Consider the following 72,089-nt stretch of genomic DNA (forward strand, 5'->3'; position numbering starts at 1 on the left):
TAAGAATAGCATCTGCATTTGGGGGTTTGATGGTGATGGTATAGACACAGTGGGTGACATCATACTTGAATTGACAATTGGTCCGGTCGAGTTCACCATGGAGTTTCAGGTGTTAGACGTGGCGGTGTCTTATAATCTTCTGTTGGGGTGACCATGGATCCACGCTGCCAAAGCGGTGCCTTCTACACTACATCAAATGGTCAAATTTGAGTGGGATAGACAAGAGATCGTAGTACATGGGGATGACAACATGAGCACTATAAGTGATGCCATGGTACCCTTCATAGAGACTGATGATGATAAAGGGTCGTGGGTTTACCAGGTTTTTGATACAGTCTCGGTAGAAAAGGTTCCTGAAGGGAAAAGCATCCCGGTCCCTAGAATAACAGCTGCAACTGTCATGGTAGCCTATGAAATGTTGAAAAACAGGTTTGTACCAGGCAAAGGGTTGGGTGCTGATTTGCAAGGGATTGTTCAGCCAGTTTATTTGCCCAAGAATCTGGATACCTTTGGGCTGGGTTTTAAGCCTACGGTGGTGGATGTAAGACGAGCCCGCAAGATGAAGAAAAGAGGCTGGGTTCTTCCCAAACCAATTCCACATCTGTCCAGGTCCTTCGTCGGGCCAAGTATCGGGAAGCAATTATTAGCAAAGGTGTCGGGTCCACTGATTGGTACGGATGGGAACTTGGAGAAAGGGCTTGAGAAGGTATTTGCTGAGGTGAACATGGTTGAGGCCGGGGAAGGGTCGAGCAAAGCAGATATACGGTACATCGGGCCGTGTGCTAATGTCAACAATTAGGAAGCCACTCCTCTTCCATATCGGAGGGAGTCGCGGTAGTGGGTTTTGTTTTCCTTTTGTTCACCTGATTATTCCAGGGTTTGTAATTCAGTTGCTATGTTCCGTCCGTTTGGATGAGTTAAAACCCTGTTATCTTTACATTCAATGAAATGCAATTCTTTTTTGTTTCTTAATTCCTAATTTTGTTTCCATTTATTTTTCTTTTCTTTTCTGTACAGTTCCTTTTATGCTGATATCGATGACATGACATGCATGAGGAATCTTCGACCCAGTTTTAAAAGCCAATCTAACTCAGAAATAATAGTGCAAGAAATCGAGTGTGATGATGAGGTGAAATATGATGATGACAAGGCCTATGAGGAAGTTAGTAAAGAATTAAGTCACTTTGAAGAAAAACTCAAACCTAACCTAAATGACACAGAAGCAGTTAATCTAGGGGACCGAGACAATGTTCGTGAAACTAAAATAAGTGTTCATCTGGAGCCACAGCTCAAGGAGGGGATAATCAAAGCATTGTTCGAGTACAAGGATATTTCTTCATGGTCGTATGATGATATGCCGGGTCTAAGTACTGAGTTAGTGGTTCACAAATTAACCACTGATCCGGCGCTCCCTCCTGTCAAGCAGAAGCTGAGAAAGTTTAAAGCGGACATAAGTGTAAAGATCAAAGAAGAGATTACCAAGCAGTTCGATGCGAAGGTCATTCGGGTCACACGGTATCCCACCTGGTTAGCTAATGTTGTGCCTGTGCCGAAGAAAGATGGCAAGACCAGGATGTGTGTCGATTATCGGGATCTTAACAAGGCAAGTCCAAAAGATAATTTTCCGCTGCTGAACATCCACATATTGATTGATAATTGTGCCAAACATGAAATTGGTTCTTTTATGGATTGTTATGCAGGTTATCATCAGATTTTAATGGACGAGAAAGATGCAGAAAAGACGACATTCATCATGCCATGGGGAATATACTGTTATCGGGTCATGCCGTTTGGTTTGAAAAATGTTGGGGCAACTTATATGAGGGCAATGACAATAATATTCCATGATATGATACACAAGGAAATCGAGGTGTATGTGGACGATGTGATTGTCAAATCCAGACAGCAATCTGACCATGTCAGGGATCAGAGAAAGTTCTTCCAAAGGCTTCGCAGGTACAATCTTAAGCTTAATCCGGCAAAATGCGCGTTCGGGGTGCCGTCTGGAAAGTTGTTGGGGTTCGTAGTCAGCTGCTGGGGTATTGAACTGGATCCATCAAAAGTCAAGGCCATCCATGAACTGCCACCTTCGAGGAACAAGACCAAGGTGATGAGTTTGCTGGGGAGATTGAATTATATCAGCAAGTTCATCGCCCAGCTCACGACAACTTGTGAGCCTATCTTTAAGCTGTTAAAGAAAGACACTGCGGTCAAGTGGACAAACGAATGTCAGGAAGCGTTTGATAAGATAAAGGGGTATTTGTCAAATCCACCCATGTTGGTTCCGCCAGAACCAGGGCGACCTTTGATTCTATATTTAACGGTACTGGACAATTCGTTCGGCTGTGTACTGGGTCAGCATGATATCACCGGAAGGAAGGAGCAGGCCATCTATTACCTTAGCAAGAAGTGCACACCCTACGAGGTTAAGTATACTCATCTTGAAAGGACATGTTGCGCCCTAACTTGGGTGGCGCAGAAGCTGAAACACTATTTGTCATCTTATACTACTTACCTCATATCTCGTTTGGACCCGTTAAAGTATATCTTTCAGAAGCCTATGCCCACAGGGAGGCTTGCAAAGTGGCAGATCCTGCTCACAGAGTTTCACATTGTCTACGTGACTCGGACTGCGATGAAAGCACAGGCCTTGGCGGACCATCTGGCCGAGAATCCGGTCGATAAAAATTATGAACCTTTGAAAACTTATTTCCCTGATGAAGAGGTGATGCATGTTGAAGAATTGGAACAAGTTGAGAAGCCAGGATGGAAACTTTTCTTTGATGGGGCTGCAAATATGAAAGGCGTGGGAATAGGAGCAGTGCTTATTTCTGAACAGGGCAATATTACCATGTTACAGCTCAGCTTCGTTTTTATTGTACGAACAACATGGCAGAATATGAGGCATGTATTTTGGGGTTGAGATTAGCTGAAGATATGGGTGTCCAGGAAGTCTTGGTCATGGGTGACTCGGACCTACTGGTACACCAAATTCAAGGAAAATGGGAAACCCGGGACTTAAAGCTTATACCGTACCGACAATGTTTGCATGAGCTTTGTCAGCGGTTTCAGTCAATAGAATTCAAGCACATTCCAAGGATTTATAACGAAGTGGCCGATGCGTTGGCTACTCTGGCATCGATGTTACACCATCCGGATAAGGCTTACGTGGACCCTCTGCAGATTCAGGTCCGCGACCAACACGCTTATTGTAATGTGGTGGAAGAGGAACTGGACGGTGAGCCGTGGTTTCATGACATCAAGGAATATATCAGGATGGGTGTGTATCCGATACAGGCCACAGGTGATCAAAAACGAACAATTCGACGGTTGGCTAGCGGGTTTTTCCTTAGTGGAGGAGTGTTGTACAAAAGAACTCCAGACCTCGGGTTGTTGAGGTGCATGGATGCGAGGCATGCCACATCTATCATGACTGAGGTGCATTCGGGAGTTTATGGACCGCATATGAGTGGATATGTTTTGGCAAAGAAGATCCTACGGGCAGGTTACTATTGGTTTACTATGGAGCGAGATTATATCAGTTTCGTACGTAAGTGTCATCAGTTCCAAGTGCATGAAGACTTGATTCATTCTCCGCCATCAGAACTACATACGATGTCCGTACCATGGCCTTTTGTTGCCTGGGGCATGGATGTTATTGGGCCAATTGATCCAGCAGCGTCAAATGGGCACAGGTTTATTCTGGTAGCGATAGATTATTTTACCAAATGGGTGGAAGCTAAGACGTTCAAGTTTGTGACCAAGAAAGCTGTGGTGGATTTTGTGCATTCGAACATTATTTGTCGGTTTGGGATACCGAAGGTGATTATCACAGACAATGGGGATAATCTTAATAGTCATCTGATGAAGGAGACATGTGAGCAGTTCAAGATTACTCATCGTCATTCCACTCCATACCGCCCTAAGGCAAATGGTGCGGTTGAGGCAGCCAATAAGAATATAAAGAAAATACTTCGGAAAATGGTGGAAGGATCTAGACAGTGGCACGAAAAGCTTCCTTTTGCATTGTTGGGATACCGCACCACTGTTCGTACCTCAGTGGGGGCAACTCCTTACTCTTTGGTGTATGGCACGGAAATAGTGATACCCGCAGAAGTGGAAATCCCATCTCTCTGAATCATAGTAGAGGCTGAGATCAATGATGATGAATGGATGAAAAGCCGCCTTGAGCAGTTGAGTTTGATTGACGAGAAGAGATTGGCATTAGTGTGTCATGGTCAACTGTACCAGCAAAGAATGGCAAGAGCGTACAATAAGAAAGTGCGTCCGAGGAAGTTTGAAGTCGGACAGTTAGTGCTGAGATGTATTTTGCCTCATTGGGTTGAAGCAAAAGGAAAGTTCGCCCCAAACTGGCAGGGGCCATATGTTGTAACCAGAGTGTTGTCTAATGGTGCACTATATTTGACAGACGTAGAAGGAAAATGTGTAGAAATGGCCAACAATTCCGATGCGGTCAAGAGATACTATGTATGATTTATTTATTTTGATTGTATTTGTTTGTATTTGGCATACCTTAAAGATTGAAATGACGAAGGCGTTTTGTTCTGCTATCTAAACACTTTTACCCCTTGTCATCCCCTTTGAGCCTTACTTATTTTCTTTCATATCCCTCTTTCGGAATCAATGTCACCATTAAGAAACGCGAGTGCGGAAGAAAAGCAAATGAAAAGAAAAAAAGAGGAAAGTGAAAAGAAAGGAATAAAAGAAGGAAAAGAAAATAAGAAGAAAATTGAAAGTGAAAAGAAGAAAGAAAGAAAAAAGAAAATGAAGAAAAGAAAGGAAAAGAAAAGCAGAAAAGAAAAACAACAACGTAGTCTCTATGACGTGAACTACGTTTGACTTGATCCCGAACGGGTACGTAGGCAGCCTCTCTGAGGTTCAGTCATACCAAAATAAAATTCAAAAGTCCCCAAGCAAGAAACTGGGGCAGAAGTCGTGGTTGTTGTATGAAATCTGATTTCGAAAGTTGTAATTTTAACCCATTTTGAAATTATTTTGAGCCTTTCATATCCTTTCTTTCTAGCCTCGTCCAAATCCCACATTACGGTCCAAAGAAAGACCTTCTGATCGATTTTTGAGAAATGCCAAGTCAAGCAGGTAAAGGTAATTCATGTCCGGGGCAACACTCTAGTTCAAGGAAGAAAAGCAAAAAGATAAAAATGAGAGAGTCTTATTAGTGAAAACCTGCATAGGCACCGTAAGGCGACGGGAGTTGAGAGAAAGAATAAAACGAGAGAGTCTTATTGGTGAAAACCCTCACGGGTACCTTAAGGCTAAAGTGAGTTGAAAAATGGTTAATGGAGAAAGGTTTGTTGGTGAAAAACTGTTTCGAGGCATTGCAGGTTAAACGATTAAGGTTTGGGTGAAGTAATCTGTTGGGGGAAATTCTGAGGCAGTAAAATAAGGCAGCTGAAAGCTGGTTAGTTGGACTGATTGGGCCAGTTAGTCCAAAATGCATGTCACGATTATTGGTGCCAGCTGTTCCGGTCAGATAAGTTTCTCTTCTTTGTTCTTTTAACAGTCATCCGGTTTTGGATTTTTCTTATCCTTAATTCATAAAATCATTGCGTTTCATTTTCTTTTGGGGGTTTCGTCCATCTAAAATGTTCCAATGTCAATTTTTGTTCAAAGCAAGAGGGAAAGTATTTTAAAGCTCACTGCCAGCTTCCAAAAATGGTAAAGCATAATATGGTCAAAGCATGGCAACAACAACATGATGTAAAGGGGAATAAGAGAGGTCGCCGGGAGTTTCATCGGTGGAATAATTGGAAAATGTTGTAGGAAATGTAAAGGTTCAGACCAAAGGGTTAGAGGTATGAAACAACAACATGGGTACACGACAGTCGGGTTGTCAGAGGTTAGGGAATTTGAAAGTCAGTCGGAAAGTCAAACGGTTCAGGGTCAGTTCGAGGAATTCAGTCAACACAAAGCAAGGCAGTGGAAGGATTTTTCAGCAAGTATGTCATCAACTAATCACCATTTTAAACTAACGAAATTTGCTTCGATTGAAACAGGGGCAGAAAAGTTGTTTGTTCAAGAGGAATTCTCCATGAGGGAAAAGCAAGAGGTAATCAGGTTTGACTGCAGGTGAGGTATGTTTAAAACACAAGATAATGAGGAGTAACATTGGAAAATGTAGGGTAGTCTCAAAGTTTGCATGTTTAGGACAAAATTTTAAGTTTTGAAGTGGGGAGCCCGCCCCTATAACAAGGGAATACATTTCAGTTTTTAAATTTTAAGTGTTGAAGTGGGGAGCTCGCCCCTATAACAAGGGAATACATTTCAGTTTTTAAATTTTAAGTGTTGAAGTGGGGAGCCCGCCCCTATAACAAGGGAATACATTTCAGTCTTTAAATTTTAAGTTTTGTAGTGGGGAGCCCGCCCCTATAACAAGGGAATACATTTCAATTTTTAAATTTTAAGTGTTGAAGTGGGGAGCCCGCCCCTGTAACAAGGGAATACATTTCAGTCTTTAAATTTTAAGTTTTGAAGTGGGGAGTCCGCCCCTATAACAAGGGAATACATTTCAGTTTTTAAAGTGGGGAGCCCGCCCCTATAACAATGGAATACATTTCAGTCTTTAAATTTTAAAGTTACACTTCATTCTTATCGCAATTCAAGTTTTAGTTTTCAATTCTTATTAGTATATGGTAACATGTACCCAGTTTTCCAAACTGGGGCAGAGAGTTTTCTTTTTTTGGTTCATTTTGTAAAGTCAGGAGCCCACCTGGATAACAGAGGAATACATACGGTTCAAGTTTCAGTAATCGGGAACCCACCCGTACAATAAGGGAATACATTCGAGTTCAGCAATTTGAAGAAAGGAACAACACCTCAGTTTGTAGATCGCAATGGCAACAAGGGATTTTACCAAGAAAACACAAGACAACAAAGCAACGAGGAAGTACAACAACATATTTGAAGAATTTAGATAGGATTTTGTAATTCGTAGGTCATAGTTTAGTTTAACTTCTTTTATTTTGCCATGGTGTAATAAGGAAGGTCAGCAAGCAGTAGCAGCAGCAATCGCATTGAAATCATAGCTTTTGGTAGTCCCAGCTATCAGACACTCCTGAACTACACTGACTTGATTCCTGATTAGCCCAGGATATGTAGGCAACCTCCGAAGCAGGGTGCGGTCAACTCTTTTCAAAATGCCTCACATGGAATATTCAAACAGGCAAAAATCGCTCATATTTGCTCACTTATTTTTGCCCGAAAACTTTTCATGTTTCCGAGCAAAGAGGGGAAGCTGTGAGCACGTGATTTTTGCCCAAAGCAAATTATTCCCAGAAATTCAAACAAAACAATTTCTTTATTGTTTTATATTTTTTGTGAATTTTGGCATCATTTTCTGCTAATTGTCGCATTTATATGTGCATTCTAATTCATTTGAAAAATATACAAAATATGCGTTTGCATTTAGGATTTAATTTCATATTTTTAGGATTAATTAAGGGTTAATTTGTTTTAGAGCAAAATATGAAGAAAATAACAAAAATAGTTCACTTTTGCCTTTTTAATTGTTTAAATGTGAATTCGTCCTGAAATAGTTTTTAAAATAATTTTAGAAATCAATTAGTTTAATTTTTAAATATATTAGAATTGTATTTTAATTGTTGCAATTTTATAAAATCAGAAAAATATACAAAAAATAGATAAAAGAAACAAATGAAAAAAAGGAAAACAAAAAAAAAGAAGTAGAGAAAGGGCTGCCCACGATTTGGGCCATGCCCAATTCATTTCACCCAGGCCCAACATTTCTTTCTTCTTTCCCATGCCCCAAGCCCAATCCAACCCAGACCAGGTCCGGGTCCTCAAAAAGTCCAAACGACGTCGTTTTCACGAAGTCCATCTTAGCCGTTGTTTCTTGATCGAACGGATGAGATCGTCTTAGGTTGTTTTGTATATATATGTCCGAAATATTCATCCCCCCCACTATCTCGTCTCTCAAACCCCCCCCCCCCGTCCATCTCTAACCCTAAAAACAAGCTGCCCCAATATCCTTCGCCGGAACCCTACCGCCGGCGAACACAACCTATGCCGTTGACCACCAAAATTTCACCGTAAATTCTCCTTCCCCTCCTCTTTCCAAACCCCATGGTCATCTCCCTCGAATCTTTCCCTATCTCCTCGAATCTTCGACGGAAGATTTTCCGGCCACGACGAGACCTACCCCAAATAACCCAAAATTAACACTATGTGACCGCCTGGGCCTCCTCTACCCAACCTCCATGGCCTTGTCTCTCGAATCTGCCTGGAAAAGCTCGAATATCAAATCGAAGGTTTCCGAACAAACCCTAAGGTAAGATATCCATGATTTCGGACCCTAACAACCCTAACCAGGTGTTTTCTTATGAAAACACATGGTTAGGGATGTTACAGGTCAGAAATTTCGGGGGATTTGGAGAAAAAAACTACTGGCCGGAGCTCTTTGTGGTCGGTGGGTTTTTATTGGTATTTTTCTTTTATTTTCAATTTCTTTTTCCTTTTATGATTTTCTGCATGTGTGAATTCCATGGTTAATGTCTTGTTAATGTGCGTTTTAATTTTTTTTCAATATTGTTCTAATCTTGTGTCCTGATTTGATTAAGTCTAGTTGTTTGTTTGATTTTAATATGTTCCGATTCCTGATATTAGTTCGATTTATAATTTGTTAATTAGTTTTACTAAGTTTTGCATGAATTAGTTTCTGGTGTTCCTTTAGTTAATTACTAATTAGTTCATGTTTGGCTTCAGTTTGATTAGTCGTCTAGCTAGTTCTAATTAGTTTAGCTTGTTTTGGTCTGATTAAGGCTGAATTGGACTCTTTGGGAGACTATAATTAATTTGTAGTTTGGTTAACAGAGGGTTTGAGTCAGTTAGTTAGGGGCTTGAAGCTTAGCTTGTTTGGGTAGTAATTTCAGGGAGGGAATAAGGGTAGTTTGAGCATGGAAAAAGGTAGTTGTATTAAGAATAGTAATTTCAAAACCAAGATAAGGGTAGTATAGGTATTGTATAGGTAAAAGAACACCCTAGGGCCTTCTAGAATAAGACTTTAGTGTAGATTTCAGTAAACTTAAGGGAGTAACTTGAGAAACAAGGCAGAAATTGAAGGACTAATAGGGGAAATCTGAAATTAAAAGGGGGAAAATGTGTGAGTGCCATCTGGGGCATTCTACCTTATTTGTTGCCTATAAAAGGCAACCCCAATGCCTTGATTGGGGGGTCTAAAAAATTTCCCAAGGAAGCTCCTCTCTGATTATTCAGATCTGAACTTGAAGTTCAAAACAATCAAAAATAAAAAAAATCACTGTTTCATTGCTTTCTTTAGGTTGTTTTCGAATTCCAGCCTTATTTCAACTTTCTAGTTCATCTCCAAATCAAAAGCAGCTTGAACTCTTCTGTGTCTGTTCAATAGTTGAAATCTGAAAGTGTTTGGAATTATTTGAGCACTGGTGTTGGTTTATTTGAGTTGGTTGTGGGTTATTCATCGAATGTGTGGATTGATGGGCTCATTGCTGGTTGTATTGGTGCTATTTTGGTTTTGAAAAGTTTCCTGGACCACTGATTCATTTCTGGGTTGAAACTGCTGTTTGAAATTCCAAATCACTGTTGCTTGTTCTGTTGTTGCTAACTGCTCCTTCTTCCTTTGATATTCTGATTTCCAGGTACACGTTTTGAACTTGTTTCGATGTATCATTCCCTATTGACAACATGAAATGAAATTGGAGTAAATTCTCTGTCGTAGATCTTTAGCTTGTTGATGCGACCCAAATCCAAATCTCAACGGAATCGAAATGTGTTGACAACCATGGGTGCATTGATTACGACGTGGTTCGAGACGCATTTCCACAACGTTGCAATTCTTTTAAAATATAATGATAAAGGCGGTTTACGAATAAGCGGCACATAGGCTAGCATGAACTAAAATCAGATAAAATCAAATACAATAGTTGAGCGACCGTGCTAGAGCCACGGAACCCGGGAATGCCTAACACCTTCTCCCGGGTTAACAGAATTCCTTACTCGGATTTCTGGTTCGCGGACTGTTAACAGAGTCATAAATTTCCTCGGTTCGGGATTCAACCGGTGGCTTGGGACACCATTAATATCCCAAGTGGCTACTCTGAATAATTAATAATTAAATCTCGTTTCGATTGTCCTTTAATTGGAAAAACTCATTTACGCCCTTGTGGGTGTAGGTGAAGAAGGAGGTGTGACAGCTCTGGCGACTCTGCTGGGGAACGAACCCAGAATCTCTGGTTCAGGGTTCAGAATTTGAGCCTATATAAATTGTTGTATTCGGTTATATCTGATTTTCCTACATGTTTTGTGCTGAATATGCTAAATGTTACCGCTTTGATACCATTTGAACTGTATATAAACTGTGCCGACACCCTTCTCTTTACCTCCGGGGATGTGCTTACTGGTTGAGACTCCCTATTCTGTTAGTGTCATACCCTGAAATAAAAAAAATTGCAAAGTCGGACAATCTCGCGGGTCCCCGGTACGCTGCCCCCTCCTCGACTCGAGTTGTCCGCTCGAGTGCACTGTTTAGAACACATACCCAGGTTTTGAACCTAGAATAACTTGACTTCATGCCGGATCCCTAGAAGGAGCGCTTAATTGCATCATGTTGCATTTGACTTAGGGGACTCAACACAGGGTTTGGGTTCGTCTAGGGCTAGCAACCTGAAATGAAAAGACCATCCTGATGCATCCTACTTGTTCTATACATATATTTGTTTCGAACCGGCATATTGACTCGCTTTTGAATCTCGGGAATGTTGAAAAATTGAGAAAAGAGAGAAATAGCAGTTAGAGAGTTAATCGATTATTTTAGAAAAGCCAATGACCAAATACTGTCGAAACTCTGCCGAAGTTTTGAGAAAAAGAGAAAAGGAAAATGTTTTATCTTTATTAGTAAAAAGCAAAGGAAAAAGAAAAAGAGTCTTTTATTTTTGGAAAGTTGTTTGTTGAAAAGAAAAGAAAAGAAAAAGAGTTTTGTTTTAGTTTGGAAAAAATAGGCTGTTTATTGTTTGTTGAAAATGAAAAAAAGAAAAAAAAAAGGAGAGTCATTATTTTGTCTTGTTTTCAAAAATAAAAAAAAAAGAAAAGAAAAATAGTTTGTCTTGCCATGGAAAATGAAAAGAAAGAGCCTTGTTTTCAAAAATATAGTTAGTTTCTTTGCCCGAACTACGTAGGTTTGATTCTCACAGGGCGTGAGATACGTAGGCAACCTTCATCAGGTCCAACCTCCCCTTTGCAAAAATAGCCAAAAATATTTCAATTTAAATTTTTGCATGAATAAATCGGGTGATGCCGTTTTATCAAAAACAACCGAACGTTCCCGAGATGGACGTCGGAAGGCTGACTCTGCATAACGGCCACCTTTGGTCAATTTTGATTTTTGATTGGTTGACTCTCACAGCCTTAAAATCTTCGTTCTTGGGAGTGCTAAAAGGTCGTGTTTGAAAACTGAGTCTTTCATTTTGAATTTAGAAAAAGGAAATAGTTAATTTTGTTTTGAGTCAAATAAAAGTTTTGTTTTTGCTTAAATCACCTTAATAAATGTGCTGGATGAGCACGATGCAAAACGAACCTTTCTCAATAATGACTAAAATCACTTTCGAGTTGCGGCTATGGTGGAACGATTTAGGCAAAGAAGGACAAGACGAAGTCAAGAAATATCTGAAAGTTCTTACGGGTTTGCTAGAAATCAAGCCTCGGGGTGATATTATAAGAGCGTTGGTGACTTGCTGGGACCCAACGCACAATGTCTTCCACTTCCCAGATTTTGAGCTCACCCCAACTCTGGAGGAAATCGCCGGGTGCATCGGAAATGCTGAGGTTCCGTTAAGAGAAAAATATCTGGTTGCTCCAAGAGCCATCACGGTGCATCGGTTTTTAGATTCATTAAAAATACCCAGGACAGTCCATAATCCAAATTTGGCAAAAGGCTTCTGTACTCTGCGCTTCATATACGACAGGTACGGCCACGTGGCAGGGTTTAACAAGACGCACATCAAGCTATGCAGTAAAAATAACCGTCAAAAATGGGATGAGCACAGACGGGTGGCTTTCATGATAACCTTTTTAGGCTTCCTGGTGTTCCCAAGGAAAGACGAGAATATTGATATAAAAGTAGTCGGGGTCGTCAGTACCTTGCTTGCTCAAAATGAAAGCACTCTTGCGCCTATGATCGTATCTGACATTTTCTGAGCTCTCACTGCCTGCAAAGCCGGAGGAAACTTTTTTGAGGGGTGTAACTTGTTGCTACAAATGTGGATGACCGAGTATCTGTGCTACCGTTCCCCGTTCTTGAGTTATGGTTCGTCTGACAAGACATGTATAGGAGAGTTTTATACAAGGATTGACGGGGTTAGTCTGCCTGAAGGAGTAACAACATGGATATCATACTTTCGTAATCTCACGGACAGTCAGATACAGTGGACGTTGCGATGGTTGCCTGTTGAATAAATCATATACATGTCAGCAGCTAGGTCGCATTTTCTTTTGATGGGCCTTAAGAGCATCCAGCCTTATGCTCCATGTCGGGTTCTGAGACAACTCGGGAGATGGCAAACCGTGCCATGGGAGTAAGATCTTAGTGTTCAAGTAATTGAGATTAGCCCCGAAGCAAAAGTCCGCGAGATTTGGAATGAATGTCAATATCTACAAACAGATACTTGTGTGCACGATCGGGCCAAAGGAGAAATGTCGCCAGAATACCTCGCATGATACAGAAGAGAACTTGAGAATCAGAGGCCAGCTAAAATACCCCACATCCAGGATTTCACTGAATCATCACAAGAACAATGGGGTTGGCTAGCGAAGAAGAAGGCTATCAGACCGAAATCAGCAAGCTGAAACAACAGATTGGAGCTCTGAAATTTGAGAACAATGTGCAAGTTGCTGCTGATCAAAGAGAAAAGAACCGGTTGGCCCAAGAAAACGAGGCACTTAGGGCCCAAGTCCAGCAAATGAGGATAGCTGCCAATAACCAACAAAGGAGCCGGTCGGACGAGCGGTTGATAAAGGGGCTGAAAAAGGAAATTAGTGAGTACCGGGATGAGCTGGAAAAATCCGAAGGCTCCATAGAGGAACTCCGGGCACAGTGGGTAAAAAGAACAGAAGAACGCACCCATTACACGCAACAATTAAAGAAGGATTATGAAAAGACCATTGCCAGTCTGAAAAGAAAAGTGGTCACCCTTGGGGATAAGGCAGCTAAGCAAGCTAAAGCTTTTGAGACCGAAATACACTGCTATGACTTACTGGCCCGAATGGAAGTAGAAATACAGCAGTTGCAGGATCAGCATCTTCAGGATTCTCATGTGTTGGAGGCTCGCAATAATCAAATAAGGTGATTGCTTATAGAAAAGGGTCGAACAAGAGACAAGATTGAGACTATTGCCCACGCCATCCTCAGGAGATGTCGGGCATGTGAAGACATGACCCGCACTACCTTCTTTTCGGCAGTAATGATTTATGTCAAGCGAACCATGTATGAAATGGAGCAACTTGAAAGGGATTTGGCACCTAAGCCCGCGGCGAGGCCAAACGATGCCACGCGGTCACCCACTTTTGAAGCACAAATGTATTTATAGATCGAGTCTGTATTTTCCATTCTAGAGTTCATTGTTTGTCAGTCTATTTTCTTTTTGCGTCCAAGTATGCTAGTATGTTCGGAGTTTGTATTTGAGTTTAGTTGGAGTCCGTTATTTCCCATTTCAAAATGTTTAGTTTGTAATAGAATGTTGTGGTAATGAAAATCTGAAAATTCCCAAAAATTTGTTCCTCTATTTATGCATTTATTTTCACGAACTACGCCTGGTCTGATTCGTGCGGGGTCACGATACGTAGGCAATCTCTGTAGGATTCGACCGTAACCAAGTAAAGAAAAGAAAACAAAGAAACGGAAAAGCGGAGAGACGAGGAAAAATGAATGAAAATAAGAGGAGAGAAAAGAAAAAAGAAGAGCGGAAAAACAAGAAAGGAATAGAATAAAGGAGGAAGGAAAGGAAAAAGAAAGAAAGAGGAGAAAAGAAAAGAGAAAAGAAAACAAAAAGAAAAGAGAAAGCTTACAATTGGAACTAAGGAAATGTCGGGATGACGCATGTGGTTGAACAAATGCATAATAGAAATGGTTAACTGTATAGGTGTATTCATGCCTACTGTGCGGTTATCCAATCTGTTAAAGCCTAATCGCTAACAGAATTGTTGTCTAAATGTGTGAGTCCAGGTAGGTGGTTAGTTGTTTGGCATTCTGGCAACTCATCCATACAACACCCGGTCTAAGGATAAAGTGAACATGACTGGCCCGGAATTACGAGTATTATTGACCCATCGAAAGAAGTAGAAGAAATGGACGTTCATGCAATGAGGGAGGAAATGTATAAATTGAAACAACAGATGGCTGAAATGTACCAAGCCTGGGCAAAGGGGCATCCACCGCCAATTTATCCCGCTAACCCCGCTTATATCCCACCATTGGCTCAGCCTCAGGAGCCACCCACTGTGAATTCATCTCCAGCATTTCCCCTCTACCAACAATTCCAAGGCACCACTTCTCATACATCACAGGCTCCTCCATCCAAACAAGTCTCATACCCTCCTCCACCAATCACTCCCGTTTTTGTAGCACCTCCGCCTGCTACCCTACACCGATCCCCCAGTGAACCTCTATTCCAGATGCACGACAACCAGTATTATCTCCTTGAGCCTACCTTCAAAGATCCAGAACCTTACTCTTATACCCCTCATCTTGATCTCACGGCAGGCACCGAGAAGCAGCCTAAAAACCCTGAGCAGGAGGAGATGATCAGAAAGGTCAAAAGCCTGGAGCAATCATTCCGAGACATGAGGGGGTTAGGAGGCCAAGTAAGTGTGGCCTATAAAGATTTATGTCTGTTCCCAGATGTTCAGTTACCGGTCGGGTTCAAGATGCCTCAGTTTGATTTGTACGACGGGCATGGCGACCCAGTAGCATATTTAAGGGGATTCTGTAGCAAGATGAGAGGAGCAGGAGGGACAGATGAATTACTGATGGCATATTTTAGCCAAAGTTTGAGCGGATAGGCATTGGAATGGTACACTAGATAGGACCATAGCAGGTGGTACACCTGGGATGACTTGGCCCAAGCCTTCGCTTGTCAGTTTCAATACAATCTTGAAATCATCCCAGATCGACTGTCATTGACAAAGATCGAGAAGAAGCCCGGTGAGAGCTTTCAAGAATATGGGTTCCGTTGGAGAGAGCAAGCGGCGAGGGTTGACCCCCGATGAAAGAGAGTGAAATGGTTGATTATTTCTTGCAGGCTTTGGAGCCCACCTATTTTGGTCATTTGGTGTCAGCAGTGGGCAAGTCCTTTAATGAAGTCGTGAAAATGGGAGGCATGGTTGAGGAGGGACTCAAATCCAATAAGATCATGAGTTATTCAACAATAAAAGCAACTAACCAAGCTATTCAAAATGGCATTGGGGGTGTGCTTGGAAAGAAGAAGAAAGAAGAGGTTGTAACTGTCGAATCCGGAGTATGGTCCAGGTCTAGAAGCCATTCGCCTTATTACAACCAGCCCAGACCCCACCACCCAAATTACCCGTATACCCCATATGGCTCTCCTCAACACTATTACCCACCACCAGAGCCACACTTTTCCGTCCATCATGCCCAAACTTATACCCAGCCTCCGGCTCACGCGCAATGGCGTGCGCCAGCTACCCAAAACACATACCCAGCTCCACAAAACACATATCCACACCCGAGGGCTTATAGGCTAGGATCCGGCTTCCGTCCAAACTAGGCTTTCAGAAATGAGAGAATGTAGAAACAGAAAACATTCACTCCGCTGGGAGAATCCTATATCACTCTTTTCCACAAACTGAGGCAGGTAGGCCTGTTGAACCCGGTTGAGGCCAAAATGCCAAATCCCCTTCCTAGAAATTTGGACCATTCAGTGAGCTGTGAATATTGTTCAGGGGATCCCGTACATGATACTGAGAAATGTTGGAGATGGAAAACTGTTGTGCAAGAGCTTATTGACACAAACAGAATCAAGGTTCAGGCCCCGGAGGCGCCCGATATTAGCCAGAACCCGTTGCTAGCGCATCATGAGGCCAACATGATTGAACTGATACATAAGGGAGCAGAGCTTAAGAAGCCATCACAGACAGTCATTACGATCCGTTCTAGTGAAGCCAAAGTGAATGAAAAGTTAGCTAGTGTGAAACTATCGGTTCAGTTGAAAAGAACAGACAACAAGCCAGCTGTGGTGATGGGGAAAGGATCTTTCGTTGTTGCGAAAAAACCAGAGCCGATCAAGGTAGTGGTTTGGGGAATATCAAGCACACCTGCGGCAGTCGTGAAGGGGGCTCACATAGAACCAGTTGTTATAAAGCCAGTAATCCAGTTACCAGTAATTGACAGTAAAGCCATCCCGTGGAAGTATGAACAGGTAGTTGTGACCTACAAGGGGAAGGAAATCAAAGAAGAAGTCTGTGAAACACAAGGTTTAACTCGCTCGGGACGTTGTTTTGCACCCGAAGAGTTGAGAAAGGCTAGGGATCCCAAGGAAAATCCGGCGCCACTTAAGAAAGCTATTACGGAGGAAGAGGCAGAAGAGTTCTTGAAAAAGATGAAAGTACAAGATTATTCTATTGTTGAGCAGCTAAGAAAAACGCCAGCCCAAATCTTGTTGCTTTCATTGCTTATCCACTCAGATGAACATCGTCGGGCTCTGATGAAGATATTGAACAAAGCTCATGTCCCCGATAAAATTTCAGTGAATCATTTGGAGAAAATCGCGAACAAAATCTTTGAGGTAAATAGAGTGATATGTTCTGATGATGAATTGCCCGTGGAGGGTACAAAACATAATAAAGCTCTTTATTTGACCGTGAAATGTGAAGATTCGGTAGTCACTCGAGTACTGATTGATAATGGGTCAAGTGCCAATATCTGTCCTTTGTCTACATTGAACAAGTTGAAGGTTGATGATGACAGAATTCATAAGAATAGCATCTACGTTCGGGAGTTTGATGGTGGTGGTACAGACAGAGTGGGTGACATCATACTTGAATTGACAATTGGTCCGGTCGAGTTCACCATAGAGTTTCATGTGTTAGACGTGGCGGTGTATTATAATCTTCTGTTGGGGCGACCATGGATCCACGCTGCCAAAGCAGTGCCTTCTACACTACATCAGATGGTCAAATTTGATTGGGATAGACAAGAGATCGTAGTACATGGGGAGGACAACATGAGCACTGTAAGTGATGCCATAGTACCCTTCATAGAGACTGATGATGATAAAGGGTTGTGGGTTTACCAGGTTTTTGATACAGTCTCGGTAGAAAAGGTTCCTAAAGGGAAAATCATCCCGGTCCCTAGGATAACAGCTGCAACTGTCATGGTAGCCTCTGAAATGTTGAAAAACGGGTTTGTACAAGGCAAAGGGTTGGGTGCTGATTTGCAAGGGATTGTTCAGCCAGTTTATTTGCCCAAGAATCTAGATACATTTGGGCTGGGTTTCAAGCCTACGGTGGTGGATGTAAAACGAGCCCGCAAGATGAAGAAAAGAGGTTGGGTTCTTCCCAAACCAATTCCACGTCTGTCCAGGTCCTTCGTCAGGCCAAGTATCGGGTGTCACACCTCCTTTTTGCGCGCCCGCCCCCGAACTGATGGAATTCCTCCCTTTTATAAGCCTCAAATCATCCCTTTAACAGCCTGTTTAGACCATCAGAACACCCTCCCATGTGCTGCCCCTTTTCAGTTCCACTTAGCTAATTAAGTATAAACAAAACCCCATGATATTCCCTTGGCAGGCTTACCTTTAGCAATGTTTATTATTTCAGAAACTAAAGTAGGGTGTGGGCAGTAGGATGTAGTCTGACAGCATATGCTGTCAAACTATTTAATTCAAAAAGCCCTTAGGCAGGGCACAGGCTGTGCACAAATGCACATGTTGTGCACAAGTGCACATGCCCTCCAATTTCAAAACTGTAACTAAACAAAACATTGATTTTACATTTCTGATTCAAATTAACAATTATAAGCACTAGACTCAGTTCTTAATTGATTCAGGCAATGTTTAACAGCAGCAGGTCAATTTGTTATTGTTCAGATAGTTAAAACTAATTGACGACATATGTCGACTCGACTATATTAATCATAACATGTACAATCGTAGCCAAAATCAGCCATTTAAAAGTATCAAGCACATGATTTGAATTGTACTAACTAAGCAGAATTGTACTCGAGGAATCAGTTAATCAGTTCAAATTTGACATTCAGCTAATTGCACAACACATACATACATACACATTATCAGAACAGTAGAAGAAAGACTCAATCAAACACCGAGGTTCAGGCAAGGTGGAAAGGACACAGTTGGTAAAATTCAAAAACACAAATTTCACAAAAACATGAACAGCCTTTTAAACAGCACATGGACTAAAGAAAAAAATAAAGAGAAAACAAAACTTACCTTAAAACTTTGAAAGAAGGAACAGAAATCAGCTTGTGTTTGAACAGACTCTTTTTAAGGTTGAACAGACTTTAATCGAAGTGTTTCTCAGATGAGAAACACTTCGATTAAGGTCCATTAGACCCTAACCTCTTGGCTTAACAGGCACGGACCAGGCTTGGGGTTTTTAGGTTTTGTGGAAGGTAGATTTGGAACTTGGGCTTCCAGGGTTAGATTCGGACCAAACCAAGCATGGTTTGGTCACGAGGGGGGTCCGGGGGTTGTCTGGTATGAATCTAGGGCAGATCGGTGTAGATCGAGTTTTGCTCGAATCTTCAAATGAAGATTCGAGGACCTGGAGGATGATTCGAACTAAACGGTCAACAGGTCCATGTTCAGGGGGTGAGATGGTCCTATGGTGTTAAGGTGAAGGCCACCGGCGTTCATGCCGCCGACTTTCATGGTGAAGAATACAGGGGCGGCTTAGGGTTTGGAGGGGAATGGGATGAAGACGAAGGCGGGGTCTTGGATAGGGGGGCAGGGTATGGTAGGGGGCTTATATATGGAATGGGTGGGTTGATCTCAGCCGTCTGATCAATCGAAATCAATGGCTTGGATCTGAAGATTTAGGAGAAACGGTGTCGTTTCATCTAAAGGGGTTTTGGGTTGGTCCGGGTGGAAATGGGTCGGGTTCATCAATGGGTTATGGGGAAGTGATCTTGGCCGTTGATCAATCTGAGATCAACGGCCCAGATCAGACCAGGTTAAAACGGTGTCATTTGGAAGCTCTGGGTATCATCTGGTCTGGACCGGGGCAGGCTCACTCTCTGGGCTTGATTTGGGCCTCAAATTTAATAAAAATGAGCCCAAGCAGATTTTTTAAACAAATTCTGCATTCTCTTTTATATTTTCTTATATATATTTTTATTTTATTTTTTAAAACAAACCCAAGCAAATCAAATTAAAATTAAATAGACACTTAATACACATATTTACACACATATCAAAATATTTGAAGCAGGTAAAATCAAACAAAACAAAAATCACGGACCAAGATGCCTATTTATGATTTTCTATTTAACAACCGGATTATGGTTCAAATTACGCATGACACATACATTTTTTGTATTTTGTTTTAATAAAATAAAATGGGCAAAAGTCATAAATAATTAACAAAGTGCCATGTAAAAATCCAAAAATTGTACAGCAGGACCAATTGTTATTATTTTTTATTTCTTTTGGAGCGATTATTGCGCGAAACAAAAATCACGTGCTCACAGCTGCCCCTCTTTGTTCGGAAACACGAAGAGTTTTCGTGCAAAGATAAAGTGAGCGTGTATGAGCGATTTTTGCCTATGGACTGCTCCGTGTGAAGCATGTTTTTGAAAGATCTGACCGAATCTTGCTTCAAAGATTTCCTACATATCCTGGGCTAAACAGGAATCAGATCAATGTAGTTCGGGAAAATTTTGGTAGCTGGGACTACCATGGGATTGCAATGCTTGCTGTTACTGCTGTTGTTGTTGTCACTGCTGCGTCACTGACCGCCTTATTACAACCAAAGGAAAATTGAAACTGAACTAAACACTTATATGCATGTCAACTGCTAGTTACAAGATTCCTATCTATGATTCTTTTGCGACTTGATCTTGGGTCTTAGCTGATTGTGCTTGGAGACTTTGATCCGAATCTTGATGCTTGCGAGTTGCGGCGACTTGTTCAATCTTTGGGATACTGAGTGAAACGCGACTGGCAGAGTTCAGGACCTTAATCAAATGTTGGAGTCGATACGCCTTCCATTTACTCTGATATCTCGGGACATCTTTTTTTGTCTTTTTCTTCTTTGATTCTGAGTTGAGACTCATCTCGTGGGTCATTTCGATCTGTGTGGCTCGAGGTTAGACCTGCGGGAGAAAACAAACAAACGAACGAAATTTTTTGCCCCAGTTTCACTAGGAAAATTTCGTGAATTATTCGCCAGGAAGTTCATAAAATTGATGAAGGAAGATAAAAATGCTCAGTTCAGGGTTGGAGCCCTAATACCGACTAGCTGGGGAGAAGTTCAGTATTAGAGTTGAAACTCTAATACTGACCAACTGGGGAAAAGTTCAGCTTAAGGGTTTAAAACCCTAATGCTGACTACAGGAAACAGTTCAGTTTAGGGTTTAAAACCCTAATGCTGGCTGAAGGAAAAATTCAGTTTAGTGTTTAAAACCGTAATGCTGACTAAAGGGAAAAATTCAGTTTAAGGTTTAAAACCCTAATGCTGATTAAAGGAAAAAGTTCAGTTTAGGGTTTAAAACCCTAATGTTGATTAAAGGAAAAAGTTCAGTTTAGGGTTTAAAACCCTAATGCTGACTGAAAGGAAAAAGTTCAGTTTAGGGTTTAAAACCCTAATGCTGACTGAAGAAAAAAGTTCAGTTTAGGGTTTAAAACCCTAATGCTGACTGAAAGGAAAAAGTTCAGTTTAGGGTTTAAAACCCTAATGCTAACTGAAGAAAAAAGTTCAGTTTAGGGTTTAAAACCCTAATGCTGATTAAAGGGAAAATTCAGTTTAGGGTTTAAAACCCTAATGCTGACTGCATGGAAAATCTCAGTTTAGGGTTTAAAACCCTAATGCTGGCTGAGGGGAAAAAGTTCAGTTCAGTGTTTTAAAACCCTAATGCTGATTAAAGGAAAAATTCAGTTTAGGGTCTAAAACCCTAATGCTGACTGCATGGAAAAGCTCAGTTTAGGGTTTAAAACTCTAATGCTGGCTGAAGGGAAAAAAGTTCAGTTTAGGGTTTAAAACCCTAATGCTGACTAAAGGAAAAATTCAGTTTAGGGTTTAAAACCCTAATGCTGATTAAAGGAAAAATTCAGTTTAGGGTTTAAAACCCTAATGCTGATTGCATGGAAAAGCTCAGTTTAGGGTTTAAAACCCTAATGCTGGCTGAATGGAAAAAGTTCAGTTTAGGGTTTAAAACCCTAATGCTGACTAAAAGGAAAATTCAGTTTAGGGTTTAAAACCCTAATGCTGATTACATGGAAAAGCTCAGTTTAGGGTTTAAAACCCTAATGCTGACTAAAAGGAAAATTCAGTTTAGGGTTTAAAACCCTAATGCTGATTACATGGAAAAGCTCAGTTTAGGGTTTAAAACCCTAATGCTGGCTGAATGGAAAATTCAGTTTAGGGTTTAAAACCCTAATGCTGATTACATGGAAAAGCTCAGTTTAGGGTTTAAAACCCTAATGCTGGCTGAATGGAAAAAGTTCAGTTTAGGGTTTAAAACCCTAATGCTGACTAAAAGGAAAATTCAGTTTAGGGTTTAAAACCCTAATGCTGATTGCATGGAAAAGCTCAGTTTAGGGTTTAAAACCCTAATGCTGGCTGAATGGAAAAAGTTCAGTTTAGGGTTTAAAACCCTAATGCTGACTAAAGGAAAAATTCAGTTTAGGGTTTAAAACCCTAATGCTGATTGCATGGAAAAGCTCAGTTTAGGGTTTAAAACCCTAATGCTGGCTGAATGGAAAAAGTTCAGTTTAGGGTTTAAAACCCTAATGCTGACTAAAGGAAAAATTCAGTTTAGGGTTTAAAACCCTAATGCTGATTGCATGGAAAAGCTCAGTTTAGGGTTTAAAACCCTAATGCTGGCTGAATGGAAAAAGTTCAGTTTAGGGTTTAAAACCCTAATGCTGACTAAAGGAAAAATTCAGTTTAGGGTTTAAAACCCTAATGCTGATTGCATGGAAAAGCTCAGTTTAGGGTTTAAAACCCTAATGCTGGCTGAATGGAAAAAGTTCAGTTTAGGGTTTAAAACCCTAATGCTGACTAAAGGAAAAGTTCAGTTTAGGGTTTAAAACCCTAATGTTGATTGCATGGAAAAGCTCAATTTAGGGTTTAAAACCCTAATGCTGACTAAAAGGAAAATTCAGTTTAGGGTTTAAAACCCTAATGCTGATTGCATGGAAAAGCTCAGTTTAGGGTTTAAAACCCTAATGCTGGCTGAATGGAAAAAGTTCTGTTTAGGGTTTAAAACCCTAATGCTGACTAAAGGAAAAATTCAGTTTAGGGTTTAAAACCCTAATGTTGATTAAAGGAAAAATTCAGTTTAGGGTCTAAAACTCTAATGCTGATTAAATGAAAAATTCAGTTTAGGGTTAAAAACCCTAATGCTGATTGAAAGGAAAAACTCAGTTTAAGGTTTAAAACCCTAATGCTGGCTGAAGGGAAAAAAGTTCAGTTTAGGGTTTAAAACCCTAATGCTGACTAAAGGAAAAATTCAGTTTAAGGTTTAAAACCCTAATGCTGATTAAAGGAAAAATTCAGTTTAGGGTTTAACCCTAATGCTGATTAAAGGAAAATTTTAGTTTAGGGTTTAAAACCCTAATGTTGATTGCATGGAAAAGCTCAGTTTAGGGTTTAAAACCCTAATGCTGGCTGAAAGGAAAGAGTTCAGTTTAGGGTTTAAAACCCTAATGCTGACTGCATGGAAAAGCTCAGTTTAGGGTTTAAAACCCTAATGCTGACTAAAGGAAAAAATTCAGTTTAGGGTTTAAAACCCTAATGCTGACTAAAAGAAAAATTCAGTTTAGGGTTTAAAACCCTAATGTTGATTAGCTGGGGACAAAATTCGAGAACAAACAACTGACCTCTTTTTTTTGTTTTGAATTTTCTTGTTTTAGTAAAAACAAAAGAGAGTTTCGCGGAAACTTACCTTTCGAGTGAGTTCCTTATTGCCAAGATATTTCTTGTACCCATGTACCTTCTCCTTTGGGCGACACCTGCTTCTTGAACGGTTGTCTTGGATTAAACCTGTTTCAACTTTTCAGACAAAGAACATTTGTTAGTTCGGAAATGACGGTCGGTTTGGTGACCTTGATCGTTCCCGGTTGCTTTGTTGCATCTTCATTTCTGTTGCGAAGTCCCGCCATTGATTTGATTCATATGTCGAAACCTTTTAGACCGCTCAAGCTTGCATTTCCAGGTTCTGTGATGATTTGCCTCGTAAGGCCCCTTTTTTTTCTTTTTTTTTTTTGTGTCCCGTTTTGCTTGGAGGTTCCCAACGGGGATTTTATTGGGGGTATTCTGTACAAAAGGAAGTCCCATGGGGGAATATTTACAAAGTGTATTCTTTGTGTGGATCTTTGTACAATGGGGCATGCTGGGTAATTGTTTCGCAGTGGGCTTTCTAGGCTTGGTTGGGGTAAGATCTTCGGGGAATTTTTACAAAGGGACTCGCTGGGGATGTGCTGGGGAAATTCCAACGGGGATTTTTTTTTTCATATTGGGGAGACTCTGTGGGAGATTGTACAAGGAGAGACTCTGTGGGGATTTGTACAGAGGGAGACTCTGTGGGGATTCGTCCGAAGGCGGACTTGCTGGGGGAGATTTCTCTCTTTCCTCTTTACTTTAAACACCATCAAACATCATGATTCATCAGGCTTGGGCAATCGTACCAACGAAATGAGGCGTTTTCCTTCATGAGATGGGATTCCGTGCAAACAAACCTGCCACCTGCCCTTTCCGGTGTATCCTGAACTTGGGGTTAAAACATAAAAGGGATTCGAAGAGAAACAAAGAAAGGAGAAAACAAATTTCAGGAAGGGAGTGTCCCTTTTGGGACGAGAAAGACTTATCTGAGGAAGATAACGCTGGCTTTAAATGACATGACATGCTCTTTGGACTGGACGCCTGACCTTCCATGAACTTGTGTTTCCCTGAACCAGAACGGATCTGTGATTCCAAACCGGTGGAGCTTTGCCAAGACCTTCTTGGGGTGGAGTCATTCTTTTTCGGCCAACAGCGCCCTTTACGGGTTTTCGCCAGCTGACCTCTCTCATTTCTCTTCCTGTCATCGCTTGATAGCACTCTTTGTGAGTTTTTGCTAAATAAGCTCTCTCGTTTTGGTCTCTCTACTCCCGTCGCCTCGCGGTGCCCGAAGGTTTTCACCGACGAGACTCTCTCATTTTATCTCTCTCAATTCAGAGTGTGCCGGTCTCCATTTGTGACGCTTATTAGTTTCCCACTCTCTTTGGTAATTGATTTGAAGGCTTGTGCTTGGTAAAGAGAGGTAGATGATACTAACTTCTAAACTGCTCGACGTGCCACGATTTCAATTTCAGGGTGAATGGGATTTTATTGTTGGTGTGACTGGACCTCAGGGAGAGGCTGCCTACGTATCCTTTCGGAATCAAGTCAAACGTAGTTCAGGCCTCAATCAATGTTTTGTTTTGTTTGTTTTTGTTTTGTTTTGCTTCTTTTTTTTTGTAACAGGCTCAAAGGCTTGTAGAGAGAGTTGATAGTGGGAATAAAACTTTCAGCATTTCAAATATGTCGGGATCGCTGGGGCGTCACTCAGACATAGTATCTTTTTACTGCGTCCGCATTCACTGCTATTTCGGGATCATTTCCTCCAATGTCACCTAGGTACAATGCTCCTCTTGGCAATATCTTCCTGATGATGTATGGGCCCTTCCAGTTTGGAGCAAATTTCCCTTTTGCTTCCTGGTGATGGGGCAGAATGCGCCTTAGTACCAGTTGACCTACTTCGAAGTTCCTAGGTCTGACTTTCTTGTTGTAAGCACGGGCCATTCTTCGTTGGTACAACTGTCCGTGACAAACAGCGACCATTCGCTTTTCATCAATCAAAGTCAATTGCTCTAACCGAGTCTTGACCCACTCGCTGTCTTCGATTTCTGCTTCGACAATGATTCGAAGCGAAGGAATTTCTACCTCTGCCGGTATTACAGCCTCGGTCCCATAAACCAAAAGATAAGGAGTCGCTCCTACTGATGTGCGTACCGTAGTGCGATACCCCAACAATGCAAAAGGTAACTGCTCATGCCACTGTCGGGAACTTTGGATCGTTTTCCTCAAAATCTTCTTGATGTTTTTGTTTGCCGCTTCCACAGCACCATTGGCTTTCGGCCGATAAGGAGTAGAATTCCTATGCGTTATCTTGAACTGCTCGCATACATCTCCCATCAAGTGACTGTTCAAGTTTGCTGCATTATCTGTAATGATAGTCGCAGGAATACCGAAACGACAGATAAGATTTGAGTGTACAAAATCCACTACAGCTTTTTTAGTGACCGACTTGAGAGTGACAGCTTCTACCCATTTTGTGAAGTAATCGATGGCAACCAGTATAAACCTGTGTCCATTCGAAGCCTTCGGTTCGATTGGTCCAATGACGTCCATGCCCCAGGCGACAAATGGCCAAGGTGCAGACATGGGATGCAGCTCCGTGGGAGGTGCATGAATCAAATCACCGTGCACCTGACATTGATGACACTTCCGAACGAAGCTAAAGCAATCCTTTTCCATGGTCATCCAGTAATAACCTGCTCGAAGGATTTTCTTTGCTAAGACATACCCGTTCATGTGAGGTCCGCACACACCTGCGTGTACTTCGTGCATGATCTTTCTTGCCTCCTCGATATCGACACATCTTAGAAGATTGAGGTCCGGGGTCCTCTTATACAACAATTCACCGCTTAGAAAGAAACCACTTGCATGTCGCCTAATGGTCCTCTTTTGATCTCCAGTAGCGTGCTCGGGGTATTCTTGTGTCTTTAGGAACCTCTTGATGTCATGGTACCACGGCTGCGTATTTGATCCTGCCTCGATTACATTGCAGTAACCGTGTCTTTCCTTGATTTGGATTTCCAAAGGATCGACGTGGGCGTTGCCCGGGTAGGGTAGCATTGAAGCCAAAGTAGCAAGTGCATCTGCCAGTTCATTGTGACACCTCGGGATATACCTGAACTCTATTGATGTAAAGCGCTTGCTGAGGTCCTCCACATGCTGTCGGTAAGGGATAAGTTTGACATCCCGAGTTTCCCATTCGCCTTGAGCTTGCCGGATAATCAGGTCAGAATCTCCCATAATCAGTAAGTCTTCGACATCCTGATCGATTGCCATATGCATGCCCATGATGCAGGCTTCATACTCAGCTGTATTATTTGTGCAAAAGAAACGAAGTCTAGCTGTGGCGGGATAATGCTGACCAGAAGGCGAGATCAAAATTGCCCCAATCCCTACACCCTTGGCGTTCACGGCTCCATCAAAGAACATCTTCCAAACATGAGCTTCCTCCGAGACCACTTCTACGGTGTTTACTTCTTCATCTGGAAAGTAGGTATCCAATGGCTGGTATTCCTCATCGACCGGATTTTCGGCCAAATGATCTGCTAACGCCTGGGCTTTCATTGCCGTGCGAGTGACATAGACTATGTCGAATTCCGTAAGCAAGATTTGCCATTTAGCCAGTCTCCCAGTAGGCATTGGTTTCTGAAATATATACTTCAAAGGATCCAACCTGCTTATGAGGAACGTAGTGTGGGCTTGGAGATAATGTCTCAGCTTTTGAGCAACCCATGTGAGAGCGCAGCATGTCCTTTCCAGCAGAGTGTATTTGGCCTCGTAGCCGGTGAATTTCTTGCTCAAGTAGTAGATTGCTTGCTCCTTCTTTCCGGTTACGTCGTGTTGCCCGAGGACGCAGCCGAAAGAGTTCTCCAAGACTGTCAGATACAAGAAAAGTGGCCTTCCCTGGTTCTGGAGGGACCAAGACTGGGGGATTCGAAAGGTATTCTTTGACTTTATCAAAGGCTTCTTGACACTCAGTTGTCCATTTAATCGCCGCATCTTTCCTTAACAGCTTGAATATGGGTTCACACGTGCTTGTCAGCTGGGCAATAAACCGACTGATGTAGTTCAACCTGCCCAACAGACTCATCACGTCTTTCTTTGTTCTTGGAGGAGGTAGATCTCTGATGGATTTTATCTTAGTTGGATCTAGCTCGATACCTCTCCTGCTTACGATGAAGCCCAAAAGTTTGCCTGACGGAACTCCGAAAGCGCATTTGGCTGGGTTCAGCTTCAAGTCATACTTCCTTAATCTCTCGAAGAATTTCCTCAAGTCTTGGATGTGATTATCCTGCGTCTTGGACTTGACTATCACATCGTCCACGTACACCTCTATTTCCTGATGCATCATGTCATGGAAAATGGCAGTCATGGCCCTCATGTAAGTAGCCCCAGCATTCTTCAAACCAAACGGCATAACCCGGTAACAGTAGGTGCCCCAAGGCATGGTGAAGGCAGTTTTCTCGGCGTCCTTTTCATCCATCAATACCTGATGATACCCAGCGTAACAATCTACAAAAGACTATATCTCGTGTTTGGCACAATTATCAACGAGGATGTGGATGTTGGGCAGCGGGAAATTATCTTTAGGACTTGCTCTGTTCAGATCTCGGTAATCTACACATACCCGAGTTTTCCCGTCCTTTTTTGGTACTGGAACCACATTCGCCAACCATGTTGTATATTGGACTACCCGAATCACTCCCGTTTTCAGTTGTTTGGTGATCTCCTCTTTAATCTTGTCACTGACCTCAGTTTTGAACTTTCGTTGCTTTTGTTGAACTGGAGGACAATCAGGATGAATCGGCAATTTATGAACCACTAGATCAACACCTAGTCCCGGCATGTCATCATATGACCAAGCAAACACGTCTTTAAATTCAAAAAGAAGTTGAATTATCGCCTCTCGCGTTTTCTTGTCCGTGTGAATGCTTATCTTGGTCTCCCGGATTTCTTCCGGGGTTCCTAAATTTACCGGTTCAGTGTCATTCAGATTTGGCTTAGGTTTATTCTCGAAATATTCCAACTCTCGGTTTATCTCCCTAAAAGCTTCTTCCGCATCATATTCTGATTCTGGGTTCATTAATTCGCAGTTAAATAGCTCATTGTGACCTGGGCGTGAAGTCCGCAAGCATGTCATATTTAAAGCCGCATTATTATAACTGAAAAGAAAGGTAAAAGGAAAAATAACTAAAATCAGAACAAAAGAAAGAATGGGAAAGCAATGATGATTTTTTTTTATTTTTCTTTGGAAAGTTGGAAGACAACAATGTTTACAACTTAGGAATTCAAAACAACAATTGAAAGGAATAAAACGCCCAAGTTATGTCCTGGAGATAACTTGTGACACAGGAAAGGTGGCAGGACAGGTCTACCCGGACTTCCGTCTAGTCAGGAATGGCGTGGCCTCCCAGTTTTGAAGTTGCGCGTTCAGCCCCATGTACAGCATCTCAGGAGTGCTTGTGCCTTCACCTGGTTGAACCATGTGGACCTCGTAGAGCATCTCTCTCATCGCCCCACATATCTCCTCGATTTCCTCAGCTGTGAAGACTTCATCATCTTCTTCTTCAACGTACCTTGGCCTGATGAAAGTTGCATATAAATCCGACAGTGGTCGAGGTAACTTCCAACCCTCATTTTTCCTTTTCTTTGCCCACTCTTCGTCTGCTGGAGTAGGTTTGAAACCTAGTCCAAAAGGTTTCTTGGTGACTGGCAAGGTAATGGGTTCTGTTATTCCCTGAAGGGTTCGTCCAAGCCCCTTCCCTGGCCTAAATCCGTGCCGGATCATCTCTTTGGCCACCATAACCGAGGCGTTAGACAAGAAAGGCTGGGGGCAGGGTATTCCCTCTTCGTGCTGCTCTGCCAGTACAATCTCAAAAGCTTGATAGACCGTGTGTTCGCTCCCTTCTCTCGGTTCCAGATATGGAATGGATGGGTCCCGGTAAATAGCATGCTCATCTTCCCCATGGACCACGATTTCTCGGTCTTCGTACTCGAACTTCACCATCTGGTGAAGAGTGGAAGGCACGGCTCCTGCCGCATGGATCCAAGGTCTGCCAAGGAGGAAATTGTAGGATGTGTCCATGTCGATCACCTGGAAGGTTACTCGAAATTCGACTGGTCCTATGACCAACAACAGGTCTATTTCTCCCATGGTATCTCTCTTGATGCCGTCGAAAGCTCTTACGCAGACATTGTTGGGTCGGATTCTTCCGGTCCCAATTTCCATTCTTTGTAGCGTGGAGAGCGGGCAAATGTCAACGCCTGAGCCTCCATCCAACATTACCCGCTTGACATAATAGTCTTCGCATTTAACTGTTAGATGCAAAGCCTTGTTGTGTGCCGCTCCTTCCGGGGGTAGATCGTTCTTGCTGAAAGAGATTTGGTTGACGGCGAAGAATCTTTCTGTCATCCGCTCTAATTGCTCAACCGAGGTTTCAACTGGCACATATGCTTCATTCAGGGTCTTCAGTAAGATCTTTTGATGCTCGGCCGACCTCATCAATAATGATAGCATGGACACTTGCTCGGGGTACTTGCGCAGTTGATCTATCACTTCGTAATCCGGCATTTTCATTTGTTGGAAGAACACTTCCGCTTCTTCAACACTTACGGGCTTCTTTGGCGGGAAGCGCCTTTGTGTGGCGTTGTTCAGTTCTTGGGTGTTTGAATACCTTCCAATGAAAGTATTTTCTGGAAGTTCTCCCATGACCTCTTTACCTTTGTACATTACCAAAGTCTTTTGATAATTCCACGGCACTGTGGACGGGTTGGTCATTGGCTTTTGTGGCACGCGTCCGATAACCACTGGCTCATTCAGCCGAGGTGGTTGAATCGTCCCCCGGACCACATAGGCCCCTTTCGGCACGTACATAGGTTTTGTCTTTTTGATTGCGAAGTTCTGCGTCTTCTCAGCTCGACCTCGTGGTATGTAAAGAACTCCATCCCCTACCGGTACCACTTTCTTCTCCACCTTCTTTTCAAGTTCTTTCTTTATAGCCTTGGCCTCCTCCCCCTTTCCTGGTTTCTGGTCTGTTTCGGGCCTCTTCCCCGTGTCGACAATGGCAATTATGGCTTTCAGAGCAGGGTCGAATTCTTTGTCTTCGCAAATCATTCCGATCAGCGGCCCATTATTGTGAGCAGGCAATGGATTGTTAGTCACATTTGGGATCTCTTCGTCCCTTAGCACTATTTTCCCTTGCTCTATCAAATTCTCGACCACTCTTTTCAACGACCAGCAATCATTTGTATCATGTCCCTCGGCCCCTGAATGATAGGCGCATCTGACTCCAGCTTTGTAAGAAGGTGACGTCGGGTTTTGCCTTGTTTGAGGGATTGGTTGCAAGAAACCCAATTGGACTAGCTTAGGGAACAAAGTAGAGTATTGCTCACCGATGGGCGTGAAAGTCCGCCGTCGAGGTGGCTCCTGAGGGCGAAAGTTATTCTGCGGGGGTTGTGGGTTATAGTGGTTGCGGTAAGGAGGCTGATTTCTGGGAGGTGGAGCTGGGCCTCGGTTGGCTTGTTGTGGTGGATGGGCATAAGGTTGGGCATTCATGACCATATAAGGTTGATGAGCATATGCCAAATTGGAGTGGGGGAAATAGTGTTGTGGGGTTCTTTCCGGGAAACGGGGCCTGGGATGACGTTACTCCCTTGCTTCCGAGGCTGCCATAGTTGTTTCTTCTTTCTTCTTCCCTCTGGTCATTCCTCCGGACCCGCTTTGGACGGCCTGGGAGGTTGCCCTTATGGCTGCTTGACTCAGAATCCTACCTGTTTTCAGACCATTTTCTACCATCTCTCCAATCTTGATCGCTTCCGCGAATGGCTTACCCATGGCTGACATCATGTTTTGGAAATAGTCAGATTCTTGAGCCTGGAGAAAAGTAGTGACCATTTCCACTTCATCCATGGGAGGCTTCACTCTTGACGCCTGTTCACGCCACTTAATAGCATATTCCCTGAAGCTTTCTGAAGGTTTCTTCTTCAAATTCGACAGCGAATTTCGGTCTGGCGCAATGTCGATGTTATACTGGAATTGTTTCACAAAATCTCTGGCGAGATCATCCCATATATGCCATCGGGACATTTCCTGGTCCATATACCATTCCGAGGCTATCCCTACTAGACTTTCCCCAAAATATGCCATTAGCAGTTCTTCTTTTCCGCCGGCTCCCCGCAATTGGTTGCAGTATTTCTTAAGATGTGCAATGGGGTCACCGTGCCCATCGTATTTCTCGAACTTTGGGGTCTTGAAACCCGCTGGCAGGTGCACGTGAGGGAACATGCATAGGTCGGCGTAAGAGACGCTCTTCTGTCCGCTCAATCCTTGCATATTCTTCAAACTTTGTTCAAGGCTTCTCATTCTCTTGGCAATCTCATTTTGTTCTGCAATTCTGGGGTTCTGATCCTGCCCGGGTGCAAGCTCGCACTGAGGCGGTAGAGGATTAGTGCTGGTAGCGAACCTAGTTGGTTCCATTGAGAACGATGGTGCTTGGAATGTAAAAGAGGATGAGTCAAAGCTTGGCTTGTACGTGGTAGGCTGTGCCGTAATCGGGCAAGGCGATGCAGTAAAGATGTTCATGCTTGCATCAGTGGATGACATTCGGGGATGAGGCTCAGAAGGCGATCCAGCAGAGAAGGCTGAGGTGGTTGGGTACCCGAATGGGGTAGCAGGATAATTTATGGGGACATTAGAAGTCCCACTTGACCTGGAGAATAATTCAGGGAATCCGGGGACGACACTTGGCGGCTCTTTCCCATTATTCCAATCGTCCAGCATTTCCAACATGCGGAGCCGTAGGATTCTATTTTCCTCCGCAGTTGCGGATTCAGGTGTGAGGACGGCTGAGATCGAGCTTTCCTCGGAAACAGGGATTGTTTGCAATGGAATTTCTGAAGACATTTCCACACTTCCTTTTGACCTGGTGAAGTAAGTGTGAGTACTGCTTCTGGTCCTAACAACAGGTAGTTGAACACTTCTCCTTGACCTCGTGAAGTATGAGTGCGAGGCCAGACTTTCACCAAACCAACCGTCTTTCCAAAAACCCTGGGATACTCAACGACAAACGCGCGGTTAATTTGCAGCAAATAACAGATAGTTAATCTCACGTTGGGCATGATGCACCTATGCAGTTAAGTGGATTACTATATGTTTTCTACGAGAGCATGCGTCATTCCGGCATTTTTCCTCTTATTAGTTTTTCCCCTTCTTTTCTTTTTTTTTCTTCTTTTTCTTTTTTTTTTTGTTTTTCTTTTATGTTTTTTTTATTTTGCAGTAAAAGAAATGCGACCGGATCCGATGAGGATTGCCTACGTATCACGATGCCTACGTGAATCAGATCATTACGTAGTTCGAAAAACACAAATGAGCGTAAAAGAAGCAACCTCTTTATTGTTGAAATGGTCTATTACAAACTACATTTTGCAAAAGAAAAAGCGAACTTTGAAAATAAACCTAGACTCAAAATAGACTAAAAATCACCCTGATGGGAAAAACAAGCAGAAGATGCTAAGATACAAATTTGACTTATGAGTGCATTATGGTTTTGAAAATTGGTGTCCGCGGGGCATCATTCGGCCTTGCCGCGGTCCTAGGCGTGAGATCCCTCTCAAGTTGCTCCAGCTCGTGCATAGTCTGCTTGACATGACCCATTACTGCCGAGAGGATGGTAACGCTGGACATGTTCTCACATTGTAGACATCGTCTGGTGATGGCATGGGCAATGGCCTTGATCCTATCTATGGTTTGCTTTTTCTCTATGAGTAGGCGTTTTATCTGATCGCTACATATCTTGAATACTTGAGCATCCTGTATATGCTGATGCTTCAGTCGCCGTACTTCCAACTTCATCTGGGCTATTGAGTCGTACCAGTATCTGCCCTCAATTTGGAAACCCTTGGCCTGATTAGCTGCTTTGATCTCAAGTGCAGCCATCTCTCTCTCTTTATTTTAGCAACAGTTTTCTCGTGGTCGCCTTCCAATTGATTCAGGTATCGGCGATGCTCATCTGCTCTTGTATCCCACTGTGCCCTGAGCTCTGCCATGATGTTTTCAGATTTCTCCAAACCATCTTGCCATTCCCTGATTTCACTTTTTAACCTTTTTATCAGCTGCTCGTCTGATCGACGCCTTGGCTGTTTATCCGCATCCACCCTTATCTGTTTGATCTGGGCTCTGAGCATTTCATTTTCCTGAATTAACCTGTTCCGCTCTCCCAGATTGGTAGCAACTTGTATGTTGTGCTCATATTTCAAGCTTCCCACTTGTTGCTTTAACCTGCTGATTTCGGCGCAATAGCCTCTTTCCTTCGCTAACCAATCCCACTGTCTTTGCGATGATTCGGTGAAATTCCGGATGTGGGGTCTCTTAGCTGGCCTTTCATGCTCAAGTTCCCTTCTATACCATGCAAGGTAACCTGGCGCCGTCTCTCCTTTGGCTCGATCCCGCACGCAAGTATCTGATTTCAAATATTGACACTCACTCCAGATTTGGCGAATCTTTGCTTCTGGGAATTGTCCGTTAGGACTTATCTCAACTGCTTGAGTGCTAAGATCTTCCTCATGAGGTACTGTCTGGCATCTTCCGAACTGTCTCAAAACTCGGCAGGGTGCGTAAGGTTGAATGCTCTTAAGCCCCATCAGTAAGAAATGAGTTTTAGCTGCAGACATATATAGGATCTCATCAACAGGCAACCATCCCAACGTCCATTGTATTTGGCTGGCAGTAAGAGCTTGAAAGAACGAGGTCCATGCCAGGACTCCTTTGGGCAAACTGATCTCTTTGGTTCTCGTGTAAGATTCTTCTATGCAGGTCTTTTCCGGGGAACCATGGCTCAAAATCTCGGAATGATGGCAGAGGTGCTCGGTCATCCATATCTGTAGGAGCAAGTTACAACCTTCGAAGAAATTTCCCCCAGCTTTACAAGCTGTAAGAGCTCGAAAGATGTCAGATACCACCATAGGCGCGAGAGTACTGTCACTTTGCGTGAGTAAAGTGCTGACGACCCCGGATATCTTCAAATCAATGTTTCCGTCTTTCCTTGGAAATACCAGAAGGCCCAGGAACATCATCATGAACGCTACCCGTCTGTGCTTGTCCCACTTCTGACGAACTCCTTTGCTGCACAGTTTGTTGATTGGATTATTGAATCCCCCCTCATGACCGTACCTATCATATATGAAGCATGGAGTACAAAATCCGGCTGCCAGATCCGGGTTGTGGACTGTTCTAGGTATCTTCAATGAATCTAGGAACCGATGTACCGTGACGACTCTTGGGGCGACCAAGTATTTTTCCCTCAAGGGAAGTTCAGTATTCCCGATGTATCCGGCCATTTCTTCCAAAGTCGGGGTGAGTTCAAAATCAGAGAAATGGAAAACATTGTGCGCCGGGTCCCAATAGGTAACCAAAGCTCTTATGATATCTCCCCGAGGCTGGATTTCCAACAAACCCACAAGACCTTTCAGATATTTCTTAACCTCATTTTGTCCTTCAACACCTAGATCATTCCACCATAGCCGTAACTTGACAGGGATTTTGGTCATTATTGAAAAATGTTCATTTTGCATCGTGCTCATCCTGCACATTTATTAAGGTGATTTTAACAAAAAATGACTTGACTCAAAATATTTTACAGAGGGGATCAAGTTTTGAACACGGCCTTTAAACACTTCGGAGACGAAGATTTTAAGGCTGTGTGGGTCAACTGGACAAAAATGCTAAACAAGACCCAAAGGTGGCTGTTTATGCAAAGTCAGCCTTCCGGCGTCCCTTTTCGGAATCATTCGGCTATTTATGACAAAACAGCGTCACCTGACTTATTTATGACTCTTTAAAAATTTGACACATCTTTTTTTATTTATTTATTTATTTATTGATTTTGGCTATTTTAGCAAAATGGGGTTGAACCCGACGAGGGTTGCCTACGTATCTCACATCCGGTGAGAATCAAACCGGCGTAGTTCGGGAATACCGTAAATAGAAAAAATCAAATAAACCTAGAAATCAAGAATACGTATTTTTATTATATTTTTTTTTTTGCAAAGAGATAAAGACTAAAGAAAATATTATTTTTTTTTTAGGAAATATTTTGACTATTAGTCTGAATTTATAAAAGGGGTACTACGAAAGAGACAACATTTTTTTTGAATTATGAATTTCCGTTTTTTTTTTACTTTTAAATAAATAGCTTCTTTTTTTTTTATTTTGGAAGTGATAAAAAAAAGAAAAAATTTTATATTATTTTTTTTTAATAACTCAAACTAAGAAGACAAATTTTGTTTTTATTCTTTTCTTTTAGAAAAATTCCGGCGAGGTTTTGACACTACTTGGACATTTTTCCAAAATAAATAATTATCTCCCTACGCTGCTATTTTCTTTTTTAGAAACCGGTCAGCATGCGGAACTGAAGCAAATAAATGCGCAAAACAGATAGGAATGCAGCAGGATGGTCTTTTCATTTCAGGTTGCCTGTCCTAGACGGACCCAACCCCTGTGTTGAGCCCCCTAAGTCAAATGCAACATGATGCAAATAAACGTTCCTACTAGGGATCCGGCATGAAGTTTCGTTATACTAGGTTTATACCCTGGGTATTTGTTCTAGACTGTGTACCCGAGCGGACAACTCGAGTCGAGGAGGGGGCTACGTACCGGGGACCCGCGAGATCGTCCGGCTTTGTAACTTGTCCGACCTCTTTCTTATTTCAGGTATTGACACTAACAGAATAGGGAGTCTCGACCAGCGAGCTTCTCCCCGGAGGTAAGAAGAGAAGGGTTTCGGCACAGTTTATATACAGTTTAGATAATATCAAAGCGGTAAAAGACAACATTTAGCACGTTATGCAAAACCATGTAATAAAGATCAGATAATAAAGCCAAATATAACAATTATTCTAAGCTCGAATTCTTGAACCCTGAACCAGTGGTTCTGGGTTTTCCCCAGCGGAGTCGCCAGAGCTGTCACACCTCCTTTTTCCGCGCCCGCCCCCGAACTGATGGAAGTACTCCCTTTTATAAGCCTCAAATCATCCCTTTAACAGCCTGTTTAGACCATCAGAACACCCTCCCATGTGCTGCCCCTTTTCAGTTTCCACTTAGCTAATTAAGTATAAACAAAACCCCATGATATTCCCTTGGCAGGCTTACCTTTAGTAATGTTTATTATTTCTGAAACTAAAGTAGGGTGTGGGCAGCAAGATGTAGTCTGACAGCATATGCTGTCAAACTATTTAATTCAAAAAGCCCTTAGGCAGGGCACAGGCTGTGCACAAATGCACATGTTGTGCACAAGTGCACATGCCCTCCAATTTCAAAACTGTAACTAAACAAAACATTGATTTTACATTTTTGATTCAAATTAACAATTATAAGCACTAGACTCAGTTCTTAATTGATTCAGGCAATGTTTAACAGCAGCAGGTTAATTTGTTATTGTTCAGATAGTTAAAACTAATTGACGACATATGTCGACTCGACTATATTAATCATAACATGTACAATCGTAGCCAAAATCAGCCATTTTAAAAGTATCAAGCACATGATTTGAATTGTACTGACTAAGCAGAATTGTACTCGAGGAATCAGTTAATCGGTTCAAATTTGACATTCAGCTAATTGCACAACACATACATACATACACATTATCAGAACAGTAGAAGAAAGACTCAATCAAACACCGAGGTTCAGGCAAGGTGGAAAGGACACAGTTGGTAAAATTCAAAAACACAAATTTCACAAAAACATGAACAGCCTTTTAAACAGCATATGGACTAAAGAAAAAAATAAAGAGAAAACAAAACTTACCTTAAAACTTTGAAAGAAGGAACAAAAAATCAGCTTGTGTTTGAACAGACTCTTTTTAAGGTTGAACGGACTTTAATCGAAGTGTTTCTCAGATGAGAAACACTTCGATTAAGGTCCATTAGACCCTAACCTCTTGGCTTAACAGGCACGGACCAGGCTTGGGGTTTTTAGGTTTTGTGGAAGGTAGATTTGGAACTTGGGCTTCCAGGGTTAAATTCGGACCAAACCAAGCATGGTTTGGTCACGAGGGGGGTCCGGGGGTTGTCTGGTATGAATCTAGGGCAGATCGGTGTAGATCGAGTTTTGCTCGAATCTTCAAATGAAGATTCGAGGACCTGGAGGATGATTCGAACTAAACGGTCAATAGGTCCATGTTCAGGGGGGTGAGATGGTCCTATGGTGTTAAGGTGAAGGCCATCGGCGTTCATGCCGCCGGCTTTCATGGTGAAGAATACAGGGGCGGCTTAGGGATTGGAGGGGAATGGGATGAAGACGAAGGCGGGGTCTTGGATAGGGGGCAGGGTATGGTAGGGGGCTTATATATGGAATGGGTGGGTTGATCTCAGCCGTCTGATCAATCGAAATCAATGGCTTGGATCTGAAGATTTAGGGGAAACGGTGTCGTTTCATCTAAAGGGGTTTTGGGTTGGTCCGGGTGGAAATGGGTCGGGTTCATCAATGGGTTATGGGGAAGTGATCTTGGCCGTTGATCAATCTGAGATCAACGGCCCAGATCAGACCAGGTTAAAACGGTGTCGTTTGGAAGCTCTGGGTATCAGCTGGTCTGGACCGGGGCAGGCTCACTCTCTGGGCTTGATTTGGGCCTCAAATTTAATAAAAATGAGCCCAAGCAGATTTTTTAAACAAATTCTGCATTCTCTTTTATATTTTCTTATATATTTTTTTATTTTATTTTTTAAAACAAACCCAAGTAAATCAAATTAAAATTAAATAGACACTTAATACAAATATTTACACACATATCAAAATATTTGAAGCAGGTAAAATCAAACAAAACAAAAATCACGGACCAAGATGCCTATTTATGATTTTCTATTTAACAACCGGATTACGGTTCAAATTACGCATGACACATACATTTTTTGTATTTTGTTTTAATAAAATAAAATGGGCAAAAGTCATAAATAATTAACAAAGTGTCATGTAAAAATCCAAAAATTGTACAGCAGGACCAATTGTTATTATTTTTTATTTCTTTTGGAGCGATTGTTGCGCGAAACAAAAATCACGTGCTCACATCGGGAAGCAATTATTAGCAAAGGTGTCGGGTCCACTGATTGGTGCGGATGGGAACTTGGAGAAAGGGCTTGAGAAGGTATTTGCTGAGGTGAACATGGTTGAGGCCGGGAAAGGGTTAAGCAAAGCAGATATACAATACATCGGGTCGCGTGCTAATGTCAATAACTGGGAAGCCACTCCTCTTCCATCTCGGAGGGAGTCGCGGTAGTGGGTTTTGTTTTCCTTTTGTTCACCTAGATTATTCCAGGGTTTGTAATTCAGTTGCTATGTTCTGTCCGTTTGGATGAGTTAAAACCCTGTTATCATTACATTCAATGAAATGCAATTCCTTTTCTTTCTTAATTCCTAATTTTGTTTCCATTTCTTTTTCTTTTCTTTTCTGTACAGTTCTTTTTATGCTGATATCGATGACATGACATGCATAAGGAATCTTCGGCCAAGTTTTTAAAGCCAATCTAACTCAGAAATAATAGTGCAAGAAATCGAGTGTAATGATGAGGTGGAATATGATGATGACGAGGCCTATGAGGAAGTTAGTAAAGAATTAAGTCACTTTGAAGAAAAATCCAAACCTAACCTAAATGACACAGAAGCAGTTAATCTAGGGGACCCAGACAATGTTCGTGAAACTAAAATAAGTGTTCATCTGGAGCTACAGCTCAAGTAGGGGATAATCAAAGCATTGTTCGAGTACAAGGATGTTTTTGCATGGTCGTATGATGATATGCCGGGTCTAAGTACTGATTTAGGGGTTCACAAAATTACCCACTGATCCGGCGCTCCATCCTGTCAAGCAGAAGCTGAGAAAGTTCAAAATGGGCATAAGTGTAAAGATCAAAGAAGAGATTACCAAGCAGTTCGATGCGAAGGTCTTTCGGGTCACACGGTATCCCACCTGGTTAGCTAATGTTGTGCCTGTGCCGAAGAAAGATGGCAAGACCAGGGTGTGTGTTGATTATCGGGATCTTAACAAGGCAAGTCCAAAAGACAATTTTCCGCTGCCGAACATCCACATATTGATTGATAATTGTGCCAAACATGAAATTGGTTCTTTTGTGGATTGTTACGCAGGTTATCATCAGATTTTAATGGACGAGAAAGATGCAGAAAAGACGGCATTCATCACGCCATGGGGAACATACTGTTATCGGGTCATGCCGTTTGGTTTGAAAAATGCTGGGGCAACTTATATGAGGGCAATGACAACAATATTCCATGATATGATACACAAGGAAATCGAGGTGTATGTGGACGATGTGATTGTGAAATCCAGACAGCAATCTGACCATGTCAGGGATCTGAGAAAGTTCTTCCAAAGGCTTCGCAGGTACAATCTAAAGCTTAATCCGGCAAAATGCGCGTTCGGGGTACCATCTGGAAAGTTGTTGGGGTTCGTAGTCAGCTGCCGGGGTATTGAACTGGATCCATCAAAAGTCAAGGCCATCCATGAACTGCCACCTCCGAGGAACAAGACCGAGGTGATGAGTTTTCTGGGGAGATTGAATTATATCAGCAGGTTCATCGCCCAGCTCACGACAACTTGTGAGCCTATCTTTAAGCTGTTAAAGAAAGACGCTGCGGTCAAGTGGACAAATGAATGTCAGGAGGCGTTTGATAAGATAAAGGGGTATTTGTCAAATCCACCCGTGTTGGTTCCGCCAGAACCAGGGCGACCTTTGATTCTATATTTAACGGTACTGGACAATTTGTTCGGCTGTGTACTGGGTCAGCATGATATCACCGAAAGGAAGGAGCAGGCCATCTATTACCTCAGCAAGAAGTTCACACCCTACGAGGTTAAGTATACTCATCTTGAAAGGACATGTTGCGCCCTAACTTGGGTGGCACAGAAGCTGAAACACTATTTGTCATCTTATACTACTTACCTCATATCTCGTTTGGACCTGTTAAAGTATATCTTTCAGAAGCCTATGCCCACAGGGAGGCTTGCAAAGTGGCAGATCCTGCTCACAGAGTTTGACATTGTCTACGTGACTCGGACTGCGATGAAAGCACAGGCCTTGGTGGACCATCTGGCCGAGAATCCGGTCGATGAAAATTATGAACCTTTGAAAACTTATTTCCCTGATGAAGAGGTGATGCATGTTGAAGAATTGGAACAAGTTGAGAAGCCAGGATGGAAACTTTTCTTTGATGGGGCTGCAAACATGAAAGGCGTGGGAATAGGAGCGGTGCTTATTTCTGAAACAGGGCAACATTACCCTGTTACAGCTCAGCTTCGTTTTTATTGTACGAACAACATGGCAGAATATGAGGCATGTATTTTGGGGTTGAGATTAGCTGAAGATATGGGTGTCCAGGAAGTCTTGGTCATGGGTGACTCGGACCTACTGGTACACCAAATTCAAGGAAAATGGGAAACCCAGGACTTAAAGCTTATACCGTACCGACAATGTTTGCATGAGCTTTGTCAGCGGTTTCAGTTAATAGAATTCAAGCACATTCCAAGGATTCATAACGAAGTGGCCGATGCGTTGGCTACTCTGGCATCAATGTTACACCATCCGGATAAGGCTTACGTGGACCCTCTGCAGATTCAGGTCCGCGACCAACACGCTTATTATAATGTGGTGGAAGAGGAACTAGACGGTGAGCCGTGGTTTCATGACATCAAGGAATATATCAGGATGGGTGTGTATCCGATACAGGCCACAGGTGATCAGAAACGAACAATTCGACGGTTGGCTAGCGGGTTTTTCCTTAGTGGAGGAGTGTTGTACAAAAGAACTCCAGACCTCGGGTTGTTGAGGTGCATGGATGCAAGGCAGGACATATCTATCATGACTGAGGTGCATTCGGGAGTCTGTGGACCGCATATGAGTGGATATGTTTTGGTAAAGAAGATCCTACGGGCAGGTTACTATTGGCTTACTATGGAGCGAGATTATATCAGTTTCGTACGTAAGTGTCATCAGTACCAAGTGCATGGAGACTTGATTCATTCTCCGCCATCAGAACTACATACGATGTCCGCACCATGGCCTTTTGTTGCCTGGGGCATGGATGTTATTGGGCCAATTGATCCAGCAGCGTCAAATGGGCACAGGTTTATTCTGGTAGCGATAGATTATTTTACCAAATGGGTGGAAGCTAAGACGTTCAAGTCTGTGACCAAGAAAGCTGTGGTGGATTTTGTACATTCGAACATTATTTGTCGGTTTGGGATACCGAAGGTGATTATCACAGACAATGGGGCTAATCTCAATAGTCATCTGATGAAGAAGACATGTGAGCAGTTCAAGATTACTCATCATCATTCCACTCCATACCGCCCTAAGGCAAATGGTGTGGTTGAGGCAGCCAATAAGAATATAAAGAAAATACTCCAGAAAATGGTGGAAGGATTTAGACAGTGGCATGAAAAGCTGTCATTTGCATTGTTGGGATACCGCACCACTGTTCGTACCTCGGTAGGGGCAACTCCTTACTCTTTGGTGTATGGCACAGAAGTAGTGATACCCGCAGAAGTGGAAATCCCGTCTCTCCGAATCATAGTAGATGTTGAGATCAATGATGATGAATGGATGAAAAGCTGCCTTGAGCAGTTGAGTTTGATTGATGAGAAGAGATTGGCATCAGTGTGTCATGGTCAACTGTACCAGCAAAGAATGGCAAGAGCGTACAATAAGAAAGTGCGTCCGAGGAAGTTTGAAGTCGGACAGTTAGTGCTGAGACGTATTTTGCCTCATTGGGTTGAAGCAAAAGGAAAGTTCGCCCCAAACTAGTAGGGGCCATTTGTTGTAACCAGAGTGTTGTCTAATGGTGCACTATATTTGACAGACGTAGAAGGAAAATGTGTAGAAATGGCCATCAATTCCGATGCGGTCAAGAGATACTATGTATGATTTCTTTATTTTGATTGTATTTGTTTGTATTTGGCATACCTTAAAGATTGAAATGACGAAGGCGTTTTGTTCTACTATCTAAACACTTTTACCCCTTGTCATCCCCTTTGAGCCTTACTTATTTTCTTTCATATCCCTCTTTCGGAATCAATGTCACCATTAAGAAACGCGAGTGCGGAAGAAAAGAAAATGAAAAGAAAAAAAGAGGAAAGTGAAAAGAAAGGAATAAAAGAAGGAAAAGAAAAGAAGAAGAAAATTGAAAGTGAAAAGAAGAAAGAAAAAAAAATGAAGAAAAGAAAGGAAAAGAAGAGCAGAAAAGAAAAACAACAACGTAGTCTCTATGACGTGAACTACGTTTGACTTGATCCCGAAAGGGTACGTAGGCAGCCTCTATGAGGTTCAGTCATACCAAAATAAAATTCAAAAGTCCCCAAGCAAGAAACTGGGGCAGAAGTCGTGGTTGTTGTATGAAATCTGATTTAGAAAGTTGTAATATTAAACCATTTTGAAATTAGTTTGAGCCTTTCATACCCTTTCTTTCTAGCCCCGTCCAAAGCCCACATTACGGTCTAAAGAAAGACCTTCTGATCAATTTTGAATAAATGCCAAGTTAAGCAGGTAAAGGTAATTCATGTTTGGGGCAACACTCTGGTTCAAGCAAGAAAAGCAAAAAGATAAAAATGAGAGAGTCTTATTGGTGAAAACCTGCACAGGCACCGTAAGGTGACGGGAGTTGAGAGAAAGAATAAAACAAGAGAGTCTTATTGGTGAAAACTCTCGCGGACACCTTTAGGCGAAAGTGAGTTGAAAAATGGTTAATGGAGAAAGGTCTGTTGGTGAAAAACTGTTTCGAGGCATTGCAGGTTAAACGATTAAGGTTTGGGTGAAGTAATCTGTTGGTGGAAATTCTGAGGCAGTAAAATATGGCAGCTGAAAGCTGGTTAGTTGGACTGATTGGGCCAGTTAGTCCGAAATGCATGTCACAATCATTGGTGCCAGTTGTTCCGGTCAGATAAGTTTCTCTTCTTTGTTCTTTTAACAGTCATCCGGTTTTGGATTTTTCTTATCCTTAATTCATAAAATCATTGCGTTTCATTTTCTTTTGGGGGTTTCGTCCATCTAAAATGTTCCAATGTCAATTTTTGTTCAAAGCAAGAGGGAAAGTATTTTAAAGCTCACTACAAGCTTCCAAAAATGGTAAAGAATAATGTGCTCAGAGCATGGCAACAACAACATGATGTAAAGGGGAATAGGAGAGGTCGCCGGGAGTTTCATCGGTGGAATAATTGGAAAATGTTGTGGGAAATGTAAAGGTTCAGACCAAAGGGTTAGAGGTATGAAACAATAGCACGGGTACACGACAGTCGGGTTGTCAGAGGTTAGGGAATTTGAAAGTCAGTCTGAAAGTCAAACGGTTCAGGGTCAGTTCGAGGAATTCAGTCAACACAAAGCAAGGAAGTGGAAGGATTTTTCAGCAAGAATGCCATCAACTAACCACCATTTTAAACTAACGAAATTTGCTTCGATTGAAACAGGGGCAGAAAAGTTATTTGTTCAAGAGGAATTCTCCATGAGGGAAAAGCAAGAGGTAATCAGGTTTGACTGCAGGTGAGGTATGTTTAAAACACAAGATAATGAGGAGTAACATAGGAAAATGTAGGGTAGTCTCAAAGTTTGCATGTTTAGGACAAAATTTTAAGTTTTGAAGTGGAGATCCCGCCCCTATAACAAGGGAATACAATTCAGTTTTTAAATTTTAAGTGTTGAAGTGGGGAGCCCGCCCCTATAACAAGGGAATACATTTCAGTTTTTAAATTTTAAGTGTTGAAGTGGGAGCCCGCCCCTATAACAAGGGAATACATTTCAGTCTTTAAATTTTAAGTTTTGAAGTGGGGAGACCGCCCCTATAACAAGGGAATACATTTCAGTCTTTAAATTTTAAGTTTTGAAGTAGGGAGCCCACCACTATAAAAAGGGAATACATTTCAGTTTTTAAAGTGGGGAGCCCGTCCCTATAACAATGGAATACATTTCAGCCTTTAAATTTTAAAGTTACACTTCATTCTTATCGCAATTCAAGTTTTAGTTTTCAATTCTTATTAGTATATGGTAACATGTACCCAGTTTTCCAAACTGGGGCAGAGAGTTTTCTTTGTTTAGTTCATTTTGTGAAGTCAGGAGCCCGCCTGGATAACAGAGGAATACATACGGTTCAAGTTTCAGTAATCGGGAATCCACCCGTACAATAAGGGAATACATTCGAGTTCAGCAATTTGAAGAAAGGAACAACACCTCAGTTTGTAGTTCGCAATGGCAACAAGGGATTTTACCAAGAAAACACAAGACAACAAAGCAACAAGGAAGTACAACAACATGTTTGAAGAATTTAGATAGGATTTTGTAATTCATAGGTCATAGTTTAGTTTAACTTCTTTTATTTTTCCATGGTGTAATAAGGAAGGTCAGCAAGCAGTAGCAGCAGCAATCGCGTTGAAATCATAGCTCTTGGTAGTCCCAGCTATCAGACACTCCTGAACTACACTGACCTGATTCCTGTTTTGCCCAGGATATGTAGGCAACCTCCGAAGCAGGGTGCGGTCAACTCTTTTCAAAATGCCTCACACGGAATATTCAAACGGGCAAAAATCGCTCATATTTGCTCAATTATCTTTACCCGAAAACTTTTCATGTTTCCGAGCAAAGAGGGGCAGCTGTGAGCACGTGATTTTTGCCCAAAGCAAATTATTCCCAGAAATTCAAACAAAACAATTTCTTTATTGTTTTATAATTTTTGTGAATTTTGGCGTCATTTTCTGCTAATTGTCGCATTTATATGTGCATTCTAATTCATTTGAAAAAATACAAAATATGCGTTTGCTTTTAGGATTTAATTTCATATTTTTAGGATTAATTAAGGGTTAATTTGTTTTAGAGAAAAATATGAAGAAAATAACAAAAATAGTTCACTTTTGCCTTTTTAATTGTTTAAATGTGAATTCGTCCCGAAATAGTTTTTAAAATAATTTTAGAAATCAATTAGTTTAATTTTGAAATATATTAGAATTGTATTTTAATTGTTGCAATTTTATAAAATCTGAAAAATATACAAAAAAATAGATAAAAGAAACAAATGAAAAAAAGGAAAACAAAAAAAAGAAGTAGAGAAAGGGCTGCCCACGATTTGGGACATGCCCAATTGATTTCACCCGGGCCCAACATTTCTTTCTTCTTTCCCACGCCCCAAGCCCAATCCAACCCAGACCAGGTCCGGGTCCTCAAAAAGTCCAAACGACGTCGTTTTCACTAAGTCCATCTCAACCGTTGTTTCTTGATCAAACGGATGAGATTGTCTTAGGTTGTTTTATATATATATGTCCGAAATATTCACCCCCCCATCTCGTCTCTCAAACCCCCCCCCCCCGTCCATCTCTAACCCTAAAAACAAGCCGCCCCCATATCCTTCGGCGGAACCCTACCGCCGGCGAACACAACCTATGTCGTTGACCACCAAAAGTTCACCGTATATTCTCCTTCCCCTCCTCTTTCCAACCTTCATAGTCATCTCACTCGAATCTTTCCCTATCTCCTCGAATCTTCGATGGAAGATTTTCCGGCCACGACGAGACCTACCCCAAATAACCCCAAATTAACACCATGTGACCGCCTGGGCCTCCTCTACCCAACCTCCATGGCCTTGTCTCTCGAATCTGCCTAGAAAAGCTCGAATATCAAATCAAAGGTTTCCGACCAAACCCTAAGGCAAGATCTCCATGATTTCGGACCCTAACAACCCTAACCAGGTGTTTTCTTATGAAAACACATGGTTAGGGATGTTACGGGTCAGAATTTTGGGGGATTTGGAGGAAAAAACTACTGGCCGGAGCTCTTTGTGGTCGGTGGGTTTTTATTGGTATTTTTCTTTTATTTTCAATTTCTTTTTCCTTTTCTGATTTTCTGCATGTGTGAATCCAAGGTTAATGTCTTGTTAATGTGCGTTTTAATTCTTTGTCAATTTTGTTCTAATATTGTGTCCTGATTTGATTAAGTCTAGTTGTTTGTTTGATTTTAATATGTTCCGATTCCTGATATTAGTTCGATTTATAATTTGTTAATTAGTTTTACTAAGTTTTGCATGAATTAGTTTCTGGTGTTCCTTTAGTTAATTACTAATTAGTTCATGTTTGGCTTCAGTTTGATTAGTCATCTAGCTAGTTCTAATTAGTTTAGCTTGTTTTGGTCTGATTAAGGCTGAATTGGACTCTTTAGGAGACTATAATTAATTTGTAGTTTGGTTAACAGAGGGTTTGAGTCAATTAGTTAGGGGCTTGAAGCTTAGCTTGTTTGGGTAGTAATTTCAGGGAGGGAATAAGGGTAGTTTGAGCATGGAAAAGGGTAGTTGTATTAAGAATAGTAATTTCAAAACCAAGATAAGGGTAGTATAGGTATTGTATAGGTAAAAGAACACCCTAGGGCCTTCTAGAATAAGTCTTTAGTGTACATTTCAGTAAACTTAGGGGAGTAACTTGAGAAACAAGGTAGAAATTGAAGGACTAATAGGGGAAATCTGAAATTAAAAGGGGGGAAATGTGTGAGTGCCATCTAGAGCATTCTACCTTATTTGTTACCTATAAAAGGCAACCCCAATGCCTTGATTGGGGGGTCTGAAAAATTTCCCAAGGAAGCTCCTCTCTGATTATTCAGATCTGAACTTGAAGTTCAAAACAATCAAAAATCAAAAAAAAATCACTGTTTCATTGCTTTCTTCAGGTTGTTTTCGAATTCCAGCTTTAATTCAACTTTCTAGTTCATCTCGAAATCAAAAACAGCTTGAACTCTTCCGGGTTTGTTTAATAGTTGAAATCTGAAAGTGTTTGGAATTATTTGAGCACTGGTGTTGGTTTATTTGAGTTGGTTGTAGGTTATTCATCGAATGTGTGGATTGATGGGTTCATTGCTGGTTGTATTGGTGCTATTTTGGTTTTAAAAAGTTTCCTGGACCACTGATTCATTTCTGGGTTGAAACTGCTGTTTGAAATTCCAAATCACTGTTGCTTGTTCTGTTGTTGCTAACTGCTCTTTCTTCCTTTGATATTCTGATTTCCAGGTACACGTTTTGAACTTGTTTCGATGTATCATTCCCTGTTGACAACATGAAATGAAATTGGAGCAAATTCTCTGTCGTAGATCTTTAGCTTGTTATTTTTTAGATAGTTTGTCATGGTTTGGTGGTTGTACATTGTTATCAAATTCGAAATGCATAATTGAACTGAAACTGGTTATGTATTAAGGGGACTGTAAACTGTTATGTATCAGAATCAGGTGAGTTTATTTTTTGAGTTAATTACCAGTTGTAGTTAGCCCCTATTAGTTGATGCATACCCCTGTTAAATACTAGTTGTAATTAATTTCATAGAATAAGTCCATATTAGTTGTAATTAGATAGAATTTCTACTAGTTATTTTCATGTTCTCAATCTGAAATTAAGTAGGTCATGGTCATAGATGAATATGTTGGTTTAAATGTTGGATTCAAGTTTGAGTCTCAGCATGTTGATTCATAAGTGAGGAAGCTAATGTCCAGTCCCACTAGGATTCTGAAATTGACGATAAATCTCCTGTTTTGTTTTCTAAAAATCGAATTGTTGCTGCATATTCCTGGACGGTTTTGAAAGTCAAATAACGTAGTATAGATATTAATCCCAACGATGTAAAAGGATTGTGGCTTGGTGATCATTTAAATTCAATTTCGTTCATAATTAGTATTGTGGCATGTTTCAACTTGAGCCATATTTCTGGACTCACCTTGGCCCAGTGGCGTGAAACCCTGCTAGGATAGAACAAGACCTATTGCTGATCATTTAGTTGCTAAGAACGGAAAGCTGGCGTATGTTTGGGCCCTGAAGCCCAAGCTTCTTGTGAATCGGACTGGAGCCCAACAGACTGAAACCCATTGGGTTGCTGAATCATAGACCTAAGGTTTGGGCCTTTTGAGTGCTTCTAATAATAATTGATTGGTTAACTAATAAATTATGGCCTTTAGAGACAAATAAGAATAAAAATCGTAGTCTCTTTTAGTTTGGCCTTTTCATATAATGATGAGACGAGCCTCGCCAAATAAAATACGAAATGTGGGGACCTCAATAAACGCTATGAATTCGGGAGGGCCGTTTAGCGAATTTCATGGCATTCCCCAAAATAATAATACACTAGACCCTTTAAGCACGACTTTAATAAAATTACATTCCTAAACTCGGGTGCGCATTGATGCTACCCAAATCCAAATCTCAACGGAATCGAAATGTATTGACAACCATGGGTGCATTGATTGCGACGTGGTTCGAGACGCATTTCCACAACGTTGCAATTCTTTTAAAATATAATGACAAAGGCGGTTTACGAACAAGCGGCACATAGGCTAGCATGAACTAAAATCAAATAAAATCAAATACAATAGTTGAGCGACCGTGCTAGAGCCATGAAACCCGGGAATACCTAACACCTTCTCCTGGGTTAACAGAATTCCTTACTCGGATTTCTGGTTCGCGGGCTGTTAACAGAGTCATAAATTTCCTCGGTTCAAGATTCAACCGGTGGCTTGGGACACCATTAATATCCCAAGTGGCGACTCTGAATAATTAATAATTAAATCTCGTTCTGATTGTCCTTTAATTGGAAAAACTCCTTTACGCCCTTGTGGGTGTAGGTGAAGAAGGAGGTGTGACAGCTCTGGCGACTCTGCTGGGAAACGAACCCAGAATCTCTGGTTCAGGGTTCAGAATTTGAGCCTATATAAATTGTTGTATTCGGTTATATCTGATTTTCCTACATGTTTTGTGCTGAATATGCTAAATGTTACCGCTTTGATACCATTTGAAATGTATATAAACTGTGTCGACACCCTTCTCCCTTTACCTCCGGGGATATGCTTACTGGTTTAGACTCCCTATTCTGTTAGTGTCATACCCTGAAATAAAAAAGAGGCTCAGATAAGTTGCAAAGTCGGACAATCTCGTGGGTCCCCGGTACGCTGTCCGCTCCTCGACTCGAGTTGTCCGCTCGAATGCACTGTTTAGAACACATACCCAGGTTTTGAACCTAGAATAACTTGACTTCATACCGGATCCCTAGAAGGAGCGCTTAATTGCATCATGCTGCATTTGACTTAGGGGACTCAACACATGGGTTGGGTCCGTCGAGGGCTAGCAACCTGAAATGAAAAGACCATCCTGATGCATCCTACTTGTTCTGTACATATATTTGTTTCGAACCGGCATGTTGACTGGCTTTTGAATCTCGGGAATGTTGAAAAATTGAGAAAAAGAGGAAAAGAGAAAAAGAGAGAAATAGCAGTTAGAGAGTTAATCGATTATTTTAGAAAAGCCAATGACCAAATACTGTCGAAACTCTGCCGAAGTTTTGAGAAAATGGGAAAAGGAAAATGTTTTATCTTTATTAGTAAAAAGCAAAGGAAAAAGAAAAAGAGTCTTTTATTTTTGGAAAGTTGTTTGTTGAAAAAAAAAAGAAAAAAAAAGAGTTTTGTTTTAGTTTGGAAAAAATAAGTTGTTTATTGTTTGTTGAAAATGAAAAAAAGAAAAAAAAAGAGTCATTATTTTGTCTTGTTTTCAAAAATAAAAAAAGAAAAGAAAAATAGTTTGTCTTGCCATGGAAAATGAAAAGAAAGAGCCTTGTTTTCAAAAATATAGTTAGTTTCTTTGCCCGAACTACGCAGGTTTGATTCTCACAGGGCGTGAGATACGTAGGCAACCTTCATCGGGTCCAACCTCCCCTTTGCAAAAATAGCCAAAAATATTTCAGTTTACATTTTTGCATGAATAAATCGGGTGATGCCGTTTTGTCAAAAACAACCGAACGTTCCCGATATGGACGTCGGAAGGCTGACTCTGCATAACGGCCACCTTTGGTCAATTTTGATTTTTGATTGGTTGACTCTCACAGCCTTAAAATCTTCGTTCTTGGGAGTGCTGAAAGGCCGTGTTTGAAAACCGAGTCTTTCATTTTGAATTTAGAAAAAGGAAATAGTTAATTTTGTTTTGAGTCAAATAAAAGTTTTGTTTTTGCTTAAAACACCTTAATAAATGTGCAGGATGAGCACGATGCAAAATGAACCTTTCTCAATAATGACTAAAATCCCTTTCGAGTTGCGGCTATGGTGGAACGATTTAGGCAAAGAAGGACAAGACGAAGTCAAGAAATATCTGAAAGGTCTTACGGGTTTGCTGGAAATCAAGCCTCGGGGTGATATTATAAGAGCGTTGGTCACTTGCTGGGGCCCAGCGCACAATGTCTTCCACTTCCCAGATTTTGAGCTCACCCCAACTCTGGAGGAAATCGTCGGGTACATCGGAAATGCTGAGGTTCCGTTAAGAGAAAAATATCTGGTTGATCCAAGAGCCATCACGGTGCATCTATTTTTAGATTCATTAAAAATACCCAGGACAGTCCATAATCCAGATTTGGAAAAAGGCTTTTGTACTATACGCTTCATATACGACAGGTATGGCCACGTGGGAGGGTTTAACAAGACGGACATCAAGCTATGCAGTAAAAATAACCGTCAAAAATGGGATAAGCACAAACGGGTGGCTTTCATGATAACCTTTTTAGGCTTCCTGGTGTTCCCAAGGAAAGATGAGAATATTGATATAAAAGTAGTCGTGGTCATCAGTACCTTGCTTGCTCAAAATGAAAGCACTCTTGCGCCTATGATCGTGTCTGGCATTTTCCGAGCTCTCACTGCCTGCAAAGCCGGAGGCAACTTTTTTTAGGGGTGTAACTTGTTGCTACAAATGTGGATGACCGAGCATCTATGCTACTGTTCCCCGCTCTTGAGTTATGGTTCGTCTGACAAGACATGTATACGAGAGTTTTATACAAGGATTGACGGGGTTAGTCTGCCTGAAGGAGTAATAGCATGGATATCATACTTTCATACTCTCACGGACAGTCAGATACAGTGGACGTTGGGATGGTTGCATGTTGAAGAAATCATATACATTCCAGCAGCTAGGTCGCATTTTCTTTTGATGGGCCTTAAGAGCATCCAGCCTTATGCTCCATGTCGGGTTCTGAGACAACTCGGGAGATGCCAAACCGTGCCACGGGAGGAAGATCTTAGTGTTCAAGTAATTGAGATTAGCCCTGAAGGACAGTTTCCCGAAGCAAAAGTTCGCGAGATTTGGAATGAATGTCAATATCTACAAGCAGATACTTGTGTGCAGGATCGGGCCAAAGGAGAAATGTCGCCAGAATACCTCGCATGGTACAGAAAAGAACTTGAGCATCAGAGGCCAGCTAAAAGACCCCACATCCAGGATTTCACTGAATCATCACAAGGGAGTTTTTCCAATTTAAGTGACAATCGAAATGGGATTATTTTTTATTTAGAAATCAGAGTCGCCACTTGGGATAATTTATGGTATCCCACGTCACCGGTTTAAAATCCTGAATCGAGGAAATTTTACTCTGTTTACAGTCTGCGAACACAGAAATCCGGGTAAGGAATTCTGTTAACCCGGGAGAAGGTGTTAGGCATTCCCGGGTTCTGTGGTTCTAGCACGGTCGCTCAATTATTAATATTGGCTACATTATTTGATTTATTACACGTTTTAAACCTATTGTGCATTTTTAAACTTTTTAACCGCTATTAATATTTCGGGAAAAGTTCAAGGTTATTTAAAACACATCGTAAGCCACGCTACATGAAATGCACCTATGGTTCACGACACGTTCTAGTTAACCTTGTTGGAAATTAGCATCGGGTCACATGAAATGTATACCCAAATTTTAGTAATTACGAATCACAACTACGTTACGGGAACTGTATCCGTAGCCATGATAATATTTTAATCGCGCCTAAAGCAAGCTACGAATATTCATTTTAGAAACTGTAATCATGTCACGCGAACGTGTCCATAATCACGATAATAAATTCAAAATGCTCCTAAAGGTTCATCTACACGGGTGTGGTCGGCCTAAACATGCTCCTAACGGTTTTAAACACAGTGAAATGAAGTGATAAGCAAAACGATAAGCAACAATAAAACAAGCTACATGTCTTTTAAGTCCAAAATTCATGTTTATCTAGCAGCTCAAAGTCTTTGGAGTTATCAAGTCCAAACACCAAGACCCCAATACTGTTTTGAATTACTGACATTTCAATTAACGTCCAACAACACACATCACATTTTTCAAGATCAAATCTCCATGACATTTTGAACAAATCATTCTTCTTCTTTATTCTTTCTCTCTTTTTTTAAGAAAAAATTATAATAATGATAAAATAATAATTCAAACCAAACTAACTATATGATCAGTTCAGTAATGTCACCACAAGACAATTAGATATTAAATTATGGAATCATAGCACACAAGAATAATCGAACCCAAATAAGAAGAAAAAGTAAAGCAAACATGATATAGTCCATGAATGTATAAAGCAAATCTTCACAAATAGTTAAAACACTAACATTAAGGATAAATAAGAGATGACCCTTCAACGGTCTTTAACGATCTCTGTTTGGAAATACAAGTAAAAACCGGCGATCGGAGACCTCAACGGAATTTTGAACTCCACTTTTGTCACTGTTGTTTTTCAGCTCGTTCTCGGAGTCTTGTTAATCAAACTCTCAAAATAGATCTCGTCTAGCAAATTGGAAGGGTTACTGATGAGTTCTCGGAGAAAGATTTCTTTGTTACTATAGACAGTGTCGATGATAAGACTCTACATCTGGTTGATCTCAACTTGGAAAGCAAACAACTCTTACTCTGCCATTTTTGTGTGTTAAGTTCCTTTTTCAAGTTGTTTGAGAATAGTCTACAGGAAGGTTAAGTGAGCAGGTGAGCTTTGGTTAGTTTTCATGGTAAAACGGATGTGGTTGGTAGTGTTAATGGAGTTCCTGCGGCGGCTGCTGTGGTTGGAGATGGGAAGCTGTGGTGTTTGGGAGGTCAGTGGTCATTGGAGCTGGTTTTTTCCGGCGAGCTGGGTTGTTTGGTGGATGATAGAGATCGGTGCTGATGGAGTTTTTCGAAGTTGAAGAAGAAGGGTTAGGTCTAGGGTCTCTTTCGGTTAGAAGCAGTGATGACAGAAGAGGAAAATGGCTGGAATGGGGTGTGTTGAGGGTGAGCTTGGTTAGCAGTTTGGAGGTGGGGTGCGACGGGGAATATGAAGTTCATGGGGGAGGGGTCCGTTTTCTTTGTTGTGTTCTGCGGCTGTCAGCTTTTGTATATATCTCTTAGGGTCTTCTTAGAGTATAGGCTAAAATGCTTTTTTTCTTCAGATCTTAGGCGTTTTCTAGGGGGTCTAGGGGTATAGGTTTTATTTAGGATTTTAGGGTTAGGTTAGCAGGTATTGGGCCTAGAATTATGGGCTAGATCCGAATTGGGCCAAACTTGGCCAAATATACCTTTAAAAGTGGTCATTTAACTCTAGTAGACTAAAAATATTAGCTCCTAAAATAACAACTACAATTATGAACTCATTTCCAATTAATTAAAGTAAAAGTAAAATTAAAAGTGAAACTATTTTATATCAATGAGCTAAACGAATAAACAAATAAAAAATATTTTTGTAATTTTCAATTTTGTGACAAAATAAAGTAAAAGAGTCAAAATTAGTTGAAATAGCTATATAAGGCCTAAACTAAATATTTACATGCTAAAATATATAAAATCTTGGGGAGGGTCAAAAATCACATGTCTACAAATGTAACTCTTTAGTTTCCTCCTTCTTCTGATCGGCCTTTATGTCGGCTTAAGTTATCTCCCGATCAAGGGTTCATGGTATTAGTTATTCTGTTTAGCCTTTGATGGGCGCTGAGGAATATGCATGATACAATCAATTTAATCCTTCTTTTATGACTTGGGCTCAATTCTTTCTTTTAACGTATACCAGAATCTTCTACGGTTGTATATGCTGCGTGTATAAAACTCTGAACCCTTAAGTGCGTTCATAACATAACCAACTCTGGATCATTGATCGAATAATTTCTTTCGTTCCATCTTAGCTTTTTTTCAATGTAAGCTATTACTTTTCCTGGTCTTTCTACTTGTGTCCATACTTAGCTTATCTTAATGCTCACATATGCCATAGTTTTCGCGCAACTCATAACCATTTCCCGTTCATTAGCCATTTCCTTTGGAGTGCTCACAATGTTGTTGTGAGACTGTGGTTACACGACCATTTCCTCTTTAGGTCGTTGTGCTTAGATTGAAGCTTTCTTCCTTATTTTCTCAGCTAGTTTTTCGTTGTAGTACTTAGGGAGGACCCTCTGACTCTTGTAAAGATGCGATCCTATTACATCGTTGTCACGCCTCCTTTTTTCTACACCCCGGAATGGTATGAATAAAGGGAGTTTTTCCAATTAAAGGACAATCGAAACGGGATTTATTGTTAAAAGATTCAGAGTCACCACTTGGGATTTTTATGGTGTCCCAAGTCACCGGTTTTAATCCCGAGTCGAGAAAAAGGTTGACTCTGTAATACAGTCCGCGAACCAGAAATCTGGGTAAGGAATTCTGTTAACCCGGAAAAAGGTGTTAGGCATTCCCGAGTCCCGTGGTTCTAGCACGGTTGCTCAACTGTTATATTTGGCTTAATAATCTAATTTAGAACATTTTGAACCTATGTGCAATTTTAACCTTTTAACTGCTTTAAATTGATTTTTAAAGAAGATTGAACGTCAATTAAAACACGTCCTTGGATCGCGTCACATGAAATGCACCCGCAATCCTAAACATATTTCATTCAACGTTTAAAGATTTGATTTGGGTCACATGAAATGCACACCCGAGTTTAAGAAAGTAAAATTATTAAAAGAACACGCCTAAAGCAACTAGCGCAATTAATTATTCTTCAGAAACTTTGAGATTATTGGAAGGCCATAGATCATAGATATAGTGCGTGAGAGAAAAATGTGACCCTCAACTTCCATGAATTTCCAGTAAACACAGTCATATTCACCCAAAAGAGAACTTAACAACTTATTAACGTTCTGCTAGAATTTGGCAAACTAAACCGGCCCTTAGCTCATATACTATCAAAACCAAACAAATATCCTTAAAAGCAAAAAAACACTAATTTTAGTTTTATGTCCTATAACCCAAATGGCTCAACTTCAAATTAATCCACACGGTGAACCTTTCATTTTTACGAGACTATACAACACATAAATAGTGCGCACTAATTTTTTTTTCATAAACACATAAACATTAACATAAACACATTATCAGAAACTTTTCATTTTTACGGCAAATTAACCTTATGCGTTGATGTGTTAATCATCTCATATAGATCTTTGGGATTATAAATTTTCCATAAGAACGAAAATATGAAACACTCAACAACCAACAAAGTGCTTTTTACAAAGAAATGAAACGTATCCTAGTAGCAGACAACTATCCACAAAGTTCCCTGATAAACTTATTCAAGCAGCAACGTCAATTATACAATGAAAAATATCACACCAAGGGATGCCTTCCAGAGCAGAAAATGACAGAAGCTCAAAAACACATTATGGAAGTTCAAGATCATCATAAAATTGAAGCAAATAAACTAACTATTCCAAACAAGAAAATTGATCAAACGATGCATTAAACTCATAAATAATACTTGTGAACAGAATAATCAGAGGCAAGAAAACTGACCAAAATTAAACAGAACCAACATCGGAGCTACGAACGCTAACCTCGACAAATTTACGACCACGCCGGACCTGAAACCAGCCTCACCTCGACGTACGAATGGGACGCCTGAATTTACAACAACGTCGAGTTTCATCAGCTCGAGCTCGACGGAAAAATGGACAGCGATAACCATAGACCAGAACTAACGTACGGCAACTTTCTATACGACTCGAACTCACAAACGACTCCAAAACTTCAGTTGCCTTGCACTCGCTCCCTCACTCCGTTCATGTGCGTGAATGCGTGTGTGCGAAGGTGAAGCTCGTCGGATATGGCGTCGCTGGAAGAAGGTCCAGCGATGGGCTGGTAAAGGGGTGGGCTGCTATGGTGGTGATGGAGCTCGGCGATAGCTTTTGGTGTTGGGTTATGGGTGGTTGGCTGTTGATGAAGAAGAAGGGAACGGGTGGAGGGTGGTTTCTTTTAGTTTTGCAGCTGAAGCTCCTTGCTAGGATGTTGTCCAAGGTTCCATGGGTGAGTTGGAGAAGACGATGATCGGGGGGTCCGTGTACTATGCGCAGCTTTTCTTAGCTTTCCGTTTTCAGCCTTGTCCACCCTTTTCCTTCTCTTTTCAGCGCCCGTCCTTCTATAGCGTTTGGATTTTTGTTCGGGTTGCTTTTTTCTGAAGAGTATTATGGCTTGTGGAGGGGGGTCATTGGAGAAGATGGAGTCTGGGGGGTGGGGGTCGTTTCTGCGCAGCTTTCTTGGGTATTTTTTGTCCATTCCCCCTTTTCGTTTTTTGCTTTTCTTTTATTTTATATAGTCTAGGTTTTTGGTAGGGTTTTAGGTTAAGGGGTATGGGCCTAAGAATTATAGGCTTAGCAATTGTGGTCTAGGTCCAAAATTAGGCCTAAAGATGGGTTGCTCGAGCCCAAGCTCTATTCTTTCGCTGCGAACGAGATTAAAAATACGGGCCCATTTGTTAATTATTCCTACTATTCAAATAATTATTAAAATAAAATTAACCATTAAAACAAATCTATTTTTGGTATTTTCAAATATCAAATTTAAAATAAAAATACGATACTATTTTTGCATATATTTTTTAAAGATTTTTTTAGATTAAAAATGACTACAAAACATTAATGAACCTATTTTTGTGATTTTTTGTTTTCTTGTAATAAAATTAAAGTAAAAGAGTCAAAATTACTTAAAATATCTATATTATGCCTAAATTAAATATTTTATGCTAATATATGAAAAATCTTGGGGAGGGTCAAAAATCACATGTCTACAGCTGCCCTCTTTGACTGGAAACGCGCAGAGTTTTCAGACAAAGACTGACTAGACAGGTTTTTTGACCCGACCCTTATTTGGAGAGACTAAAACTGAGAGACAAAGGGAATGTGACCGAACCCTGGTATCTGGGCTGCCTAGATATCCTTGGCTATAAAGGAATCAGGCCACGTGTAGTTCAGAGATGAGTGAGGTGATGGAGTATACCGAGGTGGAGAGCCGGTCGAGGTGCCATTCCGTCGAGGTTCCGGTCCGCAGTCCTGCTATTACATCAAAATCAAAATATGAAAAAGACTAGCTAAGCCTATCAACTACGAGTTACAAGATTCCTATCTATAAGTCTTCTGAAGCTTGATCTTGAGTCTTGAATGGTTCTTCATGCAGACTTTAGATTTGAACCTTGGCGCTTGTTAGCTGCAGGTGCTAGCTCGTTCGTCTACAGCTTTTGGGTCAGGACCGAACATGTAGTGCTTGTGACTTCCACCACGTCTTAAGCAGTTCACATCTTTCATCAACTTTTGCATTTAGATTCACTTCTTGCCTTTCTCTCTTTTCTTTATTGTGACTAACTTCTGTTGATCACCTCGGACTGTTGACTAGCATTCTTGCCGTGAGATTCTTTGGTTGCTGACTTGAATTGCAATCTGAGATGCTTTTCCTTTTCTTCAGATGGACGCTTGACTGTTGAACTCGAACCGTCTTCTCTTGTTACTTGACATTGTTTTCCTTTGCACCTTAAACCATTTTTCCCTAAAACTTGAACTGTCTTCCTTCGAAACTGCTTTCCCTTGAAACTCGAGTTGTCTTCCTTCGACACTGCTTTCCCTAGAAACTTGAGTTGTTTCCCCTTGTTCTCTAGGTGGGCGCCTGATTACAACAAAACAAACAAAACAAAGAAATTTTTCTGCCCCAGTTTGCACTAGGAAGATTTGTGAGTTGTTAGCAAAACTGTAAACCACTTGTACTATTGATGCAGTGATGAAATTAAACTAAAAAATAGACTAGGAAAACAATAAACTAAGCTTGACTAAAGTAAAAACTAACCCTATTCTCCAGGCGGGGCTCCCTGACTGCTAACTTGAAATGTATTCCCTGCTCTTCAGGCGGGCTCCTGACTGCTGACGTGAAATGTATTCCCTGCTCTCCAGGCGGGCTCCTGATTGCTGACTTGAAATGTATTCCCTGCTCTCCAAGCGGGCTCCTGATTGCTGGACTTGAAATGTATTCCCTGCTCTCCAGGGGGCTCCTGACTTCTAACTTGAAATGTATTCCCTGCTCTCCAGGCGGGCTCCTGACTTCTAACTTGAAATGTATTCCCTACTCTCCAGGCGGGCTCCTGACTTCAAGATAGTCAAAACAAAGAATTTGAAAGCTAAAATTTAAATTGTACTCCCTTGTTCTCCAGGCGGGCTCCTGACTGCTACGCTTGAAATTATTCTCCCTGTTCTCCAAGCGGGTACCTGATTTCAAAATAAATAAAGCAAAGAATTTGAAAACTAAAACTTAAATTGTACTCCCTTGTTCTCCAGGCGGGCTCCTGACTGCTGCGCTTGAATGTCTTATCCCTGTTCTCCAAGCGGGTACCTGATTTCAACAAAATAGACAAAAACAAAGAATTTGAAAGCTAAAACTTAAATTGTACTCCCTTGTTCTCCAGACAGGCTCCTGATTGTTGTGCTTGAAAGTATTCCCTGCTCTCCAAGCAGGCTCTTGACTTCAACTTGAAAGTATTCCCTACTCTCCAGGCGGGCTCCTGACTTCAACAAAATAGACAAAAACAAAGAAAATTTTTTGCCCCAGTTTGGCGGCTGGGGACAGATGTGATTGTAAAACTAAATCATATTACCAAGTGTTACTAAGGATTTGAAAGCTAGGTCCCATTATTCAGGGTGGTCCTGACAACTCTTAACTAAACGATAATTTAAAATCTAAGTTATATCTTCTACAGGTGTGACTTCTACTAAATCTTGCTATCTAAGAGGATCTTTAAACTACTCCCCATTATCTAGGAGGGTCCTGAAAATTAAAAGTCCAATTTTATCTTAAGAGTGACAACTTTTATGGCTGAATTATACTACCCTACAGCAGACTTTATGCTGAATGTTGTTATCTAATAAAAATCTTAAAGCTAAGTCCCATTATTCAGGAGGGTCCTGGAAACTCCTAATTGAATCATATCTCGAACATGCAAACTTCTAAGCTAACTTATATTCTTTTGGGATACATTTATGCTAGATTATGCTATTTCTGAACTTTAAACTAGGTCCCATTTTCCAGGAGGATCCTGAAAATCAAAAATCAAACTTGTTTGGTGACTGCCTTTCTTCACGGAAGGTTTATCTGAAATAAACGACCTTTTTTCCCCTGTTTCAATCAAAGAAAATTTCGTCAGTTTAAAGTGGTGGTTAGCTGATGGCATTCTTGATGAAGATCTTTCTGCTGCAATGTTTGTTCTAACTGGCTTCTCCGAACTGGCCCTGAACCGCTTTGACTTTCTGACTGACTTTCAAACCCCATGACTTTGACGAGCTGAGTGTTCTATACCCCCACTGTTGTCTTACCTCTGACCCCGTTATCTGAACTTTTGCATCTCCCATGACATTACCAAACCATTCCACCGATGAAGCTTCCGGTGATTCCTTGTATCCCCCTCTTACGTCGTGTTATCCTTAGTATGCTTTGACCACTCCGTGCTTTGCAATTTTGGAAGTTGGTAGTGAGCTTTGAAATCCTTTCACTCAATTTGAACAAGACTGACATTGAAACATCTTTAGATAAATACCCAAAAGAAAATGAAATGCAATGACTTTACGGGTTAAGGATAAGAAGAATCCAAAACCAGATGACTGCTACCAAATGAGAAAGAAAAGAAACTTATCTGGGTGGAACAGCTGGTACCAATGATCATGACATGCATTTCGGATTAATCGGCCCAATCTGTCCAACCAATCAACTTTCAGTTGCCGTACTTTGTTGCCCCAGAATTTCCATGACCTGAATACTTTACCCAAACCTTGGCCTTGTTCATCCAGCGGTGCCTTGAAAGGTTTTCACCAGCAGACCTCTTTCATTCGTTCATCTCTCAACTCACTTCGGCCTTACGGTGCCCGTGAGGGTTTTCACCAATAAGACTCTCTTATTTTTCTCTCAACTCTCGTCGCCTTACGGTGCCTGTGAAGGTTTTCACCAATAAGACTCTCTCATTTTTATTTTTTCTGCTTGAACCAGAGTGTTGCCCCTAACATGAATTACCTTTACCTGCTCGACTTGGCATTTCTCAAAGACTGATCAGAAGGTCTTTCTTTGGACCGTAATGTGGGCTTTTGGATAGAGTTAAAAAGAAAGGGTATAAAAGGCTCGAACAATTCAAATAGGTTAAAGTTACAACTTTCGGAATTTGTTTTCTCACAACAACTACAACTTCTGCCCCAGTTTCTTGCATGGGAACTTTTGGATTTTGTTTTGATGGGACCGAACCGCGAGGCTGCCTACGTATCCTTAAAAGGAATCAGGTCGAACGTAGTTCATGTCATAGGAATTACTTTGTTATTGTGATTTTCTCTTTTCTATTTTTTTTCTTTCTCTTTTTTGCTTTCTTTTTCTCTTTTTGTTGTTGTTTTTTTTTCTCTTTTTTTTCTTTTCGTTCTTTTCTCCTTTTTTTTCTTTTTTTTCAATTTTCATTTTTCTTCTCTCCCTTTCGTTCTTTTCTTTTCTCCTTTTCCTTTACTTATCTTTCACGCTTGTGTTTCTGATCTTTGCTACTAATTCCGAAGAGGGGAAAGAAAGAAAATAAATAAGGCTCAAAAGGGGTGACGAAGGATAAAGTGTTTAGATAGCAGAACAAAATGCATTCGTCATTCCAATCTCCAAAACATGCCAAGTGCAAACTACACAATTTAAACAAACTAAGGAAACCATTCGTAATATCTTTTTATTGCACTAGATTTGATAACCATATCCACGCATTCGCCTTCTACATCTGTTATATACAAAGTACCATTGGACAACACTCTCACTCTCATTACCACGAACGACCCCTGTCAATTTGGGCAAACTTGCCTTTAGCTTCAATCCGATGTGGCATGGTACATTTCAATAAGGTTTCTTTATGCCCTATCTACCCCAGTTTCACACAATTCTGGCTTGAAGTGATCTCAAAATGCCTTTACTTATTTCCCTTAAATGTCCCTACATCTTCAACATTGTTTCATTGCTTCGTGATTAAACTAACTTTTAAAACCAGGCTGAGAATTACACGTGCATGTCATGTCACTAGAGTCAATCAGGAAAAGAACTATAAAAAGAAAAGAGAACTAAATGAAAATGACTAGAAATTATAGAAAACGGAAAATTACATTAGACAGATGGTGAAAGGGTTTGGACAACAAAACAAACTAACTAAATTGGGGTTACAAACCTAGAACAAACCTAGACAACACTAGACGGGCTACTATGACTAAACAAACTAGGCAAAATAAAAGGACAGGAGGGTTTGAGTCACAAGACAATATCTGGATTACAACCCTAAAATAACCCGGACAATAGAAATGACAACAAAATAAACCACCAAAACTCCTCCCTGGCTAACCAAGACAGAAGCGTCTTTCCAATTGCCAGGCTCGGCATCTTAGCCACTGAATTCCGCATTAACATTACTAGGACCTTCACAAATTTCCATCACATTGTTCTTAACAAATTGCTTTTGGGTTCCCTTTGCTGGCTCGTTCTTAAGATCAACCTCTGATAGCACTGAAAAATTTGCAGTGCATGGACCTTCGAGGATTTCAGAAGAATTCTCATATTCCTTTTCAAAACAAATCATACTCACCATATGAGTCTCATTACGAATAAGCGATTGACTTTGGCTAGTGTCTGCTGCATCTGGATTTTGCATGACAATGTCACCTCCATCAATAAGCTTCCTAATTGCTTTCTTTAGATTCCAACACTTCTCTATGTCATGCCCCGGGGCATCAAAGCAATAGGCGCACCTTTGAGAAAAATCAAACTTCTTTGGAAGAGGGTTTGACATTTTTTATATGAATCGGCTTAAACATGTCCAATTGCTTCAACTTTTGGAATAAACTAGCGTATGACACTCCCAATAGGGTGAAAGACTTTTCTTTTTTCAGCAACCTCTCAATCTTAAATGCTTGATTGGGACGGAAACCTGATCCAGGGGGTTTTTGGTAGGCTCGTGAGGTTGGATAGGCATTTCGTGGAGCTGGGTACTGGGAAAGTGATGTGCGACTTTGGGAGTTCTGTGGAGAGAAGTAGCATTGGGGAGGGTCATCTGGTGCACAAGGATATCCACGGGGATGATGTCGAGACTGGAAGTGTTGATCGGGAAAGCCCATCAGATCATCTTTTTTGTTTCTCTTTCTTCCACCTGAGCTTACTGGGGTGTTCTGAATGTCTTTCGAACAACTCATGATTTTGCCTGACTTGATTCCCTCTTCTACAAGCTCCCCCATTTTTAACGCATCTTTGAAAGGCTTTCCCAAGGCCGGGATCAAATGACTGAAGTAGGTGGGCCCCTGGGCTTGTAGGAAAAGCTCAACCATTTCTTTTTCACCTACCGGGTATTGACTCGAGCAGCATGTTCCCTCCATCTGAGCCCAAACTCTCTAAAGCTTTCCTTCGACTTCTTTTCCATTCTAGATAGGGAGGAGCTGTCTGGGGTAACACCTGATTTGCATTGAAAGTATCGAACAAAATTTGAGCCATGTCACCCAATGTAAGCCATTTACCAACATCTTGATGATTGTGTCATTCCAAAGCTGCCCCAGTCAGGCTCTCACTGAAGTACGCCATCAACAAATCATCTTTCTCGCCAACACTTCTCATTTCACTGCAGTAATCCCTCAAATGGGCTACCAGATCCCCACACCCATCATACAAGTTAAACTTTGGCACTTTAAACCCCGTAGGAAGACGAACGTCGGGGGACATAGACAATTCTTTGTAAGACATGCTACCCTGGCCTCCCATTCCTTGCTTGTTCTTTAAGGACTGTTATATGCCTTTCAGCCTCCTGGGTATCTCATCTCGCCCCTTTCTTCCTGTGAACTTTTCATTTTCAACATGAGGCTCGTCCCGCGGGCCCTGCTTGTATGAGTTGGGAACCTTGTGGGCAACCTCTAAGGGGTAATATTGGGCATCGTGAGCTTTGAGTGGGTGTTCATTGTTGGGGATGGTGGATAAGACAGGAGGGCAATTTTTAGGAAAGGTAATTGGAAGATGAGTGACGGAGCTACTAGGGTGGTTGGGAAAGCCATGATTAGTGGGTGGATCTGGAGAGTATGGGGGATCATCTGGCACTGTGATCGGTGTTTGGGTAAGGGTAGCATTTAGGAAGATAGGTGGTGGCAGGGGTGGTGCCTTCCCAGTCATCCAGGCCTGGTACATGTCCGCCATATGTTGTCTTAACATCTTTACCTCTTCAACCAACCCATTGTCCTGTTCAACCGACTGCTTTCGGGCACCGGTATAAACCAACTCAGTTCTGTTGTTATCTGCCATTGCCTTTTGACTTTGTGTTGTAGAGAAGAGTTACCACTTTAAAAACCACAAACCGACCACCCTTCTATTATGAATATTACAAAATGAAGCCATCACGTTAGCGTTAGGCCATTTAACATAAGATAATCTCACTTTATGTGCAATGCACCTAGCTACAGTTATCGGTTCTAAAATGACTTCGAGGGTACAACGGTCAGTTGGCATCATCCCAATTTGTTCATTTCAATCCTTTCTTTTCTTTGCTTTTCTAGCACCTCTTGGCTTGCCCATTTTCCTTCATTTTTTTTATCATCACTCTTTTCTTTCTCTCATATCTCACATCCCACAATTTCGCCTCTCTTTTTTTTCCTTCTTTTTTTTTCTTTTTCCTTTTTTTCTTTTCTTTTTACAATAAAAAAATAATTCGATCGAACCCTATGTAGGTTGCCTACGTATCATGACGCCGCATGAATCAGATCTTTGCGTAGTTCTGGAAGATCAGGAGTAAAGGAAACAAAAGATAAACAAAAGTATGTTTTTTTTCTATGTACAATATCCTAAAGTTCTAATGAAGATAAAAAGAATTTTTTTCATCCTTCATTAATTTCCCCAAAGAAACACCTCAAAAGAAAATCTTTTTGGATTTTGGAATTAACACCTTAAAGTAAGCTTTTAAAGAAGTACTAAAATAAAATTCTCTCTTTTTTATTTTGAATTTTGGTCCTAATATACCAAAGGAAACATAAAATAATTTATTTTAAGTCCTAGATATTAATTGCCTAAAGGAGAAACAACCACAAATTTTTTTTCATTTCTAGAATTAGTATTCTAAAGAAAACTTATAACGGAAATATAAAAATGCAACATCTCTTTTTTTGGATTTTTGAGTTACAACACATTTTTTCAAATATAAAACAGAAAATAAAAATAATAAAAAAGACTTGACATTACTGTACAAAAGTAGAAAGTAAAAGACGACATAAAATGAGGAACAGACTCAAACATAAAAATAAAACAAATCTCCTTAAGCAACTCATGCCTGAGCGATCCTGACTGGATGGTCACGGGGTATCTGTCATGCTCAAACTTCGGTAAATAAATCCACACCTGTATGAGAAAACTTTAAACCAACACTATGTGAGACAATAACATTCCCTAAGACACATGCAAGACACGATTGAGACTATTTTTGCAAAATGGCTTATTTGGCCAAAAGGTGGCTAGAAGTGTAAAATTTGGCTAAGACCCCACAAAGCCAAGAACCTAAGATTTACTAGGAAGACCAGACCCTATGTGGGTTGCCTACGTATCACGCCCCGAAAGACGAGAATCAGGTATGTGTAGTTCGGGCAGATTGAATACGGGCGAGAATAATAAAAAAACAACTGACATATAGAAAACATATTTTTTCTTTTTCTTTTTTTTTTCGAAAAATGATGAAACATGTAAAATCTCTTTGGATTGTCTTTTCTCTTTTTTTGATTTTTTTTTATTTTTGAAAAATGATAAAGAGTGCAAAATCTTTTTGGAGTTTCCATGCTCTTTTTTCTTAATAAAATGTAACAAAAATATAATTGGGCCTTACTCACTTAATCCTCACACTTCGGCCTCTCTTTTTTCTCTTTTTTTTCCTCTTTTCTCTCTTTTTTTCATTCGCCCTCAATTACATTGGTCCACCAAATGACCCTTTTACCCTTGAAGAAATGCAACATGTAGCACATAAGATGCATCAGGATGGTCTTTTATTTTTGGGGTATACCTGTCCTAGACGGACCCAACCCCTGTGTTGAGTCCCCAAAGTCAAATGCACATGATGCAATCAAACGTGCCTACTAGGGATCCGGCATGAGGCTGAGTTATTCTAGGTTCAAAATCTGGGTTTATTGTTCTAGACCTGGCTTACCCGAGCGGACAGCTCGAGCCGAGGGGGCAGCGTACCGGGAATACAGAAGCTTCACCGGCTTTGCAACTTGTCTGAACCTCGTTCTAAATTTGGAATATGACTCTAACAGAAAAGAAGTCACACGAAGTGCACACTTCTTCATGATTTAGAAGACTCAGAGAGAGGAATTTCGCAACAGTTTATATACAGTTCACGGAATATCAAAGCGGTAAAAGCAATCAATTAGCACATTAGGCCCAAATCATGTAACAAAATCAGACAATGAATAAAGCCAACAATAACAATTATTCTAAGCTCGAATTCTTGAATCCTGAACCAGAGATTCTGGGTTCGATCCCCAGCAGAGTCGCCAGAGCTGTCACACCTCCTTTTTTCTACACCCCGGAAGGGTATGAATAAAGGGAGTTTTTCTAATTAAAGGACAATCGAAACGGAATTTATTGTTAAAAGATTCAGAGTCACCATTTGGGAGTTTATGGTGTCCCAAGTCACCGGTTTTAATCCCGAGTCGAGGAAAAGGTTGACTCTATAATACAGTCCGTGAACCAGAAATCCGGGTAAGGAATTCTGTTAACACGGGAGAAGGTGTTAGGCATTCCCGAGCCTCGTGGTTCTAGCACGGTCGCTCAACTGTTATATTTGGCTTAATAATCTGATTTTAGAACATTTTGAACCTATGTGCAATTTTAACCTTTTAACCGCTTTAAATTGATTTTTAAAGAAGATTGAACGTCGTTTAAAATACGTCTTTGGATCGCGTCACATGAAATGCACCCGCAATCCTAAACATATTTCATTCAACGTTTTAAGATTTGATTTGGGTCACATGAAATGCGCACCCGAGTTTAAGAAAGTAAAATTATTAAAAGAACACGCCTAAAGCAACTAGCGCAATTAATTATTCTTCCGAAACTTTGAGATTATTGGAAGGCCATAGATCATAGATATAGTGCGTGAGAGAAAAATGTGACCCTCAACTTCCATGAATTTCCAGCAAACACAGTCATATTCACCCAAAAGAGAACTTAACGACTTATTAACGTTCTGCTAGAATTTGGCAAACTAAACCGACCCTTAGCTCATATACTATCAAAACCAAACAAATATCCTTAAAAGCAAAAAAAACACTAATTTTAGTTTTATGTCCAATAACCCAAATGGCTCAACTTCGAATTAATCCACACGGTGAACCTTTCATTTTTACGAGACTATACAACACATAAATAGTGCGCACTAATTTTTTTTCATAAATACATAAACATTAACATAAACACATTATCATAAACTTTTCATTTTTATGGCAAATTAACCTTATGCGTTGATGTGTTAATCATCTCATATAGATCTCTGGGATTATAAATTTTCCATAAGAACGAAAATATGAAACACTCAACAACCAACAAAGTGCTTTCTACAAAGAAACGAAACGTATCCTAGTAGCAGACAACTATCCACAAAGTTCCCTGATAAACTTATTCAAGCAGCAATGTCAATTATACAATGAAAAATATCACACCAAGGGATGCCTTCCAGAGCAGAAACTGACAGATGCTCAAAAACACATCTATGGAAGTTCAAGATCATCATTAAATTGAAGCAAATAAACTAACTATTCCAAACAAGAAAATTGATCAAACGATGCATTAAACTCATGAATAATACTTGTGAACGGAATAATCAGAGGCAAGAAAACTGACCAAAAGTAAACATAACCAACACCGGAGCTACGAACGTTAACCTCGACAAATTTACGACCTCGCCGAACCCGAAACCAGCCTCACCTAGACGTACAAAATGGACGCCTGAGTTTATAGCAACGTCAAGTTTCAGCAGCTCGAGCTCGACGGAATAAATGGACAGCGATAACCATAGACCGGAACTAACGTACGGCAACTTTCTATATGACTCGAACTCACAAACGACTCCAAAACTTCAGCTGCCTTACGCTCGCTCCCTCACTCCGTTCATGTGCGTGACTGTGTGTGTGAGAAGGTAAAGCTCGCCGGATATGGCGTCGCTGGCAAAAGATCCGGCGATGGGCTGGTGAAGGGGTGGGCTGCTATGGTGGTGATGGAGCTCGGCGACAGCTTTTGGTGTTGGGTTAAGGGTGGTTGGCTGTTGTTGAAGAAGAAGGGAACGGGTGGGGGTGGTTTCTTTTAGTTATGCGGCTGAATCTCCTTGCTAGGATTTTGTCCAAGGTTCCATGGGTGAGTTGGAGAAGACGATGATCGGGGGGTCCGTGTACTGCGTGCATCTTTTCTTAGCTTTCCGTTTTCAGCCTTGTCCGCCCTTTTCCTTCTCTTTTCAGCGTCTGTCCTTCTTCAGTGTTTGGATTTTTGTTCCGGTTGCTTTTTTCTGAAGAGGATGATGGCTTGTGGAAGGGGGGTTCGTTGGAGAAGATGGAGTCTGGGGGTGGGGGTCGTTTCTGCGCAGCTTTCTTGGGTATTTTTTGTCCGTTCCCTCTTTTCGTTTTTTGCTTTTCTTTTATTTTATATAGTCTAGGTTTTTGGTAGGGTTTTAGGTTAAGGGGTATGGGCCTAAGAATTATGGGCGTGACAATTGTGGGTTAGGTCCAACATTAGGCCTAAATATGGGTTGCTCGAGCCCAAGCTCTATTCTTTCGCTGCGAATGAGATTAAAAATACGGGCCCATTTGTTAATTATTCCTACTATTCAAATAATTATTAAAATAAAACTAACCATTAAAACAAATATGTTTTTGGTATTTTCGAATATCATATTAAAATAAAAATACGATACTATTTTTGCATATATTTTTTAAAGATTTTTTTAGATTAAAAATGACTACAAAACATTAATGAACCTATTTTTGTGATTTTTGTTTTCTTGTAATAAAATTAAAGTAAAAGAGTCAAAATTACTTAAAATAAAAAATATCTATATTATGCCTAAATTAAATATTTTATGCTAATATATAAAAAATCATGGGGAGGGTCAAAAATCACATGTCTACAATCGTATACCCGATGGAATTTTTAACGTTCTTCCTCACCTCTAATTATCTGTAGTTACTTACCTCCATGCCTTTGTGCTTGTAGGGTTGCTTCTGAACTAATATTTCGACTATCTTCCCAGTGACATTTTTTTTTCCGTAATACTCATATGTTACCTTTTACTATCCCAACTCCTATCTGAATATTTCTCAAGGATCACGATGTCATATCTACGAGACTCAATTCCCATGTTGGGGTTCACTATGTTTATCTTGCACAATTTATTGATTTGTCTGTATCCTCTTGTCTAGCCATAACTAGGCTCTTCCTGAATCAGCTACTAACTACTCGTTGGTCCATTCTCATATCGATATTTTGCGTACCATTTCTTGGGTTATTTCCTTTGTCTTAACGTGCCTCTTGCACCGGCTCCTTATATATCAAGTGTTCATTCACATTTATTTATTAATAACATCTAGGCGAGAACCCTTACTGCCTCTCTCTGCCGTTGTGTTTGCACAATGTTCTGGAATCGTAGCATATCTATAGTATTTGAATAAGTGCAATCTCATCCCTTTCTCAGTTTTATCGTATTCTCCCTTTACCATTCCATAGTTACTAGAATCTCTTAATTCTGACTTATTGTCACATCACTCCATATTCCCCCCTTTAGGGGAGTACTACAAGTTGGAGCTATGACGACCTACCTATAGATATTTTACCTCTTCATCTTTGGTATCCTTTCACATCATCGATGACCCTTACTCACCTTGCGGTAATCCTTCTGTACCAAGGATAACAAAATTCCTTATTCACGAGGGTGAAACTTAGTATAACTAGCATATACAGTCCGTTAAGCTGAACTTTGCTCATATTGCTTGCTTTAGGAAGTGTCCTCCTGAATGACCATTCTCTGAATTTCTCACGAATATTCTTCTGTTATCCATTCTATTATTGCCGGAACAAAATCTGAAATTCTCATTATGGTGACTATTATCAATCACTCAACCCCTAATCATGTTTAGTTTATCATGTTCTCTAGTCCATAGTGATTATACTACTCTGGGGTCTAACTTTTCCTTTTTGTAATCGCGTTAATGTTGCAAACTTATTTCTCGAAATGAGGACATGACTGTATGGCCTATACTCTTTTGTTGTCCTAAAGCTTGTCACCTATCATCTCTTTCTTCACTTGACTATAGATTCTGTAATACTGTCATCTTGTTGACCTACCGTTGTCATCCGTGTATCACATTTTACTCTTAATGCTTCATTAGCTCTCGTCTTGTATCTTGCTAACATTTCTGTCTATCACTTTATACTGAAAACTTCAACAAGATATTCTTTTACTTTTACCTCCCCTTTGCTCCATCCACTGGCTCTTCAGGTTGCCTAGCATTATCTCTCTACTAGGGACGGGAGTCATACTAAGATAATATTTATCCTTTCCAAGCTTTTAGTGTCTATCTTTGTGTGACGACTCGGCTAGTCGTCTCATGAGTTACCGCTCTATTTTCCCCATTTCTGCTTCTTATTTCTCTGTTTATCGGTTCTATATGTGATCGGGTTGGTTGGCTCGAGTTCAGAAAGGTTTTGAGAAGGTTTGAGACACTTAGTCTCTTTTGAGGAAGCTTAAGTTAAAAAAGTCAACTGGATGTTGACCTATGTGTTAGAGGGATCGGATGTGAGTTACGATGGTTCGGATAGCTTCGGGAGGTGATTTGAGACTTAGGAGCGTGATCAGCATGTGTTTTGGAGATCCGGAGTAGATTTAGGCTTGAATTGACGAAATTGGAATTTTGGCATTTTTCGATTGATAGGTGAGATTTTGATATAGGGGTCTGAAAGGAATTCTGAGAGTTGAAATAGTTCCGTTGGGTCATTTGGGATGTGTGTGCAAAATTTCAGGTCATTCGAACGTGGTTTGGTATACTTTTTGATCAAAAGCGTAATTCGGAAGATTTTGGAAGGTTAGGCTTGAATCTGATGTGATTTGGGTGATTCAATGTTGTTTGAGGTGTTTTGAAGATTGATATAAGTTTGGATGGTGGTTTATGATGTGTTTGTACTTTTTGTTGAGGTCCCGGGGGCCTCGGGGTAATTTAGGATGGTTGGCGGAAGATTGGAGTTGGGTTGTGGCAGCTGAAGTTTTTCCATTGCTGTCATAACCGCACCTGCGGCTAGGGGACCATAGGTGCGGTCTCGCAGAAGCGAATTAGGAGTCGCAGAAGAGGAAAGGGCCTAGGAAGGCTGGAGCAGCAGAAGTGGCTGAGGAGCTGCACCTGCGATGGCGCAGGTGCGGGTAGTGCATCGCAGATGCGGCGTCTGGGGCTTAAGTGAAAAACTGCAGAAGCGGTTCATTGACCGCGAAAGCGGTACCACAGAAGCGGGGAATTGGCCGCAGGTGCGGAATCCCTGGGCCAAAAAGTATAAAAGAAATCCTTCCTGATTTTTGAGTAGTTCTTCACCATTTCAAGTTGGTTTTGGAGCTTTTATGGAGATTTTGAAGAGGGAATCAAGGGATATCGTCTGGAGGTAAGATTTTCGAGTCTAATAATCAATCATATGGTATTATTTTATGGATTAGAGCTGTAATTAATGGAATTTAAGGGTTAAAAATTGGGGAAACTAGGGCTTGGTATTGGAGACCTAGACTTGAGGATTTTAGGGGCCATTTGTGGTCGGATTTTGGTAATTTTGATATGTATAAACTCGTGGGGAGGTAAGGAATCTATTGATGTAAATTTTATCAAATTTCGAGACCTGGGCCTGGGGGTCAGGTTTTGGTAATTTCGGGATTTGTGTTGTAACCTTTAGCGTATTTTGACGTCGTGATTTTGATTTTGGATAGATTTGACACCAGTTGAGGCCAATTCGAGGGGCAAAGGCATCGTGGGCTAGAGTTTGGACCAGATTGAGGTGAGTAATGATTTTAAATATTGTCCTGAGGGTATGAAACCCCGAATTGCACATCGTGGTGCTATATTGAGGTGAAGCACACGCGAGATGACGAGCGTGGGGTCGGGCACCGTTGGGGATTGTGACTTAGTCCATCCCGACTGACTGTTTTATCGCATACTTTATTGAAAGCTATTTTTCTATCATTATGTTTTGGGTTGAATGCCATATTTGGGTCTCGTGCCAACTATTTGGACCCTTGTGGGATATTTACTGATATTTCTTCACTGTTTTGACTTTATACTTGAACTCATTCATGTTATATTCTATTGTTTTCATAAGTCAGCCATGTTTACTCTGGTTTAATACTTAAAATGATATTCTAAATGATATTTTGGGCTTAGCATCATGTTTTACTGTTGCTCGAGTGGCTTGTGAGATTTTGACTGAGTAAGGCCGAGGACCTATGTTATGAGAAAATATCTGATTATGATTATGAGGCCAAGGGCCTAAGATTTGTACGCCACGAGGTGGCTTGTTGATATGAGGCCGAGAGCCTATGTGATTATGCCACGAGATGGCTTGATATTGCGCTTGGGACGTAAGGGGGCCCTCCAGGAGTCTGCACACCCCCAGTGAGTAGGGGTACCCATTGTGATATGAGATAGAGCCCGAGGGGCTGGTATTGTTCCATGTGTTTCTCGAGGGGCTGATTCTGTTGGTACTGTGCCTGAGGGGCGGTTCTTTATGTGTTTACCTTTTTTAGTTGCCTATCTTTTACTTGCTTAACTGTTTGAAAAAGGCAAATTTTAAGAAGCTTAAACTGAACTTAAGTGACTTTACATAATTTCACTATTTCATTGCTTTTACTGG

At 41.0% G+C, this 72,089-nt stretch overlaps 1 protein-coding gene across 1 annotated transcript; it reads left to right on the forward strand.

Moving 5' to 3' along the window:
- Positions 1-15,392: 15,392 nt before the first annotated feature.
- Positions 15,393-53,061, forward strand: LOC138877360 (uncharacterized). The gene is made up of 4 exons (XM_070156965.1): positions 15,393-15,539; positions 15,897-16,826; positions 16,995-17,623; positions 52,929-53,061. The coding sequence occupies exons 1-4, from the start codon at positions 15,393-15,395 to the stop codon at positions 53,059-53,061; spliced, it is 1,839 nt and encodes a 612-aa protein (XP_070013066.1).
- Positions 53,062-72,089: the final 19,028 nt, after the last annotated feature.

The sequence above is a fragment of the Nicotiana sylvestris genome, chromosome 9 (genome assembly GCF_000393655.2).
Source record: "Nicotiana sylvestris chromosome 9, ASM39365v2, whole genome shotgun sequence".
NCBI lineage: Eukaryota > Viridiplantae > Streptophyta > Magnoliopsida > Solanales > Solanaceae > Nicotiana > Nicotiana sylvestris.

Coding starts and splice junctions, on each gene's coding strand:
- LOC138877360 (XM_070156965.1), top strand. CDS start 15,393: ATGGGAGGCATGGTTGAGGAGGGACTCAAATCCAATAAGATCATGAGT. Junction 16,827..16,994: donor TCGCGAACAAAATCTTTGAG/GTAAATAGAGTG, acceptor AACAAGTTGAAG/GTTGATGATGACAGAATTCA. Junction 17,624..52,928: donor CCAATTCCACGTCTGTCCAG/GTCCTTCGTCAG, acceptor TGTGGTTGGTAG/TGTTAATGGAGTTCCTGCGG.